This window comes from Neltuma alba, unplaced genomic scaffold (genome assembly GCF_004799145.2).
Source record: "Neltuma alba isolate B1F8T4 unplaced genomic scaffold, ASM479914v2 tig00012772_pilon, whole genome shotgun sequence".
In the NCBI taxonomy this organism is placed as follows: domain Eukaryota; kingdom Viridiplantae; phylum Streptophyta; class Magnoliopsida; order Fabales; family Fabaceae; genus Neltuma; species Neltuma alba.
In genome coordinates, this window is record NW_021637180.1 from 186,694 (window position 1) to 258,782 (window position 72,089).

Sequence of the window (72,089 nt, forward strand, 5' to 3'; positions counted from 1 at the left end):
AAATATTTTGAAGATTTTAGTTATATTACAAAATTTCAAACACTAAAAAATTATTTAAATTTTTTTTGTCTAAATATTAATAATAAGAGATGATGAACCACTTTAAAGGGATAAAATAATCAATTTTCATTTTTAACTAAAGAGGGGCATTATAGTTACTTAACAATATTCAGCAATTCCTAATTAGGTCTTATGTCCTAATTAAGAATTTGTTAAAAGTATAAGCCTCAATTTAATTTTAAATATTTCAGCAGGATTTAATTAGGATTTTTTTTTTCTATGTCCCAATTTCAAAGAACATTCGTCAGCTGATCAATAATAAAAAATTCTGGCAAAGTGGAAGACAGCCACGCGGTTTGAAAAGAACATTTGTAAAAGCTTGTTAAATTAAAGAGAAGACTTGAGCTGACTCCAAAAGCTTCATCCTCAAAAATGCAAATCTGTGCATAACTGGGTTTCATCTTCTTCCGATCAGGTCGCAGATCAAAGAAATCTTTCACTTATTTCATCCATCAGGTTCCTGTTTTCTTCCTTTCTAATTAAGTTATATATCTATTTTCTGTCATGGCTACCACTGTCAGTTTAAGATTAGTTTCTATTATTTTGGTTTTTTTTTTCCTTCTGTGAAATGGATTTAGCCTTCAAGCATTAATTTTGTGATTATGCTTTCTTTGAATACAAAACGTTTGCTTTGAACTATAAATAGACCATGAGCTGTGCGTCAGCTCTCCCGGCTACACTCCCAGCCACGCCTTAATTTTGGGGTCCTTTCTAAATGTTTCTTTTTAGTTTTTTTTTTTGTTATTAGATTTTGTATAAAATGAACGATATTTTGATATCTTACGGGCCAAAACTTATTCATTTTTCAATTTTATACGATTTTTGAAATACTGAAAGAAATTGGAAAGGGCACCCAAAATTAAGGGACAATGGGGGCACAGCTGAGCAGGTCAACCCCTAGCTCGTTAGTTATCAATTCAATTAACCTGGGATCTATTTTCTTCCTTGCCAATTCTTTTAGACTATCTTTGAAATTTTCATGAACTTTTGAATCTGCGAACTAGATTTATGTTCTGCCTCAAAGTTTTGCCAGATTCATAGCAGGCTGGATCAAATCACGCCTCTCATATATTTAGCCTGATCGAATCGTCAAAAATTGGTCCAATTTCTTCCGTCTTCAGTATCCCCCTTGCTGGTTGCTGCCCTGTTTCTTGAAGGTCCTATTATATATGCATTATTCTTTCTATTTTTATGTTTTTACTTTTGTACTTGGGTTCAGATTCCTAATCCTTGCGTTGCAATGGCGCGTGATGCTGATGGAGTTGGGTGCTCTTCAAGTTCTTCTGGTTCAACTAAGAGAAGGAAGTATCATGTGTTTTTGAGCTTTCGAGGGGAAGATACACGGAAAAATTTTTCTGATCATTTGTATGCCGCTTTAAAACGCAAAGGATTAAAAACTTTCAGGGATGAAGAAGAACTTGAAAGGGGAGAATCTATTAATCCAAGTTTAGTACAAGCAATTGAAGAGTCTCGTTCTGCAATTGTTGTGCTCTCCCCAAATTATGCTTCTTCAACTTGGTGTTTGGATGAGCTTCAAAAGATCCTGCAGTTAAAGGAAGAGACGAGTTTTCAAGTATTTCCGATATTTTACGGTGTAGATCCTTCTGATGTTAGGAAACAAAAGGGAAGTTTTGCAGAAGCATTCAGAAAGCATGAAGAAAGATTTACCGAAAACAAAAGAAAGGTACAAAAGTGGAGAGATGCTTTAGAAAAAGTTGCTACTTTATCTGGTTGGGACTCAAAAGATCGGTAATTTTCACTTTTCTCAATAATTATCATCTCTCTTTTTTGGTTGAGAAATAAGGGTGTAGATATTCAAATGTACTCTAAATTATATTTAAATAAGGGTGAGTGAGTAGGTCCCTTCCCTCCCTAAAATGGGTAAGGGTGGACTGCTTGAAGCTTTAACTAACAAGTATTATAAATGTTATTTACTTAAAACTAAAATACTTTAATCTATTTTACCTTTAATTACATTTTTCTTTTTATCTATTTTGAAAACATACACTTAAGTTTAAATGATTAATTTTGCTAAGAGTATTTTAAAAAGATATTTTTAATTAAAATTTGTACTAGAATAATATTTATTTACTAATTTATCCTTTATCATACTAAATTCCTAATTTTGGATAAAATTATTTTGAAGAATTTAAATGTTTTATTTTTCTTTCTCTTAATTATCTCTTGCAAATAAATATTTTTCTATGTTTTTATCATATTGGGATAAAAGCTTAAGTAATTTAATTATTATAGATATAAAAAGCTTTATTAAGGATTTCAGTAATTCCTTTAATAAATATACACTTCACTAAATGTTTTTATAATTTCACTCCAAAAAATATGTTTATAGATGTTTATTACAAAAATAGTTTGAAAATTTTAAATTACAAATTTAAGTTATTAATATAATCTCTTAAATTCAAATTATTTATTATATGTATTATGAATAAAATAAGCTTTTTAAATATGATCTTAGACATTTAAAAGAAATCTAAATAAATGTATATCAATACATGCAATGAAAAAAATAAAATTATACAATTTCATTATATAATCAAAATTAATAATTAATTAATCTGATAACATATTAGAATGTTTGAAAACATATGCAGTAGAATTATTTCCTATTATAAAAAATTATGTTTTTGACAAATATAAAAATTTAAATAATTTTTATGCTAAATAAAAGTATTTTGGTCAAAGCAAAGGCTTAAAAGTTAAATTTAGATAGATGAAAATAAAATCTCAAATATATAAGAGAGGGTTGTGTAAAATACATTGCAATTTGAAGCGAGGCTTAGGTATGTTTTTAAAAGATATGCAATATTTTTGTAATTGAGATAAAGGAGAAGGAATGATTAGTAATTAGGAAAATTAATGTGGTAGTTCTTAAAGTTTTGTCTGATTTTGAGTTAGGTTCCTCTAGTTTCTTTTTTCTTTTTATGAATTTTTTATAATTTGTTATATTAAATGAGCAACTCTTTCCGTAAAAAATACTCTCAACGCTATTAATGCTACGTGACATGGCATTAAAAAGGCTTGCTTTCTCTTTCTTTCCAAGGCCAATCATGAGCTTTTTCTTTCTCTTTCTTCCACGTGAAAGATCGGGGATCTCTTTCTCTCATTAATCAAGGGCCAACCACACCAGTCGATAAGGAGAAGAAAAGCTCCTCCTTAAACTATATTCACACATTTGAAGTCAGCTCATTTAAAAAGTTGAAAACATCTGCATATTTAATATATGAATTTGTTTACATATACTTCCTCTGTTTTTTTATTATAAGATTTAATTTTTTAAATGGATTTCTTTTTTTTTAATAAGATACTCTTTGAGTTTGTCTGAACATTTAATACAGCATTATCTATTTTATTCCTAATTTAGTGTATTTAAGACATTCTCTTTTTTTATTTATCTCATTATTATTCTTTCATATTTTTCTATTTATATATAGAGGTATATTTAGAAAAAAACTGCATTTGTTAAATATTAATTACTTTTAACTAATTTTAATTATTTTTTAAATTACGTAATTTAGTTAAAAATATTTTATAATAAAAGATGGAATAATATATCAAGATGGAATAGTATATCCCCAGCGGCCAGCGGCATATGGAAAGGTGAATACAATTTAAACCTTTTGGCATGAGACTGGCGTGGTTGGCTCTTAAGGGATGAGAGAGAGAGAGAGAGAGAGAGAGAGAGAGAGAGCCGCAGGCTTTTACTAGGAAGAAGAGAAAGCAAGTCCATGTAGCCTTTTTAATGCTATGTCACCACATCATTAACCGTGTTGGGGGTATTTTTAACAGAAGGAATTGTTCATTTAATGTAATAAATTATAAAAAATTCATAAAAAAAAGAAACCAAAAAATAAAAAGACTTGATTCAAAATCAAGTAAAACTACGAGGACTGCTAGATTATTTTTTTCCTTAATATTTCATCCATGTTATTTCATTATAGACTTGTACTTTTTGTTGTTGCTAAAATAGACTAGTAGCACTAGGTTGTAGATGATCTCTGTTTTCCAATTGAATTCAATTAATGATAGAATTCTGAAATGGTCATTTTTTTGAATATGTATTAGTAAAATTACATAATAATAATTATGTAATTCAACAATTAAAAAATTAATATTAATAATTTATAATGTGTTGATTAAGTGACTTCAATATCTAGGAGTTATAGTAAAGTGTGTGGACACACACACATAACCGTGTATGTCTGCAAATAATTATCTCCTGTCCCCATTAAGTTAAACTAACGTTCACGGAAAACTTAAGATTGCTACAATTGTGGTCATGTTTTCTTTACATCTCACATCAAGTGTCTTTTATTGTTTATGCAAAAACTTCAAAATTCAATTGACTTAAAACCGTCACGCTATTTTCATGTCCAAAAAAAATCATTTTACAATTTTATTTTCATATGCAGGTATGAAACAGAATTCATTGAAAGCATTGCTGAAGAAATGGGGTCAAAGTTACTTGATAAATCAGCATCTGGTCATGGCAAGTTAATTGGAATTGAACCAAAATTAGATGAATTGAAGTCAATTGTAGCAAGGGAATCAAAAGGAATTGGGTTTATAGGAATATGGGGCACAGGAGGCGTAGGCAAAACAACTCTTGCTAGAGCCTTTTATGAGCGGAAGCGAGAGCACAAAAACTTTGAGATTCACTGCTTCCTTGATAATATTAGAGAGGCATGGGAAAAAGAAGGTTTGATTTCATTGCCAAGAAAACTTCTTTCTTCTCTAGAAAAAAAGAGTATGGAAGTGGCTGATTTTTATGAAGGAATGGGGTTAATAAAGAGAAAGTTGACTGACAAAAAAATTCTACTTGTCCTTGATGATGTGAGTGATATTAGGCAACTTGAAAATTTGGCTCCAAAGCAAGGATGGTTCAGTGAAGGGAGCATAATAATAATAACAACTAGGGACAGGCATTTGTTATCATCACATGGTGTATCTGCTGTGTATGAATTCAAATTATTGAGTGATAACGAGTCCCTTGAACTTTTCCTTGAAAAAGCTTTTAAAGAAGAGCATCCTAATGAAGATTATTTGAAACTTGCTAGAACTGTCATTAAGTATGCTGGAGGCCTTCCTTTAGTGCTCACAGTGTTAGGTTCATCTCTTTGCAAAAGAACTATAGTGGAATGGAAAGATGAACTAGCTAAGTTCAAGAAAGTTCCTCCAAAGGACATTTTGAAGATACTTCAAGTGAGTTTTGATGGACTGGATGATCAGGAAAAAACCATATTCTTGGATATTGCTTGCTTTTTCAATGGGATGGACAAAGATCATGTCATACAAATTTTAGAAACTTTGGAGAAGGATCTTCACCCAGAAACTGGGATAAATGTTCTCATTAAGAGATCACTAATAACTAATTATGAAGGGCATTTGTGGGTGCATGAAATTCTCCAAGATATGGGAAAATATATTGTTTATCAAGAATCACCTTATGACGCCGGCAAGCGTTCAAGGATATTGTCTTTGGAGGATGCCAATCATGTACTAAAAAGAAATAAGGTGACATTATTCAACCGTTCTTTTGTTTATGTGCTTTTTTAATATTAATATATTCCACAACATTTACCTTGGCTTGTTGTTTTATAGGGGACAGAAGCAACTCGAGGAATGGCCCTAACATTGGAAAAGTCATGTGATGCATTTTGGGATCCTGAAGCCTTCTCAAAGATGAGTAATCTCAGGTTACTTATCATTTCAAGTCGCTCACATGTTTCACATTGCCAATTAAATCTTCCGCATGGGCTCAAGACCCTTTCCAGCGAGTTGAAAGTCATAGAATGGGTGGGGTATCCATTATTTTATTTGCCTAGTCAGCCTCAACTCCATGAACTTGTAGTACTAAAAATGCAACATAGCAAATTAAAAGAACTTTGGAGAGGAACACAGGTATTACGATCCTTTCATTTAAATTCTTTGTCCATAATTTAATAAATTATAATTATAATTAGTGTTTGGTTTTGAGGGCTTATTGTTTCCTATTTTTCTATTGTTAGCCTCTCCCAAGCCTAAAGTCTCTTGATCTATCTCATTCAAAATACCTCATCAAAACCCCAAATTTTGATGGAATTCCTCATCTTGAAAAGTTGATTCTTGAAGGGTGTTCTAACTTGGTTAAAATTCACCAGTCTCTTGGGCAACACAAGAAACTTGTCATTGTTGACTTGAAAGATTGCAAAGAAGTTAAAACCCTTCCAGAAAAATTTGAGATGAATAGTTTGGAGACTTTTATTCTATCGGGTTGTTCAAAAGTTAGAAAACTTCCTGAGTTTGGAAAAGATATGGCATGTCTATCGAAGCTTGATTTAGAGAAGACTGCTCTAGCCAAACTACCTCAATCGTTGGGTAATTTGATTGGTCTCGTTGAATTAAATTTGACAAACTGCAAAAAGCTGGTTTGTCTTCCATGTAGTGTTAGCAAGTTGAAAGCTCTGAAAGTTATCAAAATTTCTGAATGCTCAAAGCTTTCATGGCTGCCAGAGAGTTTGAATGAAAATGAAGCTTTGGAACAGCTTCATTTGAGTGGGATTGCTATACAAGGGTTATCATTTAGTGACTACAATAGCGAAACACAATCTTCATCATCATGGAGTTGCTTATCCCTTCTTCAAAGGCCTTCAAGCTCCAAAAAGTTTTTGTTGCCGCCGTCTTTGTCGTTCTTGAAAGGATTAAACTTAAGCTTTTGCAATCTCCAAGATGGATCACTTCCTGATGACATCAGCATGTTATCATCATTGGAAATTTTAGATCTAAGTGGAAACGATTTCATTGACTTACCATCTGGCCTCATTTCCAGTCTTTCGAAGCTTCAAGATATTTGTCTCTGGGGTTGCCCAAGGCTTCGGTCTTTGCCGCAACTTCCGTCAAATCTATTTGCTATATTGGCTGACGATTGTTCATCAATGGAACATTACGGATGTGCAGATCAATTATGGGATTTCATTGAATCATTTCAACCTCAGGTTTATTTTATTTGTCTTTAATTGTTCTTTCACCTCTATCATTTTACTTCTTTAACACGCAAAATTGTTTCTTATAGGTTCACAACCATTTCAATATGAAGTCAGCAATTATAAGAGGGGATTCAGAAATTGTGAGTTTTTAGAATCACCTGTTTTTTTCTTAATTTCTTTGACAATAAATATATAGTTTATTTTACTTGTACGTATATATTGCCATTTCTTACGTGTTAATCAACATACTTCTGATACAAACAATCTGTTTTTTTTTTTTTTTGCTTTTTTTTGCCCCAGTTTTTTTCCGTCCGTCTACGTTGGCACTCATTAACAATTCCAGGCAGCAGAGTACCATCATGGTTTTATAATCAAAACTACTTTTGCACGAAAGAATTCTGGACTTGTCCAAATAATGTGTCGTTCATAATAAATATATCCCCTGATTATTGTGGTTCACGTGAATGGTGGGGCATAGCCATATGCTTAGTCATAGAACAAGATCTCACATTTGGAGAGGGGTGGGATGGAATTTGTTGGAGTTGCAGATTTCCTGATGATGAATTTCCAAACTCGTGTTGTTGTCATAATCATTATGCACATCCGGCTGAGAGTCCTCTGCTTTATATAACATATATTCCTTATTCCTCTTTGGTTGTCAATGGACTTCAAATGGTATTTTTCTCTAAGAATGCAATGGAAAATAAGTCACCAAGGACGAAAATAAGCAAGTGTGGGTGGCGAGCGGTGTGTAAAGAAGATGTCGAAGCATGGCGAAGAACAGGGGACGAAGGTTGTAGTATCATCAATAACTACGTGAAGATTGATCCAGACATCAACAATGGAGGTTATAGTCCCCGACCGAGACCTGATGATGGTATTGTAGAAGTGGATGGCGCCTATTCTCATTCAGATGACAAAGCAGCTTGTGGAGGCGTTCTTAAAGATGGCACCAATTGTATGAAGGAGGCTTTTCTTCTGAAATTAAGCGGCGGAGATACCCTCACAGCCAAACTATGGGGTTGCTTGATGGGTCTCAAAAGTGCTTGGGACATTGGTATTAGAGGTGTTGTCTTGAGAAGCGACTCCGCTGAGGCTGTTAGATTGATCAAATTTGAAGTCCCTGAGACGCACAAGGATATTGCTCTCATCATGGAAATCAAAGGGATGTTAGAGTGGGATTGGTTTGTGGATGTCCAGGTCTTTCACAGAGACGGCAATGGCATTGCTGAATTACTTGCTAAAAGAGCACTTAATGGAGCAATGGGTCTGCAAATACTGGGCCCTGAGACAACGATGAAAATATTACAGGCCACTGATGTTATACAACCTGAAGTTGAGAAAGATGGGGGTTATACTCAATGCTCCAGACATCATGATCAGTTCGTTGTTGAAGATGAGTCTATACTTCCAAGGTACGTAGATCAACCCTTCTGGTTTTAGATCAAAATTTATATTTTATATTAATGCATGCTTGATGGATATTTAAATTTTTGGTTGATACATTAATTTAAAATAATCTTTCAATTCTTATAAATATTATATCCACTTGATTACTTCCTTTCCGTAGGGGCTGTTCGTTTTATATTATTGGCCGGGTTTGTCTTCATTTCTTGAAAAATTTTCTTATTTTTTGCATTTTACTTGTATGACACGTATATGGTTTCAACGTTCCATCAAAGGTCAAACTAGATTTTATGCGTTCCCTTAATTTTTCATTCTCATTTCATAAGTTGAAGAAGATTTTACGCAGTCATTTGTATGTGGTAAGGACCACAGAAAAGGGTTTAGGGGGAAATGGAAATAATATATATACGACCCAATCGCCATAGGTCAACTATATATTAGCAATGTTCACTGTTCTTGTTTTGATGTAACTGAACCAACTTGAAATATCATTTTACAATATATATATATATTATAATTCAGTACTGTTTAAAATAAGCAATTATGAGTGGCACGTTTTATGCAGATCAAAAGTTAAAAGATTGCAAAAATCAAAAGATAAATCTAATATTGATTTGGAAGGCTGTAGCGATTGGGAGTGGATGTAACTTTTGGCATTCTCATGGGCTTCTATTTCAGAATTGGTGTCAAGGTATGTTTTAGATATTTTTACATCAAGGTGCATGTATCCATCGATACTAGTTAAAAAATTGTCATAGAAAGCCCTTTTTTGGTGATTGTAAAACGTTTGTTTTTGCATCAGTATCATCAGCTCTAGGTACATATTTTCGAATCATTTTACAAAATTAAAGCAAGTAGATTTCCAAAACTCTTCCAAAATCTCTCCAGTTTCGATTAAATTTGTTACTATTAGGCTTATTGAAATATAAAATAACTTGGGATAGACAATATGTATGCTTCATGATTCTTACTTGGCTGAAAAATCGATCTTCCCTTGAGTTCATTTATAGGTTTTGTGTATACAAGTTGGCCAAATCTCATCTTAGAGGCATTCAAGAAGCAAGAGCTAGATACAAGGAGCAATTCTTCAAAAACCATCTCCTTGCTGAAGGACGGATGTAAAATCAATGAGGCCCATACAGATATAGCAAATAGGCATGTGGAAGTCTTGCATATTTCTACTTACACTTCATTAGTTTAGGCTTTTCACTTTTGTTATGTTCTTTTTATGCTGTTTTGTTTTCCTCATGCATCCAAAACGGGGGGGGGGGGGAACAACAAAATTGGTACATATATAAGCTTCTCATTATGGCTTAATATATCTATAAGATTAGTACAGTTTGTACAGGAATTTCTCCACAGTCCTACGCCCTCTTGCACCGTTCCCTCCCCTCTGAAAAACCCCAACCAAACAAAAGGTTACGAGAGGATGTATTTCAAACTCTTATCCGCAGAAATTGGACCAAAATCATTTAAGACGAATTGCCTGGGGGGATATCCTTGGGCTTTTTTTTTTTTTTTTCTGGGGACAATTATAGTGAGATTCTTTAAAAAAAAAATTTCAAAACGAGTCCCAAAAGTTATCATTTTCTACCATAGAACTTGTCATTACAGACTGTTTAGGTTGTTATTAGAACTTTTTGGTGATTATTTTCCTTTCCTAGGACCTTATTATAATTGTCCTTTTTTCCCCCTCACTGGCAACAGAAGGATCGAAGGTTGTCGTCGTTGATTCAATCACAAATAGAGGGTTTCCTTTATTTAGAGTATAATCTGTGAGTTTATGCTCCGGTCACTCAGTGATCATTTACTCTTTTAATAGTTGAGTAGGAGGTAATTATATTATGTTGTGTAAGGGGGAGTTTGCATTTAGGCAGAATAAATATCACTGATTCTACACGTTATGAAATATAAAAGATTTTGTTCCACGTCTCTTTAGGTATTTTCCCCACGGATTACACGTCAAAAAAAATTATCTTAGTTTTCTACAAATATCAAGTTAAGAAAAATATTGCTGGCCAGAAAAATATTAGTATCCAAGGTAATCATCATTTCTTTATTTCTCTTGAGATGGCTCTCATAGTCTGATTTGTTACAGTAAAAATGCCTGACAGATGGTAAGGCGTGTTTCGAGTCCTGGAACATTGTAGGAAACTTCCTTTAACTTGGTAAAAATAGTATAAAAAGTTGTGAATTAATTCCTTTTTGTAAATTATAAATTGTACTTTATGATTAAAATATAATTTTTACTCTTATAAAAATTTTCTTGGTTCATTATTATACTTAGCTAAAAATATTACAGTTTTTAAAGTTCCAATTTTAAAATAAATTTTTTATTCTTTGAGTCTTTTATTGTAACTTTCACCAAATTTTGATGTGTTGTAGGGGGGTTTCAAATAGTAATAATGATTGTGTTTATTTGTCTTCAAAACCACGGCTATATGAAGCTTCTATATATCCTCCATCTCATGACATATACATATATATATCTATAAAATGCTCTCATAAGTTTATGCATGTGTGTTTTTACTTCGTACTTTCAACTATTGGACAAAAATTCAGAATAATAAATAATAGATAATTCTATTTCTATCGTAATTTTTATTTTTTTTATTAATTGAACCCTTCAAAAGAGATAAAATTGGCAAATAAGAAACAAAATTCATTAAGAATCCATTTTTTTCTTCTTCTTCTTCTTTTGGTACGGAACATACACATCAATTTTCATGGATCATATATACTCTTCATTCCATTTCCAGTTCCTATGTTAATAGAAGTGTGACTTCTCTTTTGTCTCACAGTAACAAAAAAGAAATTCACGGTATGTAGGCTTTTCTTAGTGGTTTTTTTTTTCCCCCCCTCGTGAGCACCTTGGTATCCAGCCCGAACAGTCGACCCTCGCAAGCCATATAGGGGGCAACCCTCCCAAGCCAGCAGCTCCATTCACAACCCTCAATGTTGCTTAAGGGACTTAGAGGGTATTTGAACAAAAACAAAACCATGGTTTTAAAAATACTTTTACGGTATACGAAATAAATATGTGAGGAGTTTACCTTTATTTATGAAAAAGTGCTTTTGAAAAGTGTTTTTGGGGTTACCCCCTTAGTACCTCATCCGGCTAGACCAATTGGACATCGATTTTTCCTAGTATTTTATTATTAAGTATAATTATAATATTTTTCGGTGGACTTGCGTATTCATCAAATCAATAACAGTTTTAAAGGTCAAAGGATCAATTATACTTTAAACAACAAATACAGGGAGTTAGAAACAAAGATACAAGCATAAAAGACAATATTGCTTCATACATCAAGCCCAACACCACTGTAGAGAACAACCTGAACGACAAACACTCAATAAAGAACAGAGCGAAAAGAGTTTTTTTTTTTAAAAAAAAAACTTCAATCATTTAATCCGATAGGTTCCAAGCTAAATCAGGGTCTTACATACAAACCTGTTCCATATCCAAAACACAAAGAAAAACTAACTACTCCCCTGGCCCTTAATGTAAAACATAATTAGCTCATTTGAGTAGATTAAGGATGTTAGTTAAATTAGTTAATATGATATGTTTTTTTTAAACACTCTAATTATCTTCCTTAATTTCCTCCCTCCCTCTCCTACTTGAATATTGTTGAGAAAATATCAATAAGGTTAATTTGAAAAAAATTAATATACATGTGAAATAGGTCTTATATATAAACGAGAAGTACAATCATCCCAATAAAGTATTGAACTTTTTCTAATCCTAGTCACTATGTACACTGTTTAGTGTTTCTAAAGCCCTCAAACTGAGACTTCAAAATATATTTTTTAAGTCCCAAGTTAAAATTTCTAAAAGCGGATCATAAGTATCAACTTAACTCTGATATCATCCAATAAGCAATTTTTCCAAACAATATTTTCATAACTTCCTTGTTTGTATTGATTCATGTTTGAGACTTGAAAAGAATCTCCTTTATTGGTTTTCATAATTCCACCAAGATCATCTTTTATTTTGATGCCATTGGATGCTGGCCTCAATAAATTTTCTACATCCAATTAAAAAAAAAATCCACTATTAAAATGTGCTGGGATGTTGCCATTTAATTACATAGAGTTCATGTGAGGTGATACATTGGGATCGGAGTATACAAGAATTCCTCCTCAAGAATAAAAAAGGTCTTGCAAAGGAGCAGACAGCAACGCGGTTTATGAACACGTTAAGAATAGGCTTGAGCTGACTTCAAAAGCTTCATTGTCAAAACTATACAACTTTGTGCCTAACTCCGTCATGGCTGCCACCGTCTGTTCAAGTTTAGTTTAAATTCTATTATTCTGTTTCGTTTTTTGAAATGGATTTAGCTCTTCAAGCATTAAATTCTATTATTCTGTTTTGTTTTTTGAAATGGATTTAGCTCTTCAAGCATTAATTTTGTGATTATGCTTTCTTTGAATGCGAAACTTTCGCTTTGAACTATAAATAGACTGCGAGGAATAGAGACATGTAGTTATCAATTCATCAACCAACCTGGGATCTATTTTCTCTCTTACTATCTTTGAAATTATCTGGAACTTTATAATCTACGTACGAATGCGATTTTTGTTCTATCTAAAGGTTTTGGTTTCGTAAAGCAAACTGCTAATATCTCCGCGGACTAAGTCATCTGTGTAATATCCAAATTTTATGGATTCAAGTAAAGCATGATGAACGAGAAAATTCTTAGAGAAATTATTGAAATCAAGACCCCTAAAATATGGTCTAAATAATTATAAAGTTAATTTCGGGAATTTAGGACCTATTTTTTTTGGAAAATTCAAGGAAATGGATTTAGTTCTTCAAGCGTTAACTTTGTAATTATGGTTTGTTTGAGTACGAAACGTTTCCTTTGAACAATAATTAAATTTTTTTTGCCAAAAAGAGTCAATTTTATTATAAAAAAAACAAGAAGTACAAACACGAATAGCCAAGAAGGCCAACAAGACAAGAAAAGACTCAAACCTGAAATACAACCTAGGAAAAGCAGAAAAATACAAACACCAATTCAAAAGAAAAAACACAAGAAAAAAAACAGAACAACAAAACTATTAGCCAATTCCAGTTCTATCCCAAGAGAAACCACAAATCACCTCAAAAGTCATGCCTCAAAATTGAACACAGAGAGGGTGGTGGTTCAAAGAACCATCCTTCCGGTACCATTCCTCTCCTTACATCAGCTATAAGGCAATCCGCAGCTTTATTACCATCCCGAGCAACCTGAGAAATAGACCAATTCTGTTTAGACTTCAGCAAATCTAAACAAATCTGAAGAATATCCCTACTTCCCCATTCACAACCTTCCAAAACACCTTCATTCTGCAGAAAAGTTGTTGGCAATCTGTCTCCACCTCCACACACCTCCACTTTTCCAACTCTTTACACTCCAAAGCTACCAGTAGTGCCAAAGCTTCACTCATGAAAGCAGAACCAGCATCTACCTTCATCCCCATACCTCCAATAGACCCCCCATACTCATCTCTTCCCACCAAACCCACTGCTGCCGTTTTGCTTTTGCTACAAAAAGAACAATCAATATTGATCTTTATAGCACCAGCATTTAGACAAACCCGCTGTAAATTTCTTATATCAGAAGCAACATGACCAGCTCCCTTTTTCTTCTTTTCTAAGGAATCCCAGAAGTCCCTAACCATTCTCAAAGCAGTAGTCACACACTAAAAAGCATTAAGCTCTTTATGCTCAAAGATAAATTTACAGTGAGCTTTCCAAATTTTCCAACACAGATAGACAAATAAAGCCACTTCAATATCACTCGGACCCCCTACCTCTTTTCACCATTCTTCTAACCATTTGTCAAGTCTAAATACACCATTCCCCACAAACCTCATAGTGAGTGGACATCCGAACCAAACATGTGCAATCCAAGAACAGAAGAAAAGCATATGTTCAATGGTTTCCTCCTACATTCCACAGATACCACACACTGGAGAAGTTGGACATTTTCTTCTAAACAAAGCCTCCCTAGTAGCCAGAGCACCAGAAATTGCCCTCCACAGAAAATGATTGATCTTTGGAGGCATTTTAACATTCCAAATTCCTTCCCAAATTCGTTTAGGAGTTCTATAAGAGCTACTAGGATCCTTACATATAAGACCTACCTCTCTCTCCTTTATCGCCTTATAGCCTAGTTTCACTGCATAACAGCCATCTTTGCTTCACAACCACATCATCATATCTTCCAAATTAGACCTTGGAAGTTTGACTCTTTTAATTCTTCCAATATCTTCCTCATCCAAAATATTCCCATAATTCTCCAGTGTCCATCTACCATCTCTGATAAGATCACTAACCATTAAATTTTCATCTCATCAGTCAATACCCTTGGTTTTAAAGAGTATACAGGTCCATTTGTCAGCCAATCATCACTGAATACTCTCACTTTCCCACCATTGACTATTTTCCAACACAGATCTTCTTTTAACACTTCTCTTCCTTCTAAAATACTAGTCCAAGCCCATGATGCTTTACTTCCCTTCCTAGCCTTCAGAAAGTCAGACTTAGGGAAATAAACACCCTTCAAAATCCTACACCACAAATCATCAAGATTTTGAATCAGCCTCCAAGCTGTCTTAGCAAGCAGAGCTTTGTTGAAAACCTCTAGATCTCTGAAGCCCATACCCCCTGGCTTTTTGCCTTACTTAAAGCTTGCCAAGACTTCTAGTGTATTCTTCCCTCTTCTTTTTTTTGATGCCACCAGAAATTAGAGACCATGCTGTCTAAATCAGCACAAACTTTCCTTGGAAATTTGAAACAGGACATAGGAAGATAGGTATTGTGTTAGCCACTGCTTTAATCAACATTTCCCTTCTAGCAAAGGTCAAATTCCACCTCTGCAGTTTTAGATTCATCTTCCCTTTGACAAAGTTTAGTGCCTCAACCTTAAACTTTCCCCATAGTAAAGGTAAGCCTAAGTATTTTCCTAGGCTCTCATTAGCTTTAATTCCCATAATATCGTAAATCTCATTCTTCCGTACATCATTAGTATTTTTTAAGGAAAAAAAATACCGGACTTCTCATAATTCACAGCCTGACCTGAAGCCATACAATACACATCAACAATTCTCTTTAAGACATGATAATTAGTCTTATTTGCATTAATAAAGAATAATGCATCATCAGCAAAAAAACAATGAGAAAGGATAGGACATTTACTTGCTAGTTTGATCCCCTTCAGCTTCTTATTTGTCACATGCCACTGAATCATTAAGGAAAAGACATCCGCTGCTATGATAAAAAGATAAGGAGAAAGGGGATCTCCTTGTCTTATGCCTCTTTCCATCTTCAAACCAGCAATCTTCTTGCTGCCAACCATAAGACTCAAACTTGCTGAAGTTACACAATCCATTATCCAAGTAATCCATCTTTCACTAAATCCCACTCTTCTCATTACTTCTTCAGTAAAATTCCACTCTAGCCTATCATAGGCCTTATTCATGTTAATCTTCACTGCCATCTCAATCTTTCTACCCTTTTTCTTATTTTTTAAGTAATGAAAAGCCTCATGAGCTATGAGGATATTGTCTTGAATAAGCCTTTCTGCTACAAATGCACGTTGATTCTTAGTAATCACTCTTTTCAACAACATCTTCAACCTATTTGCCAAAATTTTTGAAATAATCTTGTAGGTGGAACTACATAGGCCTATTGGTCTGAATTGTCCCACCTTTTCAGCTTGCTCAACCTTGGGAATCAGAACTATATTTGTGCGATTCAAAGGTTTCAAATCAGCGTGGTTCTAAAAAAAAATCCATTACCATCTCCAAAACTTCCCCCCTTACCTCCCCCCAAGCTGCATGATAAAACATACCTGAATACCCATCAAGTCCAAGGGCTATAGCCCCATTCAATTCAAACACTGCTTGCTTCACTTCCTCCACGGTAATGGTTCTTACCAGCAACACATTATCATCCACTATGATAACCTTCTTAACAAAGCCAAGTGCCTCTGACATATCTCTATTCCCAACAGAAGCAAACAGTTCATTATAAAAATTGCAGAAAGCCTCATTAATTTCCACCTCCTTCTCTAACCAAATATCATTCACCCCTTTCAATCTCACCACCTTATTTCTAGCTCTTCTTTGAATGGTACTTGAGTGAAAAAAACTTCGTATTTCTATCCCCATACATAAGCCAATTCACCCTAGAGCGTTGCCACCAGTACTTCTCCTCCCTTTCCCAAGCTTCTTCAATTTCTTTCAAGAGTTTATCAGCTGCTACTCTTTTTTCAACTGTTGCAGGGCCTTCATTACACTTTTCTAATTGTGCAGTAAGCCTTTCAACTAATCTTCTTGCATTTGGAAAATTTTTCCTAGCCCAATCACTTCAGATTTTTCTGTAGTTTTTGAGCCTTGCTATCAATTCTTCAATTTTGGTGCCTTCCTCAAAATCATCCAAGTACCAACCTTTCTTTACCATTTGAAGAAATTCTTCATGCTCAATCCAAGTTGCTTCAAAATGAAAGTCCCTCACAGATTTCCCATATTTGAAGTCAAAATCAATCAGCACCAAGTGATGGTCAGATCCTGTAGGCATAATGTGACTTACTGGAACATTCTAAAAGCTGCCACGGAAATCAACATTAGATACTGCTCTATCTAACCTTTCTTTCACATTTTCTTCCCCCAATCTCCTATTGCTCCAAGTGAACTTTGGACCTTGAAAGCCAAGATCCATAAGATGACAGTCACTTAGAGCATTTTGGAAGTTAAGTACCCTTCTAATGTCAACAGGCAGCTTACCAATCTTCTCATCGCTGGCCAGAACATCATTGAAGTAACCACAACATAATCAAGCATAATTAGTCCCAGCTGCAATATGTCTAAGCTTGTTCCACACACTCTTTTTTTTTTCCTTCTGAAGGTGCCCCATAGATAAAAGTAACATATTTGGGCATCTTGTCACTAGCAGAAAATATAGTAGTATGGATTATATTCTCTGAATAAAACCAAATATTCACTGTCACCTCTTTGGTCCACCAGAGAGCTAAAACCCCACAGCTATTGTTAGGAGGAACATAGAATTCTTCTTCCATAACACATCCACTTCTCAACTTTTTCAATCTCCTATTATTGATTCTTGTTTCCATTAGGTAGATAATCAAGGGTTCGTTCTTGAAATATTCCTCCCTCAACTTTCTTACTATCAAGGCTCCACCTAAACCTTGACAGTTCCACAATAATAGCTTCATTGCTCCTTGGTGGCTGTTTGAGGCCAACCACCAAGACCTTCAGCATTATCAATAGCAGAACAAATCCTTTCTGCAACAAAGTTCAACAAATCACCTCCAAAATTCTTCTTACTACACTCCCCTTTCTCCTTTAACTCAACACACCTTCTACTTCCTCCCTTCCTCAGGTCCCTCGAAATACTACCAAAGGGTTTTCTTCCAGGTCGCTTTCTCACTACATTCTCTACAAGTACAGGTCCATTTTTAACCGGAGAATCATCAACAGACAGCTTCCTTCTTTTATCAATTCTCTCAGACTCCACTACCTCCAATCCTCTTTTCAAGCCAATGCTACTCAAATTTTTTGTAACTTCTTCAATTGGAGAAATATTTCCATAGACTACTAAAGCTCTCGACAAGTCCTCTTTAGCTTCAGTTATATTTTCCACTTTATTTGTGACGTCAGAAAGAATCACAGATTCATTAATCTCCTTCCCCTTTCTACTCCCCTTATTTCCTCCTGCTTCCTTATTATTTTCAATGCTATGTTAAGAAGAAACACACTTACTTCTATCTTTAATCACTATCTTCTTCTTCTCTGCATCTTCCTTTCTGTTGGTAATAGCTTGTGCATTCTTCTTGCTCTGCACTTTTATTTCTTCCTTCTTGCTTACCTCCTTATCCAGTATCTGATTCACTATACTTTTTTCCTTTTTTAACTTCCAATAATCCTCATCATATTCTTCCCAATCTTCACTACAGCAAACCACTTCATTTTTAATGAAACGAGCAGCCTGTACGCTTAGCCAACTCCCATATCCCACTTCCTCCTCTTCATTTTTGTTATTACGTTTCTCACAAATTCATTGGTCATGTCCCAATCTTCCATAGCAAAAGCAAAAGTTCTGTAGTCTTTCATATTTTGCCTTTATCCGGATCAGTTCTTTTCCATCAGGTCTAGGCATCCACATTCCTGTTATCAAAAGTCTCCTCAAATACACCAAAACTCTGACTCTCAAAAAGCTACGGGTCAAGAGTTAATCTCTTAGCCGATTCTCAACCATAACAACCTTTCCAATCATAGATCCAAGGGTGATCGCATTATCCAGATCCATAGCCTCCAAAGAAAGATCGTGAAACTGAATCCATAAAGGACAGACGCTAAAATCCACCTCTCTGTACACCATATACTCCTTCCATGATTGAATATTTAGCAATACACCTTGCATTGACCACGGTCTTCCCCTCAAAATTCTGCTATAATCCTCTTTTTTTCAAAATTCAAAAACAAAGATGTTTCGATCCACATCAATTATCTTCATATGCTCTGTCTTATCTAGATTCCATCCCTTACGAATCATCTGGATCAAGGTAATTTTATTCAAATTCTTCTCTGTCATCAAACGACCGATCAGAGCTCCTCTATGTTTCTTTCTCTGATCACTTTTCCTCCATACAAGATTAGCCTCTAATCGCTGATGGTTACTGCCTTTGCCTCCATTCTCTACACTCGTCATTTCCTTCGAATCGCCAAAATCCGCACGTACACTCTTTCAACCCTGCCACAGTAGGCGATGGAGCTCTTTCAGACTACCACTCCAAGTACCTCCAAACTTCTATCCTCACTATTCCTCTGTTACAATGAGTAACAAAGGAATCACTCTTTCTTCACTTCGTCGTAGTGGGCAACGAAGCTCTCTCAGATTACCTCTCTCACCATCACACCATACGACGGAAACAGGATTCACAGAAGAAATCGGTGATAACTGCCGTAACAAACTCTCACGTGGAGAGAGAAAAGCTCCCACTCAAGAGAGAGAAGTTCCCTGGTAGTCAAGGAAGATATGAACAATAATTAAATAGACCGTAAGGAATATAGACATAGATTTATCAATTCAATCTTCCTGTGATCGATTTTCTTCCTTGCCAATTCTTTTAGATCTCTATTTACTATCTCTGAAATTTTCAGGAACTTTTGAATCTGGGAATGACATTTCTGTTCTATCTAAAAGTTTTGGTTTGGTATAGCAACCTATTAACACCAGAGACTAATTACCCATGTGCTGTCATGTGCTGGATCAAATCATCATGCGCTTATCTCTCATCTTTTTGTTTATTTTTTTATTTTATTCATAAATAAAAATGATTATTTATGCATTATATTTGAGGATACTCGATCTGCGAGCATTTTGAGATTTTAAATTTTCGTCGTACTTTGTTTTTCCTTTTGAATATGCCCATTACCTATCTCAAGATTTAATTTGCTTTGAAACTCAAATAGACGGGAAAATACATCTTACAAATATTGGTTCACTTTCTTTCTGTTTTTGTACTTTTACTTTTGTGTTCAGATTCCAAATCCTTTGCAATGGAGCATGATGCTGATGGAGTTGGGGGCTCTTCAAGTTTTTCTGCTTCAACTAAGAGATGGAAGTATCATGTGTTCTTGAGCTTTCGAGGGGAAGATACTCGAATAAGTTTTATTGATCATTTGTATGCTGCTTTAAAACGCAAAAGGATTAAAAACTTTCAGGGATGAAGAAGAACTTGAAAGGGGAGAATCTATTAAACCAAGTTTAATACATATTTATTTACTAATTCATCCTTTGTCATAGTAAATCCTTGACTTTGGCTAAAATTATTTTGAACAATTAGTGTTTTCTTATGGTTTTCCTTAATTATTTTCCTTACAAATAATTATTTGTTTAATATGTTTATCATATCGGGATAAAATATCAAGTAATTTAATTGGCATGGATATAGAAAAATCAATTGAAATTTTGAGTAATTCTTAAAGGATTGTTATTATCAAAGATTCAAAAATAAATATCAATAATTCATAATTTCTAAATTTTAAAAAAAATCATTTTATTAATAATTAATTAATAGTAGTTTTTAACTTTTGATGGTTGAAAACGTTACCGTATAGCATTAGATTTGAAATGCTAATCCGACAATGTATTTTGTTAAAAATTGCTTGAATAAAATTAAGAAAAACTATTCAAATAAAAATTTAGAGTAAAATACTTTGACTATCCTCTTAGCTTGCATCAATTATATAGACCTCCTCTCTATTTAAAAATATACAGTTTATTATAATTAGTTGACACTTTTAGAAATATTCTAAAAAGATTTTAAAAGATACTACTCTGGTCCTAAATATAAAAATCATTTTGTAATATAAATTACACTACAAAATGGGTCTTATATTTATGATCGGAGGAGTGTTATTTTTAACTAAAATTTATATTAAAATAAATTTTATTTACTATTTTACTGCTCATTCTAATAAATTATTAAATTATATTTTTATAGTTACAAGAATTTTTAGTAAAATAGTAAATAAAATTTATTTTAATATAAATTTTAGTATTATATCTTGTGTGGATACCCTGCCCGCTGATGTTTCTATTATATCTTGTTTTCTTCTGTGAAATACTGAAATGTGTTATTTACTGATTTGTGACGTGGGACTGTGTGGGCATGGATATATTTGAATATGTCCCGTGCCTCTCTCAAGGTTTTGCTTTGAAACTCAAATAGAACGTAAGGGATATTTACAAAAGTTGATTTCACTTTCTTCCGTATTCAGTATCCCCTCATTGATTGCTGCACTGTTTGTAGAAGCTCAAAGAAATCCATCTATATATGTATTATTCTCTCGGTTTCCGCATTGGTCAGATTCCAAATCCTTCCAATGGCGCGTGATGCTGATGCTGTTAGGCATTCTTCAAGCTCTTCTGGTTCAACTAAGAGAAGAATGTATCATGTGTTTTTGAGCTTTCGAAGGGAAGACACTAGGACCAGTTTTACTGATCATTTGTATGCTGCTTTAAAACGCAAAGGATTAAAAGCTTTTAGGGATAAGGAAGAACTTGAAAGAGGAGAATCTATCAAACCAAGTTTACAACAAGCAATTGAGGAATCTCATTGTGCAATTGTTGTGCTTAGTCCAAGTTATGCTTCTTCAACTTGGTGTTTGGATGAGCTTCAAAAGATCCTTCAGTTAAGGGAAGAGTCCAGTCTTCAAGTATTTCCAATATTTTATGGTGTAGATCCGTCTGATGTTAGGAAACAAGAGGGGAGTTTTGCGGAAGCATTGAAGAAGCATGAAGAAAGATTTCTAAAAAACAAAATGAAGGTGCAAAAGTGGAGGGATGCTTTAGAAAAAGTTGCCACTATATCTTGTTGGGACTCAAAAAACTGATAACTTCCACTTCTCTTAGTAATAACCATCTCTGTTTTTTTTTTTTTTTAAATTTCGGTCAAAAAATAAGGGCAAGGATATTCAAAATAAACTCTGAATTACATCAAGGTTTTTTCTTAATTTTTTAAGGGTAAGGGAACTGCTTAAAACTTCCACTAAATAGCACTATAAACTTCATTTATTTAATTTTAGACTTGTAGTTCTATTTGTTGGTAATATAGAGCTGCAGTACTATAGTGTTGATTTTTTTTGGCCAACACTATAGTATTGATTGTTGATGAAGTAGGTTTCCCAATTGAATTCAAATCAATGATAGCATTTTGAATTGGTCATTTTCTTTAATATATCTAGCAGGTATGTCGAATTTTAATAAAATTACACAAATATTATGTAATTTAATCATTAAAAAAATTAATATTAATAATTTCTCTATATTTTGAAGTTTCATTTTTTATTAATTATTCATTAATAATAAATGTTAGTTTTTGATAGTTGGAAGGGTTACCATACAGCATTAGATTTGAACCTTTAATTTGACAATGTATATTGTGAAAAGTTTCCTGAATAACATGAAGAAAAACTACTCAAATTACTCTAAAAGGTCAAATATGAACCATATAACCAAAAAGGGGTTCTCAATAATGAATACTAGTAATGTGTTAATTAAATGACTTCAATATCTAGGGGTTGGCACAGTGTGTACGCGCGCACACAATGGTGATAACTATAGTTCATAATCTCATTAGAAAATTTAGGGATTTTGCTTCTTTGTATCAAAGACTAGACTGTATTATAGCTTCTCATTCTTCGTGATTGTCTATGATTACAAAAAAAAAACTATGTACAGCTCGTCTATAAATTAAATTATCCTCTACTCCTAAAAGTTAAATTAAATTTCACGGTGAATTTAAAATCGCTGCAGTTGTGGTCATGTTTTCTTTATATCTCATATTAACTATTTAGTGTTTATGCATACAATTTTAAAATTCAAATGACTCAAATGGTCATGATATTTTCATGTCCAGAAAAAAAAGCCATATTTTCGTATTATGCAGGCATGAAACAGAATTCATTGAAAGCATTGCTAAGGAAGTGATGTCAAAATTACTTGATGAATCACTATCTGACCTTGGTATGTTAATTGGAATTGAACCAAAATTAGATGAATTGGAGTCAATCGTAGGAAGGGAATCGGAAGGGGTTGGATTTATAGGAATATGGGGCACAGGAGGCTTAGGTAAAACAACTCTTGCTAGAGTATTTTATGAGCGGACGTGCAAAAACTTTGAGATTCACTGCTTGATACATAATATTAGGGAGGCATATGAAAAAGATGGTTTGATTTCGTTGCAAAGAAAACTTCTTTTTTCTCTAGATAAAGGATGTATGGAAGTGGGTGATTGTTATGAAGGAATGAAGTTGATAAAAAACATGTTGGGCGACAGAAAAATTCTACTTGTCCTTGATGATGTGAATGATTTAAGCCAACTTGAAAATTTGGCACCAAACCAAGGATGGTTTAGCAAAGGGAGCATAGTAATAATAACAAAAAGGGATAAGCATTTGCTATCATCACATGGAGTAACTGCTATGTATGATGTCAATTTCTTGAGTGATAATGAGTCCCTTGAACTTTTCTTTCAAAAAGCTTTTAAAGGAGAGCAACATAATGAAGATTATTTGAACCTTGCTAGAACAATTATAAATATGCCAAAGGCCTTCCTTTAGCCCTCAAAGTGTTAGGTTCATTTCTTTGCAAGAGAACTATGGGGGAATGGAAGGATGCACTAGCTAAGTTCAAGAAAATTCCTCTAAATGACATTTTGAAGATACTTAAAGTAAGTTTGGATGGATTAGACATTAATGAGAAGACTATATTTTTGGATATTGCTTGCTTTTTTAATGGGATGGTCAAAGATTGTGTCATACAGATTTTAAAAACTTTGGACAAGGATCTTCACCCAGAAATTGGAATAAATATTCTTATTGAGAAATCACTTATAATTAATCGTGAAGAGCATTTGTGGGTCCATGAAATTCTCCAAGATGTGGGTAAATATATTGTCTATCAAGAATCACATGATGATGCCGGCAAGCGTTCCAGGATATTGTCTTTGGAGGATGTCAATCATGTGCTAGAAAGAAATAAGGTGATATTCTTCCAAAGTTCTTGTACTTATGTGCTCTTTTAATATTGATATATTTCATAACTTTTTCTTACATTTTTACCTTGACTTGTTGTTTTATAGGGGACAAAAGCAATCCAGGAATAATTCTTACATTAGAAAAGTCATCTGACGTATTTTGGGATCCTGAAGCTTTCTCAAAGATGAGTAATCTCAAGTTACTTATCATTTCAAGTCGCTCACATGATTTAGATTTTCAATTGAATCTTTCTTATGGACTCAAATCCCTTTCCAATGGGCTAAAAGTCATAGAATGGGAGGGGTTTCCATTATTTTATTTGCCAAGTCAATCTCAACTCCATGAACTTGTTGAGCTAAAAATGCGACAAAGTAAGTTAAAAGAACTCTGGGGGGAAGACAGGTAATGACAACCCTTTTCATTTAAATTGTTTGTTCATAATTTAATACTATTTCCGGTTCTTAATATAAAAACTCATTGGAGATTCAAAATACTTAATGGTCTTATGCGAGTCTGATCCATCAAAATGAATCTCAAAATACTTCAAGTACCTCTCTGCCTTAAAAATCCAATCCAGTGCATCTGATCCATCAAAATGTTAAAAATCCACCTTAATGGTCTTATGCGAGTTCTGAATAAAGTTCACTAGTTCTACAATCGGTATTCTGGAGGTTGAATCCTTAGATCTTGAAGGTGATGATTCTGGTTGTCGCTTCAAGCTGTCTATCGACTACACTAGGGAATGTAACAAGATTCCATAGAATCGAATCGTCGATCAATCTGGTCAAAATGCCCCTTAGCTTCTTCTACAAACTCATTTGTCCTCTTTATATCAGCTTGTAGTTCCTTCAAGCGGTTGTTCTCTGCCTTGTTCCCTAAACCTCTCAATGAAAGCACCAAATGTCACGTTAGTGAGTGCGATAAAAATCTATGCGAGCAATTAACAGCTCTGAATGTATATATGTATGTCAATAAGGGTGCGATTACAGAGCTTATTCAACCTCATGAGTTGAGCCACATGATACAGAATAACAGAAAGAAGAGAATGATAGAAAAATGCAGGGAGAGAGAATTACAGAGAATCTGTCAGGACGGAAATAACCAATATCATTCACTCCCCTTCCCTCTAACCACCTGTCCTTATATAACCATTTCCGTGTTCTCTAGTTCTTGAAGCTTCCAAGGCTTCTTCCATGCTCGCTGGCTCCTTCGCAGTATGTTGGGCTGCTCCACAACTCTTGGATTATCCTTATCAAAGCCCTCATTTTCCGCATCTGTTACAACCGTCTTTGTCACTATTGAGCGAATTGCATTTAGATTTTTGCAAACTCCATGATGGATCACTTCCCGATGTCATGAATGAGTTATCATCATTGCAAGTTTTAAATCTAAGTGGAAACAATTTTATTGACGTACCATCTGGCCTTATTTTCAATCTTTCAAAGCTTAGGGCTATTGCCCTCGCTTATTGCCCAAGGCTTCAGTCTTGGCCACAATTTCCTTCAAATTTGTCATTTATAATTGCAAATGGTTGTTCATCAATGAAATATTGCAGAAGTTCACGGCATGATGGGATTTCATTGGATCATTTCAACCCCAGGTTTATTTTATTTGTCTTTATTTTCTTCTTACACCTTAGTCGTTTTACCTCTTTAACATGGAAAATTGTTTCTCACAGGTTCGCAACCATTTGAATATCAAGCCTGCAATTATACAATGGGACTCAAAAGTTGTAAGTTTTTAGAATCACTTGATTGTTTTTCCTTAAACTTGTACATACTACATACATATTACAATTTCTTACGTGTTAATTATCATACTTCTAACACAAACTATCTGTTTTTTTTTTTTTTTTGGGTCCCAGCGTGAGTTCTTCTTGGAACGTACTCGCGTATTGATGATTCATGGTACCGAAGTGCCATCATGGTTTTATAACCAAAACTACTTTTGTGAGAAAGAATTCAATCATCCAAATGTGTCATTTATAATAAGCTTGCCCACTGGTTACTGTGGTTCAAGTGAATGGCGGGGCATAGCCATATGCTTAATATTAGAACATAATTTTGCAACTGGAGCAGAGGTGGATGCAGTTTGGTGGACGTTAAGATTTCCTATTGATGAATTTCCGAAGACGTATTGTCGCACTAAGGTTTATATAGATTCGTATGGTGGTCCTCAACTTTGTATGATATATATTCGTTGTTCCTCTTTGGTTGTAAACGGACTTCAAATGGTATTCTTTGCTAAGAATGCAATTGAAAACAAGTCACCAATGTTTAGAATAAGGAAGTGTGGGTGGCGAGCAGTGTGTAAAGAAGATGTTGAAGCTTGACCAAGAGCCCGTGGGACGAAGGTTGTAGTAGCATCAATAATTACATCATCGGTGACGTTAAGAAAAATGGAGGTTATAATCACTCCCTGAGACATTATGATCGATTCATTGTTGAAGAAGACGAGTCAACTTCCAAGGTAAATAGATCAACCCTTGTTTTGGATTAAATTTTATATTTTATATTAATGCATGCTTGATGGGTGTTTGGATTTCTCTTTGATACATTGACTTAATATAATCTTTCAATTCATTAAATATTATATTTCCCTAATTATTTCATTTCCATAGGCATTGATCAATTCATAGTATTGGGTTTGCTTTCTTGGGATTCTTTTTTTTTTTTTTGACTTTTACTTGTATGACATAATTTAATTGCAACTGTCTGTCAAAGATCAAACTAGATCTTATGTATTCCCTTAATTTTTTTTTAATATTTCCATTGATTTGTGGCAGATAGTCATAAGTTGAAGGAGGTTTTACATCATTTTTATGTTTTAGCACATAATTATGCGTGATAGTTAGTTTTTTTTTACGCAATTATAAGAGAGAATTCCGATGTGAAGACATACATTATTACTTTTTTAGTATATACCCTTGTTCAAAAGAATGACTGGGCATAGCTGTGCTTAGTATTAGAAACTAATTTGGTATCACTTCGATGAAATTAATTTGCTGGACTAACATATCTCCTTAAGATGCATATTTTGTTGCATATTGTGACAATATGACTCTCTACGGTCTTTACTATAAAGACTTATGAACAATTTCATATAAATTTAAGAATTTAGTTAATATTAATTATTAATTTTTTAAAAAAATTTAAGATTATCCTCAATGACCAAGTTCATTATTGGAGGAGGTTGGTAGGTAAAGAAACATCAAGTTCATTAAGATAAGAAACTAACACTTAAAAGACAAGATTTTAAGATATAGATGATTTAATTGCCATCGGTATCCAAATATATATATATATTATGCATATTATATTCGTTGTTCTTATTTTGTTTCTAATCGAACCAACTTGAAATCTCATTTAACACTATGTATTAAGTCAGTACTGTTTAAGATAAGTGTGAGTGGTGCGTCTTGCGCAGAAATGTTGAAAGATGGCAAAAATCTAGAGATGAAGTTGATATTGATTCAACGTTCCCAGTGACATTGAGAATACAGAAGGCAGCTTTGGTCACCAAAAAAAAAAAAAAGCAGAATACAAAAGGCTGCAGCTGTTGGGAGTGGATGTCAAAACTCTTGGCATTCTCTTGAGCATCTATTTTAGATTTGGTACTAAAGTGCATTTCAAGTTTCTTGTTTTTTTTTTTTTATATCGAGCTGTATCTGTACTAGTTATAAAACTCTTATAGAAAACATTTTTTTCATCGCTGTAAGCAGTTTGTTTTTGCATTGTCGAGTCAGTTCTAGGTACATGCTTTGTTTCTTTTAGTCAGGATTTCTTGTCACTTAAACATGTGAATTACGAAAGGGGTGATTTGTCAATTTCTTTTGGGAAAACCCAATTTCCGGTCCTTAGAGTTGAGGTCAGCTTTGGTCAAGGTTCCTGGAGTTTGTTTTTAAAGGAATTGGTCCTTCAAATCTAAAACTGTTAAGCCGTTAGTCCTGCTTCTTGAGGGTGCTGATGTGCACTAACAGTGTTAATAGTGATCATGTGGCAAAAAATAATGAGTTGACAACTTGGCATTTTAATTTTAACTCAGACAACAATGTGATAAAGAAAAGAACGAAAGAAACGCAATCATGGAACGCAGAGTGGAGGAGGGCCTGCAAGCAGAGGGGGTGGCTGGCAAAGAGAGGGTACAGATCGCGAAGGGCTTGGGATCGACAAAGGAGGTCGCGAGAAGGGTATAGATCTTCAAAGGAAAAGAAGGGTTGGCGATGGTAAAGAGATCCAGTACTCTTAACCTTCACCTCCTCCTCATTCATTTGTTCTCTATTCTCTCTTTTTCCATGTCAATTTTTTTTTGTTATTTGTTTTTTCAGATTGTGTATTGCGTTTTTGTTCTCTCTCTCGTTGGGGAATTGGTTGTTGGGCATCATAGACTATGATTTTCTTGTTGATTTTAATTTCTGGGCATCATAGAGTACGATGTTGTTGGAATCAATTTTGCCTCTGGCTGTGAATAACTTTACCCATTCTGCTTATGGTTCTGCATACGACAGGAGGTCTTATTATCTGGCTTAAAAAATGGCTCGCTCACCCAGGTGTCAGGGATGAGTTGCAGGTCGATGCTTGTATATCATGTGGGAGAAGAGGAATAATGTTCTGTATGGTAAATGTCTATTAACTAATGAGGGCGTGTTGCATTGACGACTGAGACAGATGAATTGTTTGATTATATGGATTTTGATGGTAGAAGAATTAGGAACTATAAGAATGCAAGGTTGGTTCACAACAAGCAAGAATGGTTACGTCCAGTGAGGGAGGAAGACAATCTTTGCTTTCAAACCAGTTGGGTTATGAAGTAGCAGTGAAGATTTCACGTGACAAATGATCACGGGAGGATGATGCTTTGCATGAGAATATCAGGGAATTAATGACCATGTTAATTTTTTGATGCAGTTGGAGTTTTAATTTTTTTGATTGGTATGATATCCTTGTAATATAGGGGAGGGGCTAGTCTGAATTAGTGGGTTTTTTCAGTAGGCTATGATGTATGGCATTCGATATTAGCTTACCATTTGTTGTACTGCATTTGCCAATGCACCGATATTATTTTAATGGTAGAAATGCTATGATATGCCAGATCAGCATCAACTTTGATATATTGGTAAACATGGAGTTTTAATTTTCAATGCACTATCATCTAAGTCTGGATCATAATTTTTTTAAAAAAATAAAGGCAAAATAATATTAATGATAATAATAAGGTTCAAAGTACAATAATATAAGAACAAAAAAGCCGAATTATTAGGGCTAATAATAATATAGAGTTAAGCTATAAATTTGTTTAAAAAGTTTGCAATTTAAAGTGCTAAGTCTCTGGAAGTAGTTTTTGGTTTAATGTCATTCTAAAAGTTTTCAAATTGTAGTAATGTTATCCTGATCGTTATTTGGGTTAAGTTTGACCATTAGTTAACTAATTATATTGAGTTGGCATGTTCACGTGCTGTCCACATTATTTTTCTTTCTCGGTTAAGTGCAAATTTGCCCAGAAAGGTTTTACTTAGGAGCGCTTGGTATTCTAAAGTTTTCAAATTATAGTAATGTTACCTCGATTGTTATCCATGATAAATTTGATCATTAATTAATCAAATATGTTGAACTGGTAGATCCACGTGTGATCTATTTTATTTTTTCTTCAAGGTGAGGATTTAGCACTAACTTTGAAAAAATCAATGCTTCTGTGCTTTTTAAGCCTGTGGCTATTTTCGAAGTCGTCCTCATTATTTATATCTTTTAAAAATTCTTGTGAGCTTCTTCTTATATATGTTCTTGTAAAACGTATTAAACTAATAGCGAATGACAAAATAACAGATGTGGAAAGAGTTGTTTTTGTGTGGGAGAAATAGCATTAATGTATGATCTAGGAACGATGTGGATCACATGTAAACATACCAACTCAATATATTTGGTTAGTTAGTGATCAAATTTAACATTGATAACAGTTCGGACAATATTGCTACAATTTGAAATTTTAGAATACTCAGCGCTTATGAGTGAAAACTTTTGGGGTAAATTTGCACTTAACCTAAAAAAGAAAATGACATGGACAACACATCGATCTGCTAGGTCAGCATAGTTGGTCAATTAACGGTCAAACTTAACCCTCAAGAAGTAGAAGGACTAACGGCTTAACAGTTTTAAATTTGAGGGACCAATAGCTTAAAAAACAAACTTTAGGGACCTTGACCAAAGTTGACCCAAACTACAAGGACTAGAAACTGGGTTTGCCCTTTTCTTTTTGAATTTTCCCACCACTATAGAAATGATATTTTACGTTGGTTACATAGGACTTTTCATGTCGGCCAATGGAGGGACGAAAATGTGAACGATTTAGCTTGTGTTCAAAATTTGCATCGGTTAAACAATGTGAAATTTTTTTAAAAAATGTAAGTTAAAATATAACCAATGTGAATGCTGTTTTTCTAAAAAACAAATCACAACTATTCAGTCTCTTATCTTCCATTATTATAAACACACAAAAAAAAGAATAACTCAATCATTAGAATTACAGAAGCACTATATATTTCATACTCATCAAAAAAGAGACTATAATTCCAATAAATTATACTACATTTAATCCTTAATATAGAACTAGTCAACTAATTTGAGTAGATTGATGAAGTTTGTTAAATTAGTTAATTGTAATAAATATGTTATTTTTTCTAGAATACTCTTAATAATCATATGTATTAGCTAAAATTATCATTTGATAGAACTTTTAACATACGCAACTATAACAATGACTACTCTGAAAAAAATAGATAAATATGAAAAATAAAATTGATAAGAAATCTTATATTTAAGACGAAATTAAATGTCAAAATAGTTTTTATATTAAGAATCAGAGACAGTAGTACCTATTAGTTCTTTCTTAAAGTCGTAGGTGCCTAGACAATCTAAGATATGAATCTTCAAAAGCATTTTTGATGGAGAAGATGGAAAAGGTATAGGAGTGTCGAACCTTGGAGCGAACCAGATTTGATGAAGAAACTCGTGAGGCATGAATATTTTGGGTCACTTTGATTTTTGTTAAGATTTAGGAGTGTCGCACCTCAAATTTGAAGCAAGAGTCAAACTTTGGGAATCTTTAGCTTGACGACGGCAGTAACACTGGCGTAAGCTGAAAAGGATGATCTTGTATCCTAAGTGTGTGAGGCGGGACTGGTGATGCATGCAATGTTATTCTGGGTTGAGGGAACGAAGAAGAAAGGAAAGAAAATAGAATTGAGGCTGAGGTGGGAGAGTGAAGGGAGAAAATAAAACGTTAGATTAAAAATAACCAAGGATCGTGATAAAGGTCTGTACATATTAATAGTTTCATTTCTTTATTTTTTTTTAAAAAAATTCAAATAATTTTGTCCTCCTCTTCGTGTTCAGTTCCAATGGCTCCATTCTTCTTCATGGTCAATGTCACTGTACCATTATCCTGTTTTTGAATTAGCTAATCTTACATTCTTCAACTCTTAATATAAAACTTAATTAATTATTTTGAGTAAATTAAATATATTAGTTAAATTAGTTAATATGATATGTTTTTTCAAAATACCTTAATCATCTTCTTTAATTTATTTCCTCCCTCTCTCATTTAATTATTATTGAAGGAATATTATTATGGTTAATTTAAAAAGCATTGATAAATATGTGAATGGGTCTTACATATAGGACCAATATCAACTCTCAAATTATATTCTATATTAAGGACTGGAGGAATATTATATTATTTGCTACTACCTCTGATCCTTAATATAAGATTTTGTTTGACTTTTATTTGGTCCTAAATATAAAATCCCAATCTATTTTGTCTTTCATATTTACATAATTTTGTAAAGATAGTCTTCCTAATAATAGTAGTTCTAACCAATAAATTTGATTAGCAAATAGCAAAAATAATATCTATTTATTATAAATTACTAATTTTTTTTTTAATCTACTCAAATTCTTGTATATGTTTATGATCGGAGATGGTGTTTGTTAGTGTAGAGTTTAAAATGTGTGTTGGGAAGACTTGGCCAAGCAGAGAACCCCGCCGCGCAGTAGCAGCCACCTTTGTTTGTGGAGACTGTTCATCTTCACCACAAATCTCAGCATCCCTCCATTGATTCGACTGAAAAGGGTCGTCGCGTGAGAAGATTATCTTTCTTTCTGTTTTCATTTTTGATTCCCCGGTTTATTGTTTGTGGTTTTGTAATTCGGAGCAGGACCAAAACACTGTAATTTGTTTGTAATGTTCGACCTTCGAAGTTACAAAAGGAAAAGTGCAAACTCTTGTAATGCTGCAACTGCCATCAGGAAAAGAAAACTTCAAAGCACTAACCACGAAGTTAAAATCGTAAAATGGTGAAGGGAACCCAATAAGATATCAGGTTATTCTTCATGAAATTAATAGAGGTTACGCTTCTAAAATTTAATTTAACAGTTAAAAATTATTTTGAACAAGTTTTAATCATGTAAATCACATGTCTTGATATACATACAGAATTGAGGGAAAAGCGCTGCGCCAAAATGAGGCTTAATAGTAACAAATGAGCTTAAATTAGGGCTTTTCAATTTTGAGCATAATATATATTGCCAAGCCTATAAACTTTTTTTTTCCCTAGGAAAATTAAAATTTTATTCTTTATAATTTCATTCAATATATAATTAGGGCCGATACTCTTCAAGGCTTGACACTGATTTCTCCTGAGCTTAACTTTTCTTTTTTTCTTTTCAATATTTACAGAGGATTTAGCTTATGTCTGAACAATAAAATTTCGACAAGGTAATATTTGTACATGCACGATTGAAACAAGCAGAAGGCAAAGGATCCTCTGTTTACCTCTGTTTTCGGACCCCAAAAACAGAGGCAATGGAAACAATATGATAATAGCATGGGATGATATCCAAACACTCCTAAAACAGAGTCAATTTCGACTGTTGTTCTTCATACGGCGTATATTCTTTATCGATTCAAATCTCAACACTCCACTGACATGAAGATGATATCTATTGTTTGATCATTGTTTTTTTGTCTACTTATTCAACATTTGCATGCTTACAATTTACTTTCTGATCAAAATATTAAAATATGACAGCAAAAAAATTTATCGAAGGCCACCACAGTCAAATAATCTTTAACTCATTTACAGACATACAAGGAGTCTCGTTTTTCTTTTCTTTTCTTTGTTTTTTTAAATTTCGGGGGTTGAAAGTGAGATAATGAAATGGCTAAATCATAACAGCTACTTAATTAATGGTGAGAAGGAACGCCATTCGCGGTGCAAGGAGTTAATCAAAAGGATATAAACTACGGGACCTAATTATATATTCAATGAGATTATACAGATTAAAATTTTAATTTTCCATAATTTTTATTTTCTAAAATACATGGACTAATTTGTAAATGAATAAACTATAGGAATTGAGCTGCATCGAATTAAAATTTAGGAATTAAGTTACAATTAAGTTAAAATTATAGGATTGAATTGCACCGAGTTATAATCTAAGGTTGGGTTACCAATGAGTTAAAACCATGAGAATCAAAAGATTAATTTTCCCTATATATATAATTATTATGGTGGCCGTAAAAAAATTATTATTAAAAACAAAAAGCAGCTAAATTACTATTACCTCTAATATTTAATACATATATATATATATGATCTAGTTGATTAATTTGAAAAAGATTTACTAAATTGCTTAATTATAGCATATGAGTAGATCATTAGATCATGTATCAAGTTATAAATGAGACAAGTTAGTTTAAACCAAAAGATATCAAAAACAAGAACTTGAATATTACTAGGAAGTTGCACAGCACCTTCCAAAATCTTCCTGTGTTGCCTTTCTAACACAATGGGCAAAAGATGATAAACATCCTTTGCGGAGCGGAACTAAGAAAGATAGGGTTTTAATACTTTAGAATTGTTTCTCATTTTTTGGGAGAAGTCTGTGGAAATGGTAATACAGGAATTTGCTGTTTTCTTTCATTTCCCATATTGAAATACCTCAGGAAGTAGTATAGTTTATAACTTCAAGATAATCTCCTGTCTAAAACCTGTTCATAAGCACTTATAAACACTTTTTATATAAGTCACAATAAAACTTTTTTACATATTTACCTCATATTCCATAAAACTACTTATAAGCTGTTACTAATGAGCTAGTATTTTGAAATTAAGTTCTCTGAGAAATGCATCATCATGAATCTCCCACACCGGGGAGCTATTTCATCTAATGAATTAATTAGTCTTTTAAAATTAAACTCTTAATTTCCAATAATTACACTATTCAAATGTCTAAAAAGTGAAAAGGAAAACCCAATAATGGACTGACGTAGGGTCACATGGTTCTGTCCTTCAGCAAAATGGAACAGTGTCCCGTCCAGAACGCGGTTTGAAACGTCAGCGCCCGAAGACTGGAAGACCTGAGAGAAGACTTGCGGCTCACTCCGACCTTTTTCACTTCTCATTTTTTCTTCATTTTTCTTTCTTTAAAATCTGTACCAGGCTGCTGGACTTCATCTTATATCAGGGCGGTGGGAATCGAACAAATCTTTCGATATTATTTCATATTTCAGGTTTCTACTTTCTTCCTTTCTCCTTTCTACATTTTTTTATCACTGAAATGACTTGGTTAGATCTGTGAAATTTTGCTTTCAAACTTTGCATGAAGAGTGGAAATCTTGCGGTGAGAAGAACCTTGTCTGTTGGTGTTTCTATTATATCTTGTTTTCTTCAGTGAAATGGATTGTTTCTGTTATGGATCTTCGAGCATTTTGTGATTTTGAATTTTTACTTTATATGTTGTAATATGCCCAATGCCTCTCTCAAGGCTTCGCATTGGACTGATTGCTGCACTCTTTGTTGAAGCTCCTATTATATATGTATTCTTCTTTCTGTTTTTGTGTTTTTACTTTTGTTTGGATTCAGATTCCAGATCCTTGCGATGGCGCGTGATGTCGATGGAGTTGGGTGTTCTTCAAGCTCTTCTGCCTCAACTAAGAGATGGAAGTATGATGTGTTTTTGAGCTTTCGAGGGGAAGATACTCGGAAAAATTTTACTGATCATTTGTATGTTGCTTTAAAACGCAAAGGATTGAGAACTTTTCGGGATGAGGAAGAACTTGAAAGGGGAGAATATATTAATCCAGGTTTATTACAAGCAATTGATGAATCTCGTTCTGCAATTGTGGTGCTCTCCTCAAATTATGCTTCTTCAACTTGGTGTTTGGATGAGCTTCGAAAGATCCTGCAGTTAAAGGAAGAGTCGAGTCTTCAAGTATTTCCAATATTTTACCATGTAGATCCCTCCGATGTTAGGAAACAAAAGGGATGTTTTGCAGAGGCATTCATAAAGCATGAAGAAAGATTTGTACAAGACAAAATGAAAGTGCGAAAATGGAGGGATGCGTTAGAAAAAGTTGCTACTATATCTGGTTGGGACTCACAAAATTGGTAATTACTTTTCTCTCAATAACAATCTTTTATTTTTATTTTGTTGAAAATAAGGGTGTTGATATTCAACTAAACTTTAGAGTTCATTTATTTGCTAGCAAAATTAATAGACTTGTAGTGCTATTGTTTATATTTGTTGTTGACGAAATAGGTTTCTCAATTGAATTCAATCAATGATAGCATTTTGAAATGGTCATTTTTCTTTAGCGTATCAAGCAGGTCTGTTGACTTCTAGTAAAATTACATAATATAATTATTATGTAATTCAATAGTTAAAAAATTAATATTAATAATTTCTCTGTATTTTGAAGTTTCATTGTTTATTTTTGTCCAAAAGAAAACTTTCGTTGTTTATTTATTAATAATTAATAATATCTATTATTTTTTGATGGTTGGAAATGTTACCATACAGCGTTACATATTGAACTTTTAATCTGACGTTGTTCCTTAAATAAAACAAAGAAAAACTACTCAAGGGTCAACTATAAAACATGTTACCAAAAAAAGTGAACTCCAACAATCATATGTTTACGTTAATATAATTAAATGGCTTCAGTATTTAGGAGTTCGCAAAGTGTGTGTACACACACACAATGGTAGCAATCTTCTTTCTTAATCTCTTTTGCATCAAGACTAGACTATACCGTAGCTTCTCACCCTCTGTTTCTGTCTGTAAATACTAGAAGCTCTGCGCAACTCTTCAATAATGAAATTATTTTCATGTCGGTATAATTATATTTTCCTATGCAGGCATGAAACGGAATTCATTGAAAGCATTGCTGAAGAAATCATGTCAAAGTTACTTGATGATGAATTGCCATCTGACCTTGGTATGTTAATTGGAATTCAACCAAAATTAGATGAATTAGAGTCAATCGTCGCAAGGGAATTGGGAGGAGTTGGGTTTATAGGAATATGGGATACAGGAGGTATAGGCAAAACAACTCTTGCTAGAGCTTTTTATGAGCGAAAGCTCAAAAACTTTGAGATTCACTGCTTTCTTCATAATATTAGAGAGGCATATGAAAAAGAAGGTTTGATTTCATTGCAAAAAAGAATTCTTTTTTCTTTAGAGAAAAGAAGTATGGAAGTGTGTGATTGTTATGAAGGAAAGAAGTTGATAAAAAACATGTTGTGCAATAGAAAAGTTCTACTTGTCCTTGATGATGTGAGTGACATTAGCCAACTTGAAAATTTGGCTCCAAAGCAAGGATGGTTCAGCAAAGGGAGTATAATAATAATAACAACCAGGGACAAGCATTTGCTATCCTCGCATGGTGTATCTACTAAGTATGATGTGAAATTCTTGAGTGATAATGAGTCTCTTGAACTTTTCCTTCAAAAAGCCTTTAAAGGAGATAAACCTAATGAAGATTATTTGAACCTTGCTAGAACCGTCATTGAATATGCTAGAGGCCTTCCTTTAGCGCTCAAAGTGTTAGGTTCATTTCTTTGCAAAAGAACTATAGTGCAATGGAAGCATGCACTAGCTAAGTTCAAGAAAGTTCCTCCAAATGACATTTTAAAGATACTTCAAGTAAGTTTTGGTGGATTAGACATTACACAAAAGACTATATTCTTGGATATTGCTTGCTTTTTCAATGGAATGGTCCAAGATAATGTCATACAAATTTTAGAAATTTTGGACAATGATCTTCACCCAAAAATTGGAATAAATGTTCTTATTGAGCAATCCTTAGTAATTAATTATGAAGGGCATTTGTGGGTGCATGAAATTCTTCAAAATATGGGTAAATATATTGTCTACAAAAAATCACCTAATGATGCCGGCAAGCATTCTAGGTTATTGTCCTTGGAGGATGCCAATCATGTATTAGAAAACAATAAGGTGACATTCCAGAGTTCTTGTGTTTTTGCACTATTTTTATAACAATTTATTTCATGACTTTTATATATTTTTACCTGAACTTGTTTTGTAGGGGACAGATGCTATTCGGGGAATAATTCTCACATTAGAAAAGTCATGTGATGCATTTTGGGATCCTGAAGCCTTCTCAAAAATGAGTAATCTCAAGTTACTTATCATTTCAAATTGCTCACATGTTTTACGTTTTCAATTGAATCTTCCTTATGGACTCAAGGCCCTTTCCAAAGAGTTGAAAGTGATAATATGGGAGAGGTATCCATTATTTTACTTGCCAAGTCAGCCTCAACTCCATCAACTTGTTGGACTAATAATGCGCCATAGCAAGTTAAAAGAACTTTGGAGCGGAAGACCGGTAATTATAGCCCTTCCATTTAAATTATTTGTGCATAATTTAATAATTTATAATTATAATTAGTTTTTGGTTTTTGAGGCCTTAATGTTTCCCTTTTTGTTGTTGTTAGTCTCTCCAAAGCCTCAAGTCCATTGATCTTTCTTATTCAGAGTACCTCATCAAAACTCCAAATTTTGATGGAATTCCTCATCTTGAAAAATTGATTCTTGAAGGGTGTTCTAACTTGATTGAAATTCACCAATCCCTTGGACAACACAAGAAACTCGTCATTGTTAACTTGAAAGATTGCAGAGAAGTTAAAAACCTTCCAAGGAAATTTGAGATGAATTGCTTAGAGACTTTTGTTCTATCTGGTTGTTCAAGAGTTATAAAACTTCCTGAGTTTGAAAAAGATATGGAACGTCTGTCTAAACTTGATTTAGAGGGGACTGCTATAACAAAACTGTCTCAATCACTGGGCAATTTGATTGGTCTTGTGGAGTTAAATTTGAAGAATTGTAAAAAGCTGGTTTGTCTTCCATGTGATGTTTGTAAATTGAAATCTCTGAAAATGATCAAAATTGCTGGCTGCTCAAAGTTTTCAAGCCTACCAAAGAATTTGAACGAAAAAGAGGCTGTGGAAGTGCTTGATTTGAGAAAAATTGCTATAAAAAGGCTTTCACTTTGTGAATACAATGGTGAAGCACAATCTTCATCATCATGGAGTTGCTTCTCCCTTATTCAATGGCCTTTGAGCTCAACAAATTTTATGTTATCATATCGCTATCTTTGTCATACTTGAGCCAATTAGAATTAGGTTTTTGCAACCTCCACGATGGATCACTTCCTGATCACATCAATGGGTTATCATCGTTGGAATATTTAGATCTAAGTGGAAACAATTTCATTGACTTACCATCTTCCCTCATTTCCAATCTTTCCAAGCTTACTGTTCTTGGTCTCGGTTATTGCCCCTGGCTTCGGTCTTTGCCACAACTTCCGTCAAATCTATCAGCTATATTCGCAAACGGTTGCCCGTCAATGGAACATCACAGAAGTTCACAACAGTTATGGGATCTCATTGGATCATTTCAACCTCAGGTTTATTTTATTTGTCTTTGCTTGTTCTTTCATCTTGGTCATTTTACTTCTTTAACATGGAAAATTGTTTCTTATAAGTTCACAACTATTTAAATATCAAGTCTTCAATTATAAGAAGGGATTCAGAAATTGTGAGTTTTTAGAATTACTTGAATCTTTTCTTAAATTCTTTGATAATAAATATCTAGTTTATTTGACTTTTACATGTATATTAACATTTCTTCTGATTAATTATCATACTTACAACAAAAGAATTTTTTTTTTGTCCCAGCGTGATTTCTTCATGCAACCTACTCGCCTATTAATAATTCCGGGTAGCCAAGTGCCGTCATGGTTTTATAATCAGAACTACTTTTGTGAAAAAGAATTCAATCATCCAAATGTGTCATTCATAATAAGCATATCCCCTGATTATTGTGATTCACGTGAATGGTGGGGCATAGCCATATCTTTAATGATAGAAAATGATTTTGCATTTGGATCAGGGGTGGATGCAATTTGTTGGACTTACAGATTTCCTAATGATAAATTTCCAATTACATATCACAGCCATGATATTTATTTAGATTCAAGTTGTGGTCATCAACTTTGTATTATATATATTCGGTGTTCCTCTTTGATTGTGAACGGACTTCAAATGGTATTTTTGGCTAAGAATGCAATTGTAAAAAAGTCCCCAACATTTAAAATAAGAAAGTGTGGGTGGCGAGCGGTGTGTAAAGAGGATGTTGAAGCTTGGCAAAGAACGAGGAACGAAGATTGTAGTAGCATCAATAATTACAATATCAGTGAAGTTGAGAAAAATGGAAGTTATGGTCACTGCCCGAGACATCATGATCCATTCATCGTTGAAAAAGATGACTACATGCTCCCAAGGCACGTAGATCAACCCTTCTTGTTTTAGATTAAATATATGATGGCTATTTAAAATTTTCTTTGATGCACTAATGTAATATAATCTTTCAATTCATATAAGTATTATATTCCCTTAATTATCTCATTTTCATAGGCGCTGTTCGGTTAATGGTTTTGGCCGGATTTGTCTCCATATCTTGGATAATTTTTCTTATTTTTCACCTTTTAATTGTATGACATAATTTATTTTCAACAGTCCATCAAAGGTCAAACTAGATTTTATATATTCCCTTAATTTTTTTCCCATTGATTTGTGGCAGAAGTCATAAGTTGAATAAGATTTTACCTCATTTTTATGTTTTAACACATCATATAATTATGTCCTATAATAGTCTTTTTTGGCACAACTATAAAAGAGAATCCCAATGTAAGGATACACATGATTGTACTAAGGGCATACCCTTGCAAGTGAATGGTAGGGCATACCCTTGCATACCATGATGAGGTTAATTGTTGGACTGACTTCAACTTCAACATTAGCCACAATGACTAAGTTCATTATTACTGGAGGAGGTTGTTTGGTTAAGAAATATCAAAATAAAAGATAATTAAGATAAGAAACTAATGCTTTAGACAAAAGGCTTTATATTAAGGATCTTAGGAAACGGTTATATATGTAATAAGGACAGGAGAAAGTATTAATAGATATAAGATCCAATTGTTGTAGGTCATCAACTATATATCTTGCATAATCATTGGTCTTGTTTTGTTGTAATTGAACCAACTTGAAATATCATTTTACACCATATATTAAGTCAGTACCATTTAAAATAAGCTCGTGTGAGTGGTGTTTGTTGTGTAGAAATGTTGGAAGATGGCAAAAATCCAGAGATGAAGTTGATAGTGATTCACGTGGCTTCAGCAATCCTAATGAAGTTGACAATAAAGAAGGCTGTAACTGTTGGGAGTGGATGTCAAACTTTTGGCATTCCATTGAGCATATATTTCAAACTTGGTGTTAAGGTATATTTCAGACTTTCTAGTTCAACTATATCTACGCCAATCACAAAACCGGTCCAGAAAGCATTGTTTTTGTCCCCCTTTACTATCTAGTGTCAATTCTAGGTACGTATTTTGTTTCTTTCAGTAAGAATTTCTCGTTACTTAAAGTATGAATGAGACCCTCCCTAGAAATGGGGTGATTTGTCCTCCTCCTTTTTTATTCATTTTCCTTTTAACTTTGTAATTTTCTTTCAAATAAAAATACATCTACTCTGATGACATTTATGTCTTCTTGAGTCATAAGCTGAAGAGTGGTCCTGATCAGGGTTTCTTTTTTAATGGAAAAGGAATTTTATTACTCGAGATATTTACAATGGGAATACAGCAGCTAAAGAGGAAGAAAGAAAACAATCAGTAGCGCTAAGTTACATTCAGAAAGAAATCTTTAGCTTTAATAACATGGTTAGTCCAAGAAAGGGCTTCATTTATGAGCTTGTGCGCTTCTGTATTGTCTTGGCAGAAGAGGAACCTACTTCGGGCACTCCAGAGCTTCCAGCAGATGATACCAAACAAGATGCTCCAGTGGGCTCCTTCTCTCTTAGCGTTCAGGTGTTGCTTAAACCAAGCATTAAAAGGCTGGGCGAAGAAAGTGATGATCTGATCTGCCGGGAGAGCAAGATTCCAGCACGCAGGGGCAAGGTTGCATCTTCGAACTATATGGTTTAAGTCTTCTGGTCTTCTTCCACAGATTTCGCAGTCATCCATATGGGACATATGACAGCGTACTCTGTTTGTGAGAATGCGGTCATTTAAGGCTAGCCAAATGAACGTCCTAATTCTTTGTGGGCCATGCCATGTCCATGCAATCTCCCATTGGGTGTCGATTTCATACCATTTGTCCATCATTACGAGCTGATAAGCTGAGCTCACTGTGAAGCCTTTGTTTCCATTCAGATGCCAATGGCATGTATCGAATACAGCACCGTTAGTCCGGGCTTTATTCTGCTCAATCATTCCCAGAATTTCCATCGGCGACGGGTCCTTAAACTCATTCCACTTCCATTGACCGTCATCTGTTACGTAGTGTGATATTGACTTGTGTAGTTCAGCCTCTGCTATGGGGGCGAAAGCCAGGTTCCTTAAGGGGTCTAGGTCTCCAATCCAGTGGTCCGATCAGAACCGTACCCCTTTCCCATCACCGAGGTTCCATTTTACTCCCAAAATAATTTCTGCCCTGATGCTTACTAAGCTTTTCCAGAGGTGAGACGCATTGCGAGCTTTCTCTTGTTACCCAACCTTATCATCGCTGCCATATTTTGCCCTCAAGACTCTGACCCAAAGCTGGTCTGCTTCTGTTTGAGAAACTCGAGAAGATAGTACCAGATGATGAAGATTATCTTAAGGGAAAATTACGTGCAGGTCCCACAGAAGGCAATTCATTACTCTGAGGTCCCACGAAATGTTAAAATCATTGACAGGTCCCAAGGGACCTTAGAGTAATATTTTCGATTTGTAAAATGACATTACTGCCCCTCATATTCCATATTCACATTTGCTCTGTTATTACGATTTACAATCTCAGCAGCGACTATTAACAACCCAATGAGAGGGCGTTAACAACCCTAGCAGTATCTGTTAACAACTTACTTTATAGAATCATATAACCTCCATATAAGAGTAAATTATAATCAAATAATATAATACAACAACTTTAACACTAAAATGGGAAGCTTTTTGATATCATTAAGAATTTTAACTAAATCCAATAGGATTATAGTAATATTTTAATGCGAAGATCCATTTACAATCTCAACAGCGACTATTAACAACCGAATGAGAGGGCATTAACAACCTAAGCAGTATCCGTTAACAACTTACTTTATAGAATTATATAACCTCCGCATAAGATTAAATTATAACCAAATAGTATAATACAATAACTTTAACACTAAAATGGGAAGCTTTTTGATATCATTAAGAATTTTAACTAAATCTAATAGGATTATAGTAATATTTTAATGCGAAAATCAATTTACAACCTCAATAGCGACTATTAACAACCGAATGAGAGGGCATTAACAACCTAAGCAGTATTCGTTAATAACTTACTTTATAGAATTATATAACCTCCGCATAAGAGTAAATTATAACCAAATATTATAATACAACAACTTTAACACTAAAATGGGAAGCTTTTTGATATCATTAAGAATTTTAACTAAACCCAATAGGATTATAGCAACATTTTAATGTGAAAATCCATTTACAACCTCAACAGTAAGTATTAATAACCTAAGGAGAACTGTTAACAACCTTAGCAGTGTCTGTTAACAACTAACCTTATCGGATAATATAACTTCTAACTATAACTAACTAAATTATAACTAAATAGTCTTAAAGTTAATTTTATTAGTTGTTAGAGGTTATATTATCCTATAAAGTTAGTTGTTAACAGATACTGCCTAGATTGTCAACAGCTCTCTTTGGGTTATTAATACTTACCATTGAGGTTGTAAATGGATCTTCGCATTAAAATGTTGCTATAATCCTATTGGGTTTAGTTAAAATTCTTAATGATATCAAAAAGCTTCCCATTTTAGTGTTAAAGTTGTTGTATTATACTATTTGGTTATAATTTACGCTTATATGGAGGTTATATGATTCTATAAAGTAAGTTGTTAACAGATACTGCTTAGGTTGTTAATGCCCTCTAATTTGGTTGTTAATAGTCGCTGTTGAGGTTGTAAATGGATCTTCACATTAAAATATTACTATAATCCTATTGGATTTAGTTAAAATTCTTAATGATATCAAAAAGCTTCCCATTTTAGTGTTAAAGTTATTGTATTATACTATTTGGTTATAATTTACTCTTATGTGGAGGTTATATAATTTTATAAAGTAAGTTGTTAACGGATACTGCTTAGGTTGTTAATGCCCTCTAATTTGGTTGTTAATAGTCACTGTTGAGGTTGTAAATGAATCTTCACATTAAAATATTACTATAATCCTATTGGATTTAGTTAAAATTCTTAATGATATCAAAAAGCTTCCCATTTTAGTGTTAAAGTTGTTGTATTATACTATTTGGTTATAATTTACTCTTATGTGGAGGTTATATGATTCTATAAAGTAAGTTGTTAACGAATACTGCTAGGGTTGTTAGCGCCCTCTCATTGGGTTGTTAATAGTCGCTGCTAAGGTTGTAAATCGCAATAACAGAGCAAATGTGAATCTGGAATATGAGGGGCAGTAATGTCATTTTACAAATCGAAAATATTACTCTGAGGTCCCGTAGGACCTGTCAGTGATTTTGACATTTCGTGGGATCTCAGAGTAATAAATTGCCTTATATGGGACCTGTACGTAATTTTCCCTTATCTTAATGATACTTCCTGCTTCTTGTTACTATATTTTGCCCTGGCCCAATCATGAATCCATGATATGATTGCAAGGCAGTATCGTGCATCAAAGGAAATAATCCATCAACAAATCTTATGTTCCTTCAATATGGGTGCTTAAATCTCTCAAGTTTACTAATTATTTTACAAAACCAAAGCAAAAGCAGGCATCCAAAACTCATTATTTTGCACGTTTCTATTAGGTTTGTGATTATTATTAGGCTTATTTTTAAGTATAAAACAACTTACGGTAGAAAATATATTAGACTTATTTTGTACTTTAATATGAAGCATCAATAAGTTTCATTGGGAAAACTAATCCAACAATACTTGTAGTTTTAATATGATTTTGAATTCCTTCAGTGAGCAGTTTAGCAACACACTCTTCAATTCCCCAACCTCTCTCCCTCCACCAGTCCTTTAGAATTCAGCAGAGTTGGGCGACACCATGTTGGAGGAGATTTTTGGGCTGAATAATGGCTTTGTATAATGGAAACAAGCAAACGTACGTAGATGGTTACTTTCATTGCCTCTGTTCTCCCCCCCCCCCTGGGGGGCCAAAAAAAAACAAAAAAAAGAGGTGAAGAATAATATGGCAGCAGCAAATAATTTCTTATTTGGCATATTCTTTATCGAGTTGATTATTAACTCTTCAGTAAGCTGCGGGAGGTTGACTGTAAGAACTAACGATGCAAAGGGTGATATATAAGCCTTTAAAGTGTAAGGACCGCACTAAAAAAATAGATAAATTATAAGCACTTTTAAATTAATTTTTTTCTAAAAAGTACTCTATCCATAATTTATTATAAGGTTCAAGCAATCGAATTGCATGACTTAATAAAACTATTAAAATTAGTCAAAAGTAGGAAATATAATTTTTATTTCAAATATATCCTTGCGTAAAAGTGGCTAGGTGAGAGTTAGAGAGAGAGAGAATGTTTTGGGGAAAAAATAATGAGAGAATATATTAATGAAGGGAAAAATGATAAAAATGTATTTAATATTTAAAAGGTTATTTTGTAACAAGAAATGAATTAATGCAAAAATTTGAATCTTATAATAAGAGGTGGATGTAGTATAATCCACTCGCACGTTCTAAATATTTCAAATTACTCCAAAGCCCAAATAGGATGTTTGTTGGCCATTTTCTCATCCTTTGTATTAGTCTCCAAATGGCTTTTCTGATCCATATGGTTATTGGGCCTTTTTCGTGATAGTAAACCACAATGAGCTTTAAGATCCAGTACAACTCTGTTAAAGAGTACTACTTTGCTTTCACTTTTTAGAGATGGCAAACAGTCTTTTGTAAAATATTTGAGAGTTTTGTAATACTTTAAAGTTTCTTCGCATTCTCAAAGGCAAAAACCACCTACATCTTCCAAAGCATCCCTCCATCTTTGCAAATCTTTCTTCATGCTTCATGAATGCTTCTGCAAAACTTCCCTTTGTTTCCTGAGACGCACAGGGATATTGCTGTGATCATGGAAATCAAAGGGATGTTAGAGTGGGATTGGTCAGTGGATATGCAGGTCTTTCACAGAGACGGCAATGGCATTGCTGATTTACTAGCTAAAAGAGCACTTAATGGAGCAATGGGTCTGGAAATACTGGGCCCTGAGACAATGATGGAAATATTGCAGGCCACTGATGTTACACTCACTGAAGACGGGAAAGATGGAGGTTATATTCAATGCTCGAGATCTCATGACCAGTTCGTTGCTGAAGAAGATGAGTCTATACTTCCAAGGTACGTGGACCAACCCTTCTGGTTTTAGATTAAACTTTATATTTTATATTAATGCATGCTTGATGGATATTTGAATTTTTCATTGATATGTTAATTCAATATAGTCTTTCAATTCATCTTTTTATTTTTTTTGAGCTGAAGTCTTTCAATTCATCTAAATATTATATTTCGTTAATTATTTCATTTCCATAGCAGTTGCTCAATTCAGAGTATTGGCTGGGTTTGTTTTCATATCTTGGAAATTTGTTTTTATTTTGTTGCCTTTTACTTGTAGGACATAATTTAGTTTCAACAGTCTATCAAAGGTCAAACCATATCTTATGTATTCCCTTAATTTTTTATTCCCTTTGATTTGTGGCACAAGTCATAAGCTGAAGAAAATTTTACCTAGTCATTTGTACGTGTTAAGGACCATACATAGGAAAGGGTCTAGGAGGAAATAATAATAATAATAATAATATATATATATATAGGATCCAATTGCCATAGGCCAACTATATATTATACATATTCAATGTTCTTGTTTTGATGTGAGTGAACCAACTTGAAATATCATTTTACACTATATATTATAATTCAGTACTGTTTAAAATAAGCAAGTATGTGGCACGTTTTGTGCAGAAAAGTTGAAAGACGGCAAAAATCAAGAGATGAATCTAATATTGATTTAGGAGGCTGTAGCTATTGGTAGTGGGTGTAACTTCTGGCATCCCCTTGATCGTCTATTTCAGAATTGGGGCCAAGGTATGTTTTAGATTTTTTAAATCGAGGTGTATCTATACTAGCAATAAAATCGTTATAGAAAGCCGTTTTTTTTTCATCATTGTAAAAAGTTTGTTTTTGCTGTCAGCTCTAGGTAAAAATTTTCGATCCTTAACGAAATCATTTTACAAAATCAAAGCAAGCAGACTTCCAAAACCCTTCCAAAATCTCTCCCGTTTCGATTAGATTTGTCCTTACTAGACTTATTGAAATATAAAGGAACTTAGGATAGACGATATATACATGCTTAACTGCATGATATTTACCTGGCCGAAAAATTGATCTTTCTTTGACTTCATTATAGGTTTTGTGTATACAAGTTGGGTAAATCTCACCTTAGAGGAATTCAAGAAGAAAGAGCTAGATACAAAAGCAATTCTTCAAAAACCATCTCCTTACTGAAGGACGGATGTAATTTCAATGAGGCCCATGCAGATATAGCTAATTAGTAGAAGGAGGTCTTGCATGTTTCTCTATGAACGCTTCAGTTAGTTTAGGCTTTTTGCTTTTGGGAGAATTTCATTTATGTCAAACTTTTGGCATTGCCTCAGGCATCTATTTCAAACTTGATGCTAAGGCGTATTTCTGATTGTTTACATTGTGCTATATGATGAAGATAATCTAGATGATACTGCTGCTCCTTGATACTATTTTTTGCCTTGGTCAGTCATTTTATGTTCCTTCAATGCTTAAATCTCTCAAGTGTACGCGAAATCATTTTACAAAATCAAATCAAGAAGCAGACTTCCAAAACTCTTATTATTTTGCACATGTTTATAATAAATTTCTAATTATTAAGCTTATTTAAGTGTAAAATAATTTAGGATACAAAATATGTATGCATAACTGCTATACATAACTCTATAGACAAGTTGATACTATATAGATGACTAATTTCTGCATAATATTTACCCGGCTAAAAGGTTGATCTTTCTTTGACTTCATTTATAGGTTGTGTACACAAGTTAGGTGAAATCTCGTCTTAGAAGCATTCAAGAAGCAAGAGTTAGATACAAGAGCAATCTTCAAAAAACATCTCCTTGCAGGATGGAAGTAGTATCAATGAGAACGAGGGAGATATAGCCAATTAGTATGTAAAAATCTTGCGTATTTCTATGAAATCATAGTTTAGGCTTTTCACTTTTGTTCTGTTTTTAATGTTGTTTTGTTTTCCTCGTGTATCCAAAAATGGGGGGGGGGGGGAGAACAAAACAAAAGTGGTGCTTAAAAGCTTCTCATTATGGCTTAATATATCTAAAATCATTGTGAAAAGAATTCTTTACTCTAAAAAACCCCAACCAAACAAAGGGTTACGAGAGGATGTATTTCAATCTCTTTTCTGTAGAAATTGGGCCGAAATCATTTTTGCGTACACGAGCAAAACAAAACAACAGAAAAAACAGAACAAAAGTTTGGAACTGCCCTTCAACTTTTTTGAGGAAAAGTACTGAGGTCAAGTTAGGAATACCTGCGTACGTGTGTCCCCAGTAAGCTCCTTCAAAAGTCCCTGACTTGGATCCTACTTTTCACAAGTCTCCATGAACCAAGCCCATAAAAGGACATGTCTCAAATGTAATGTGAACTCTCAGTCTAAGTCATTGTTAGTGTGCAGGATAACATAGTAAACATAAAAATAAAATTCACCTCCTAGGGTTTAGTATCAATAAAATCCTGTTTTAAATTCTGGAAAATAGCTTTTATGAGCTCCAGTATGACTTATCCAATTCTTCTAAAGCTTTGATGAGAACACGAAATTCGTAGCAGGACCAACACAGTTGGGAAAATTATCAGTCTAAACTCATATTTAAGAAATGCAAAATCTACAATGGAGTTTCTAAGCTCAATTAATATGTCCTTGGGGACCATTATATCCTCATATATCATTCTTTCTTTCTGCTTAGGCTTTCAGTTTATTAACAATTTGTTGACAATATTAACACTTAGAGAATGCATCACTTAAATGCTGAAAACTAATTTACAAATATCAAGAAAATGAGTTTAGTTAATTATTTGTGGTAAATAGGTGTTTTTTTTAAATATCTTTAATAGGGGCAAAATAGATAAATATAGGAGAAAAAGTATATTAAAATCTTATATTTAGAATCAAATTGAATCCCCAACTAACTTTTATATTAAAAACAGTTTATAAGTTTAATAGGTTTTCCTATCTAGTAAAACTAGTAATTAGAAATTAGACGCTTGAAGAGGGTGCATTGTTACGAGTCTGGTATAGGTTAGTTCTCCCGCCTCACTAGCTAATTTGCTGGGATTGAATTTTTTTTTTTTTTTTAAGCTTGCACTTTGTTGCTCTTTCTTTAAATGTGAATCCGAGGAATAAATTGGAAATTAAGAGAGGAATGCTCTGGTCTTCGCCTTCTTCCCTTGGATTCCAAAACGAAGCAACATATAGTAGGGGGCTCGTCAGTCGTGCAGCCTAGAACACGATAATAAAATAAAAGCAAGTCTTTGCAAAGTCTTTTTGGTCGTTTTCTCACATATACGTACCTACAAAAGGTAAAATCGAATCTAACAAAGCACTGAGGTAGGGTCACATGGTTCTGTCCTTCAGCAAATTAAAATGGAAAACAGTAGTTCCGTCCGTCACACGGTTTGAAATTTGAACGCGCAAAGACTGAAGAAAAGAGAAGACTTGAGCTCACACCCACCATTTTTACTTCTCATTGTTTCTCCATTTTTCTTTCTATAAAATTTGTAACAGGCTGAAGATCAGAGGTGTTTGGTTTAGCTTTTCAAAAATAATTTTATAATATTTAAGATAAATATGTGAGAAAAATTTTGACTTATGTAAAAGCACTTTTTTAAAGTGCTTCTACAATATTCCGGATGCCGGGTATAGCCACGCGCTTAATCAGAGAAAATGATTTCGCATGTTAGGACGCAATTTGATGGATTTCATAATGAAAATTCTCTTGTATAGGATTAGTGAAAGTACCCTTTAATACTTTGCCCAAATTAGGCATTGATCTTCTCATACTTCAGAGAACTAGCTGAACAAATAAATCTGATTTAAATGGGCAAAGTATCACGAATTAGTCTTCATATTCATATAAACAGTTATCCTCCCTCATTTGTAAACATTTTTATGCTTGACATTCCTCGCCATTATTTTGCATATGTTTGATAATATTAAGTGGCATGAGCGGCAAGCTAGAGATATATATGATTTACCAATATAAATAAGTAAACAAATAAATAAAGACATTAATTAATTAGTGATAAAATATACATTTGATTCTTTAACTTTATATAAAGTTTTAGTTTGGTCTTTTAATTTTAAAAGGTATATTTTTATTTCTATAATCATATAATCATTAATCATAAATGATGATTTTTTACAATAATCATGTTTGTGTTGAAAATTATACTAGTCTTTTTACAATAATCATGTTTGTGTTGAAAATTAAAAGAGGAATGCTCTGGTTTTCTCTTGCTCCTATTAAGTCTTGTGACAAAAAAGTAAAAAGGAAAACCTAATAAAGCACTGACATAGGGACCCATGGTTCTGTCCTTCAGCAAAATGGAACACTGTATTTTCGTACGTAACACGCTTTCAAATTTGAGCTCCCAAAGACTGAAGAGAGGACAAAGATATGAGCTCATTACCATCACTTTCCTTCTCACTGTTTCTCCATTTTTCATTCTATAAAATTATACCAGGCTGCTGGGCCTCATCTTATATCAGGCCGGTGGGAGTCGAACAAATCTTTTGATATTATTTCCTCTTTCAGGTTTCTACTTTCTCCCCTTCTCCTTTCTTCAATTATGATCACCGAAATGATTTGTTTAGATCTGTGAAATGTTGCTTTCAAATTATTCGTGAAGAGTAGATGACTCTTGCGGTGAGAAGAACCTTGTCTGTTGATGTTTCTATTATATCTTGTTTTAATATGCCCAATGCCTATCCCAAGGCTTCGCATTGGACTGATTGCTGCACTCTTTGTTGAAGCTCCTATTATATATGTATTATTCTTTCTTTCTTTCTTTCTTTCTTTCTTTCTTTCTTTCTTTTTGCCTTTATATATGTATTATTCTTTCAGTTTCTTGTGTTTTTACTTTTATACTTGGGTTCAGATTCCAAATCCTTGTGATGGCGCCTGATGCTGATGGAGTTGGCTGTTCTTCAAGATCTTCTGGTTCAACTAAGAGATGGAAGTATGATGTGTTTTTGAGCTTTCGAGGGGAAGATACCCGGAAAAATTTTACTGATCATTTGTATGCTGCTTTAAAAAACGAAGGATTAAGAACTTTTCGAGATGAGGAAGGACTTGAAAGGGGAGAATCTATTAATCCAAGTTTAGTAGAAGCAATTGAAGAATCTCGTTCTGCAATTATTGTGCTCTCTCCAAATTATGCTTCTTCAACTTGGTGTTTGGATGAGCTTCAAAAGATCCTACAGTTAAAGGAAGAGACAAGTCTTCAAGTATTTCCGATATTTTACGGTGTAGATCCTTCTGATGTTAGGAAACAAAACGGAAGTTTTGCAGAAGCCTTCATAAGGCATGAAGAAAGATTTGTCAAAGACAAAACGCAGGAATGGAGGGATGCTTTACAAGAAGTTGCTACTTTATCTGGTTGGGACTCAAAAAACCGGTAACTTCCATTTCTCTCATTAATTATCTTTTTTTTTTCTTTTTTTTTCCATGGCAACGCACATCCCCTCTTATTGAGGGGATTGTGGGATCTATTCCGCTAAAGAAGATAAGGTCTGTCTTATGTGGGGCGCCTGAGTCCCTAAAATAGGTAGGGGTGCCTGCATGAAGATTTGACTGAAAAATATTAGGGAAAACCATATTGAAGGTACCTATACTTTCTCTTAATTTTTAATTTGGTACCTATATGTTTTTTCTCTTTAATTAAATATTTAATTTTATCTTTTTAGCAACATTAGCTCTTATAACTTTGTTCTATTAATATTTTTAGTCTCTACATAAGGATTAATGATGTTAATAGAAGAAAAATAAAGATTTAGTTAAAAACAAAAAACACATAGGTACCAAATTGAAAATTGAAAAAAGTATAGGTACCTCCAATATGGTTTCCCCAAAATATTATAAATATCATTTGCTTAAAAATAAAATATTTTAATTTATTTTATCTTAATTATATGGACTTTTTATCAGTTTATCTATTTTGAAAACATATATTTAAGTTTAAATTCTTAATTTTATTAAAAATATTTTTAAAAGATATTTTTAATTAAAATTTGTACTTAGATAATATTTATTTTCCAATTTAACTTTTATAATGAATTTCTAGTTTTGATTAAAATTATTTTGAAAAATTTAAGTGTTTTCTTTTTTTCCCATTAATTTTTTCTTACAAATAATTATTTTTTTAATGTTTTTATCATAATGGGATAAAAGCTGAAGTAATTTAATTAACATATATATACAAAAATTATGAATTAGAGTAATTTTTTTAATAAATATATATTTGACTAAATGCGTTTATAAATTCAGCCCAACAAATATATTTTTAAATTTATAAATGTTTATTACAAAAATATGTTTAAAAATTTTAAATTACAAATTTATTTTATTTATATAATCTCTTAAAACGTAAATAAGTATATTTCAATACATGTAATGAAAAAGATAAAATTATACAATTTCGTTAAATAATCAAAATTAATAATTAATAAATTTTATAACAATTTAGAAAGTTTGAAAATATAAGTGGTAGGGAAAACCATTTTTTCTGGTCACCTTTTGCTAAACTAATGTTAAAATATAACCTGTTGAAGCTCAGACAATTCTCCACTCACTAACCTAACGCTCACAAGAAACGAATCAAACCTGAAACTTAAACGCTTCCCATGAAACTTCCGTAATTGGATTAAAATCTACATAAATACCAAGATTTAGTGATAAAAATAATATTTAAATAAAAGATGTAATGTGTTTCCAATTGAACTCTATCTAAAAAATAAAAAACAATTAATATTAGCAGTAAAATATACATTAACAATTAAAAGAATAAATAAACAATTATATAGTTGGGAAAATAACAAAAACAGAAATTAGAAATTGTAGTATTTCAATTTAGGCATCTAAAAGTTTAAAATCTCAAGGGAAAAAAAATGATGCATGATCTGATATTTTATAAATATAGTAACTGATTAAAATGTTGTTATATCAGATTTTTTACAAAAAAAATTAAATTTGTCATTATCAGTATATTTTTTGTTATTGGTTATTCAATATTTATTATTATTAATTTACAACTTATTAATAAATAACTTGTTATTATCAGTATATCTTTTCTTATTTGTTATCTAATACTTGTTATTACTAATTCATAATTTGTTAATAACGTTTCGATATAAGGACATTTTGTCATTTAACTATATCTATGCTATCAAATCAAGTATCACTTTTTTGTTTTTGAAATTTTAATCTCCTAAGTACTTGAATCGAAATGTAATAATTTTTTACTTCTTTTTTTGTTGTCTTTTTCTCTCAAAAAAAAAACCTTTCCCCTGCTTCTCCACTGGGCGCCAACAGAGTATATTACATAATAATAATATGAGTTTTTAATTTCCAAATGACTTGGGACCTTGAAAGCAAAAATGAGTTTATATAGAAAAGCGTGAGAGAAGGATGTGACATATCACTGTTGAATCGACTTCTTTCAATAAAAAGGCAATAAATTGTGACCATCCGTTTGAAATGAAGGGCGGCGATACAAACACTCCTCTTCCTTAGCACAGCCCTTTCAGTTCCAAATTCCAAGTTCCAGCGAAAAGGTGTTTTTGAAAAAACTACTATTTTTTAAGTAAAACGAAATAAATTTTTTTTATATATTTTTATTTTATACATTATAAAAATATTTTTACCCCTAAATCGAAAACCTCGTGCTCTTGCAACCTGGCTTTACGTTTTAGAAAGTCGAAGAAATGTGCGAGGGACTCGGCGTTTACCCAGAAAGAAGAACGGCTCAATAAGATGACGAGGCCAAGGGTCTGAATGGTTTTTTCTCTTTGTTTTTTTTTTCTTCTCAATTCTTCATCTTTTTTATCTTCATCTTTCTTTCATTTCTCCGGTTGTGTTCTTTTTTCCGTCGACATTTGGGACTAAAACAGAAGGGTGATTAACGTTTTTATCTTTTTATTTAAATCCAAAATATAAATAAGTATCCTTAATTTTTATTGTTTGATATTTAACCCCTAAAAATATTTAGTAGATGACATGCAATTTTTACTAATTTATTTAAATTTAAAACTCATAATTACATCAAGAAATATTATGGAATTCTGCCAAAAATAACTCTAGTCCCAATCTCACCCAATCGTGTGGTTCTTTTAGCCTACCCTAGCTAGCAAGTCCTCTCATTTTGCAACGTCTTTATTCATCTTTTTGTCATTTTGTATATATATAAAAAAATCCATCATTCAAGCTTGCTTGTTTAGAGTCTGTTAATATCAATCTAGATTCTTTAATTTTACATGAGAAATGCATCACCTAGTGTCATTGGCTTCCCAGAATGCAAATACTCCATATCCCAGAAGCTGCATTTTGGCACTTGAGATTAATTTTTAATTAGTGTGTGTTTGATACGAGGGATTTGGGAGAAAAGGAAGGGAAGGAGAAGGATTTTAATCATTTTTCTTTATTCATCAATACACAAATTTTAGGAGGGGAGGCAAAATTTTTAAAAAAATTTTCTCCTCTCCCCTTTTCAACCTCTCCTCCAAAATTGGGAGGATTTGGAGGAAAAAGGTAATATTTTATCATGTTGTGACTATTATATCCATATTTTGTCATGTTGTAACTATTATGCCCATATCTTAAATGAAATAAGGTCAAAATTGTCCATGTTAAAATATTTTTCCCTCCCCTCCCATCATAAACCAAACAAGGTGATATTAAAACTCTTCCCCTCCCCTCTTTTTTTTATAAATCCAAACAAGCTCATATTAAAATCCTTCCACTTTCCTTCCCTCCTCTTCATTCCATTAAAATCCCTCCCTTATCTTCTTTTTATTGAGCCAAACAGACCTTTAGAGTCTTCAAAATCAGTTTGCTCGCTTAAGGCCTATTTGGTTTGAGGGGATGGTGGGATAGGGAAAGAGAGGGGAGGTTTTATCCTCACCTTGTTTGATTTGATTAAAAAAGAAGAGAGGAAAGGATATTTAATTAATCCCTTGTTTGGTTCAAAGAGGAGAGGAGATAGGAGGGATAGTAATAATCAATTTACCATTTTACCCTTACATATTAGTTTATATTTTTTATTGATATATTAATATTATACAAATTAATTTACATTTTACTTTAAATTATATAATTTAATGAAAACTCAGTCTTATCATGTTAATATATGCATTAAAAATTGGTACAGTAATTTTTTATTCTAATTAATATAATAATATATTTGAAATAATCAAATTAACAAATTTTATATGCTCTAAGAAAAATGAAATTTTATTCTCTTTAGGCTATCCTTTTTTCAGTTTTAAAATATATTTAATAAATAATATATTTATAAAAAAATTAATTTTATAATTTTATAATTTCTTATTTAAATAATTTTTTATTTTTAATTAATTTTTGTAATAATATATTTTTATTTATAATAATTTATATTTTTTATTTTTTACTTAGGATAATATATTTTTTATTTGAAATAAATATTATACAAATATATTTTATGAGTAGTAGTAGAATATTAAAAAAACTATAACGATATAATAATCCAAAAATTTAACTCCTCTAAAAACCCCCAATTTGAAAGGGAGCTAAAATGGAAGGGGAGAGGAGGGGGACGGGACATTTTGGCTTCCCTCCCCTCCCTTCCAACCAAACAAACCCGCGAAGGAGAGCGAATAAGGCAATGTGTAGGATTAATCAATTCTCAATTGAGTTTTCTTTCATGTCCTAGAATTTCAGAACCTTGTTAGCCAGCTAAACCAAGACAAGGTGGGAATGCCCGAAAGAGCAAAATGATTAGGCAAGAGTAGAATTAGGAATAATTATTAGTAGAACTACAAAAATGCTCTTTAGTGTAATTATGAGTTTAAAATTAGGACAAATTAGTAAAATAATAAAATTATATGCACATCTATTCTATGAGATTTAACCGTCTTTTTAATGGTAAAGGGTTAAATGTCAGACAATGAAAGTTGAGGGCGTGATTTTTAAACTTGCAAAGGTAAGACATGTTGTATGTAAGAGAATTAAAATTAGGAGGAGTTATTTATATTTCGGCCTTTATTTAATTGTAGACCTGTGTTTATACTTCTTGGTGAAATAGATTTCTAGTACAACTGTAGTACTTTATTGGTTGTAAATGATTTAGGTTTTGCAATTAAACTCAATTAATGATGGAATTCTGAAATGGTCATTTTCTTGAATATATATATATATATATAAACACATACATACAATATATAGTAAAATTACAACACAATAATTATTATGTTTTTGACTGTCGAAAACGTTATTGGCGTTAAATTTGAACTTTTAATCTGACAATTGTTCTGTGAAAAGTTGCTTAATAAAATTAAGGAAAAAAATACTCAAATATAAATAAAACGGGTTACCAGAAAAGAGGAACTCAAACTATGATGTGTTAATTAAATGATTTGAATACCTAGGAGTTATTAATGTGTGGACAAATAAACATAATCGTCTGTGTCTGTAAATACTAGAGGCAATGTACAACTCTTCTATAAATGAAATTATCGCCTGTTCCTAACTAATTTAAACTAAGTTTCATGGTAAACTTAAAACTGCTAAATTTGTGGTCATGTTTTCTTCACATCTTACATTACCTAGTTTTTTTTTGGGATTGTTTGTGCAAAAAAATTTACACTTTATAATTTTATTTTCATATGCAGGTATGAAACAGAATTCATTGAAAGCATTGCTGATGAAATCGGGTCAAAGTTACTTGATAAATCAGCATCTGATCTTGGCAAGTTAATTGGAATTGAACCAAAATTAGATGAACTGAATTCAATCATAGCAAGGGAATCAGAAGAAGTTGGATTTATAGGAATATGGGGTGCAGGAGGCGTAGGCAAAACAACTCTTGCTAGAGCCTTTTATGAGCGAGAGCGAAAGCGAAAGAGCAAAAACTTTCACTGCTTCCTTGATAATATTAGAGAGGCATGTGAAAAAGATGGTTTGATTTCGTTGCAAAGAAAACTTCTTTTATCTTTGTACAAAAGGAGTATAGAAGTGGCTGATTTTTATGAAGCAATGGAGTTAATAAAAAGGAAGTTAACCGACAGAGAAATTCTACTTGTCCTTGATGATGTGAGTCATGTTAGCCAACTTGAGAAGTTGGCTCCAAGGCAAGGATGGTTCAGCAAAGGGAGCATAATAGTGATAACAACAAGGGATAAGCATTTGCTATCATCATATGGTGTATCTGATAGTGCCATATATCACATTGAATTCTTGAGTGATAGCAAGTCCCTTAAACTTTTCATTCAAAATGCTTTTAAAGAAGGGCAACCTAATGAAGATTATTTGAACCTTGCTAGAACCGTCATTGAATATACTGGAGGCCTTCCTTTAGCACTCGAAGTGTTAGGTTCATTTCTTTGCAAAAGAACGATAGAGGAATGGGAAGATGCACTAGCTAAGTTCGAGAAATGTCTTCCAGAGGACATTTGCAAGATACTTGAAGTGAGTCTTCACGGATTAGAGCTTAATGAGAAGACTATATTCTTAGATATTGCTTGTTTTTTCAATGGGATGGACGAAGATCATATCATACAAATTTTAGAAACATTGGATAAGGATCTTCACCCAAAAATTGGAATAAGGGTTCTTATTGACAAATCACTAGTAATTAATTATGAAGGGCATTTGCAGGTGCATGAAATTCTGCAAAATATGGCTAAACATGTTGTCTATCAAGAATCATTTGGTGATGCCTGCAAGCTTTCTAGGATATTGTCCTTGGATGATGCCAATCATGTATTAGGAGGAACTAAGGTGACGTTCCAAAGTTCTTGTGTTTGTGCACTCTTATAATAATTTATTGCATGGCTTTTATACATTTTTACCTTGACTTGTTGTTTTATAGGGAACAGAAGCAACCCGGGGAATAATGCTAACATTAGAAAAGTCATGTGATGCATTTTGGGATCCTGAAGCCTTCTCAAAACTGATTAATCTCAAGTTACTTATCATTTCAAGTCCCTCATGTGTTTCACATTGCCAACTGAATCTTCCGCTTGGACTCAAGTCTCTTTCCAAAGAGTTGAAAATCATAGAATGGGAGGGGTATCCATTATTTTATTTGCCAAGTCAACCTCAACTCAATCAACTTGTGGTGCTAAAAATGCGACATAGCAAGTTAAAAGAACTATGGAGAGGAAAACAGGTAACTAAAGTCCTTTTATTTAAATTGTTTATCCACAATTTAGTAAATTATAATTATAATTATAATCAGTATTTGGTTTTTGATCTGTTGTCTTTTTCTTTTTTCCCCTGTTGTTAGTCTCTTCGAAGATTGAAGTCCATTGATCTATCTCATTCAGAATACCTCATCAAAACCCCAAATTTTGATGGAATTCCTCATCTTGAAAAGTTGATTCTTCAAGGGTGTTCTAACTTGGTTGAAATCCACCAGTCTCTTGGGCAACACAAGAAACTTGTCACTGTTGACTTGAAAGATTGCAAAGAAGTTAAAAAGCTTCCAGAAAAATTTGAGATGAATAGCTTGGAGACTTTTATTCTATCGGGTTGTTCAAAAGTTAGAAAACTTCCTGAGTTTGGAAAAGATATGACATGTCTATCTAAGCTTGATTTAGAGAAGACTGCTATAGCCAAACTACCTCAATCACTGGGCAATTTGATTGGTCTCGTTGAATTAAATTTGACAACTGCAAAAAGCTGGTCTGTCTTCCATGTAGTGTTAGTAAGTTGAAAGCTCTGAAAGTTATCAAAATTTCTCAATGCTCAAAGTTTTCAAGGCTGCCAGAGAATTTGAATGAAAATGAAGCTTTGGAAGAGCTGGATTTGAGTGGGATTGCTATACAAGGGTTATCATTTAATGACTACAATGGTGAAGCACAATCTTCATCATCATGGAGTTGCTTATCCCTTCTTCAAAGGCCTTCAAGCTCAAAAATTTTATGCTGTTGCCGTCTTTGTCATCATTGAACATTTACGTTTAAAAAATTGCAATCTCCATGATGCATCACTTCCTGATGATGTCAGCATGTTATCATCATTGGAAATTTTAAATCTAAGTGGAAACAATTTCATTGACTTACCATCTGGCCTCATTTCCAATCTTCGAAGCTTAAAGGTATTGGTCTCTGGAGGTGCCCAAGGCTTCGGTCTTTGCCGCAACTTCCGTCAAATCTATTTGCTATATGGCTGACGATTGTTCATCAATGGAACATTACGGATGTGCAGATCAATTATGGGATTTCATTGAATCATTTCAACCTCAGGTTTATTTTATTTGTCTTTAATTGTTCTTTCACCTCTATCGTTTTACTTCTTTAACACGCAAAATTGTTTCTTATAGGTTCACAACCATTTAAATATGAAGTCAGCAATTATAAGAGGGGATTCAGAAATTGTGAGTTTTTAGAATCACCTGTTTTTTTCTTAATTTCTTTGACAATAAATATATAGTTTATTTTACTTGTACGTATATATTGCCATTTCTTACGTGTTAATCAACATACTTCTGATACAAACAATCTGTTTTTTTTTTGTCCCAGTTTCTTTCCCTCCGTCTACGTTGTCGCTCATTAAAAATTCCAGGCAGCAGAGTACCATCATGGTTTTATAATCAAAACTACTTTTGCGAGAAAGAATTCTGGTGCTGTCCTAATGTGTCGTTCATAATAAATATATCCCCTGATTATTGTGGTTCACGTGAATGGTGGGGCATAGCCATATGCTTAGTCATAGAATACGATCTCACATTTGGAGAGGGGTGGGATGGAATTGTTTGGAGTTGCAGATTTCCTAATGATGAATTTCCAAACTGGTGTTGGGGGTATCATCTTTATGTACATCCGGCTAAGAGTCCTCTGCTTTATATAAAATATATTCCTTATTCCTCTTTGGTTGTCAATGGACTTCAAATGGTATTTTTCTCTAACAATGCAATGGAAAATAAGTCACCAAGGATGAAAATAAGCAAGTGTGGGTGGCGAGCGGTGTGTAAAGAAGATGTTGAAGCATGGCGAAGAACAAGGGATGAAGGTTGTAGTATCATCAATAACTACGTGAAGTTTAATCCAGACATCAACAATAGAGGTTATAGGCCCTGGCGGAGACGTTATCATATTATTGTAGAAGTGGATGGCACCTATTCTCATTTAGATGACAAAGCAGCTTGTGGAGGCGTTCTAAAAGATGTCAACAATTGTATGAGGGAGGCTTTTCTTCTGAAATTAAGTGGCGGAGACATCCTCACAGCAAAACTATGGGGTTGCTTGATGGGTCTCAAAAGAGCTTGGGACACTGGTATTAGAGTTGTTGTCTTGAGAAGCGACTCCGCTGAAGCTGTTCGATTGATCAAATTTGAAGTCCCTAACGCACAAGGATATTGGTCTGATCATGGAAATCAAAGGGATGTAGAGCGGAAATGGTTTGTGGATATCCGGGTCTTTCACGGAGACGGCAATGGCATCGCTGATTTACTTGCCAAGAGAGCACTTAATGGAGCAATGGGTCTGCAAATACTGGGCCCTGAGACAATGATGAAAATATTGCAGGCCACTGATGTTACACGAACTGAAGTTGAGAAACATGGATGTTATACTCAATGCTCCAGACATCATGATCAGTTCATTGCTGAAGAAGATAAGTCTATACTTCCAGGGTACGTAGATCAGCCCTTCTGGTTTTAGATTAAAATTTATATTTTATATTAATGCATGATTGATGGATATCTAAATTTTTGGTTGATACATTCTCATAAATATTATATCCACTTAATTACTTCCTTTTCATAGGGGCTGTTCGTTTTATATTATTGGCTGGGCTTCTTTTCATCTTTTGAAAAATTGTTCTTATTTTTTGTATTTTAATTGTACGACACGTATATAGTTTCAAGGGTCTACCAAAGGTCAAACTAGATCTTATGCATTCCCTTAATTTTTCATTCTCATTTCATAAGTTGAAGAAGACTTTACGTAGTCATTTGTATGTGGTAAGGACCACGGAAAAGGGTTTAGGAGGAAATATTAATAATAGATGTACGACCCAATAGCCATAGGTCAACTATATATTAGGCATGTTCAATGTTCTTGTTTTGATGTAACTGAACCAACTTGAAATATCATTTTACAATATATATATATTATAATTCAGTACTGTTTAAATTAAGCAATTATGAGTGGCACGTTTTCTGCAGATCAAAAGTTAAAAGATGGCAAAAATCAAAAGATAAATCTATATTGATTTAGAAGGCTGTAGCCATTGGGAGTGGATGTAACTTTTGGCATTCCCCTGAGCGTCTATTTCAGAATTGGTGCTAAGGTATGTTTTAGATTTTTTTTTACATCAAGGTGCATGTATCCATCGATACTAGTTATAAAATTGTCATAGAAAGCCCTTTTTTGGTCATTGTAAAAAGTTTGTTTTTGCATCAGTATCATCAGCTCTAGGTACATATTTTCGAATCATTTTACAAAATTAAAGCAAGTAGATTTCCAAAACTCTTCCAAAATCTCTCCAGTTTCGATTAAATTTGTTACTATTAGGCTTATTGAAATATAAAATAACTTGGGATAGACAATGTGTATGCTTCATGATTCTTACTTGGCTGAAAAATCGATCTTCCCTTGAGTTCATTTATAGGTTTTGTGTATACAAGTTGGCGAAATCTCATCTTAGAGGCATTCAAGAAGCAAGAGCTAGATACAAGGAGCAATTCTTCAAAAACCATCTCCTTGCTGAAGGACGGATGTAAAATCAATGAGGCCCATACAGATATAGCAAATAGGCATGTGGAAGTCTTGCATATTTCTACTTACACTTCATTAGTTTAGGCTTTTCACTTTTGTTATGTTCTTTTTATGCTGTTTTGTTTTCCTCATGCATCCAAAACGGGGGGGAAAAAACAACAAAATTGGTACATATATAAGCTTCTCATTATGGCTTAATATATCTATAAGATTAGTACAGTTTGTACAAGAATTTCTCCACAGCCCTACGCCGTCTTGCACCGTTCCCTCCCCTCTGAAAAACCCCAACCAAACAAAAGGTTACGAGAGGATGTATTTCAAACTCTTATCTGCAGAAATTGGACCAAAATCATTTAAGACGAATTGCCTGGGGGGATATCCTTGGGCTTTTTTTCTCTTGGGACAATTATAGTGAGATTCTTTAAAAAAAAAATTACAAAAAAAGTCCCAGAAGTTGTCATTTTCTATCCTAGAACTTGTCATTACAGACTGTTTAAGTTGTTATTAGAACTTTTTAGTAATTATTTTTCTTTCCTAGGACCTCATTATAATTGTCCTTTTTTCCCCCTCACTGGCAACAGAAGGATCGAAGGTTGTCGTCGTTGATTCAATCACAAATAGAGGGTTTCCTTTATTTAGAGTATAATCTGTGAGTTTATGCTCCGGTCACTCAGTGATCATTTACTCTTTTAATAGTTGAGTAGGAGGTAATTATATTATGTTGTGTAAGGGGGAGTTTGCATTTAGGCAGAATAAATATCACTGATTCTACACGTTATGAAATATAAAAGATTTTGTTCCACGTCTCTTTTGGTATTTTCCCCACGGATTACACGTCAAAAAAAATTATCTTAGTTTTCTACAAATATCAAGTTAAGAAAAATATTGCTGGCCAGAAAAATATTAGTATCCAAGGTAATCATCATTTCTTTTTTCTCTTGAGATGGCTCTCATAGTCTGATTTGTTACAGTAAAAATGCCTGACAGATGGTAAGGCGTGTTTCGAGTCCTGGAACATTGTAGGAAACTTCCTTTAACTTGGTAAAAATAGTATAAAAAGTTGTGAATTAATTGCTTTTTGTAAATTATAAATTGTACTTTATGATTAAAATATAATTTTTACTCTTATAAAAATTTTCTTGGTTCATTATTATACTTAGCTAAAAATATTACAGTTTTTAAAGTTCCAATTTTAAAATAAATTTTTTATTCTTTGAGTCTTTTATTGTAACTTTCACCAAATTTTGATGTGTTGTAGGGGGGTTTCAAATAGTAATAATGATTGTGTTCATTTGTCTTCAAAACCACGGCTATATGAAGCTTCCATATATCCCCCATCTCATGACATATACATATATATATATATCTATAAAATGCTCTCATAAGTTTATGCATGTGTGTTTTTACTTCGTACTTTCAACTATTGGACAAAAATTCAGAATAATAACTAATAGATAATTCTATTTCTATCGTAATTTTTATTTTTTTTTATTAATTGAACCCTTCAAAAGAGATAAAATTGGCAAATAAGAAACAAAATTCATTAAGAATCCATTTTTTTCTTCTTCTTCTTTTGGTACGGAATATACACATCAATTTTCATGGATCATATATACTCTTCATTCCATTTCAAGTTCCTATGTTAATAGAAGTGTGACTTCTCTTTTGTCTCACAGTAACAAAAAAGAAATTCACGGTATGTAGGCTTTTCTTAGTGGTTTTTTTTTTCCCCTCGTGAGCACCTTGGTATCCAGCCCGAACAGTCGACCCTCGCAAGCCATATAGGGGGCAACCCTCCCAAGCCTGCAGCTCCATTCACAACCCTCAATGTTGCTTAAGGGACTTAGAGGGTATTTGGACAAAAACAAAACCATGGTTTTAAAAATACTTTTACGGTATACGAAATAAATATGTGGAGAGTTTACCTCTATTTATGAAAAAGTGCTTTTGAAAAGTGTTTTTGGGGTTACCCCCTTAGTACCTCATCTGGCTAGACCAATTGGACATCGATTTTTCCTAGTATTTTATTATTAAGTATAATTATAATATTTTTCGGTGGACTTGCGTATTCATCAAATCAATAACAGTTTTAAAGGTCAAAGGATCAATTATACTTTAAACAACAAATACAGGGAGTTAGAAACAAAGATACAAGCATAAAAGACAATATTGCTTCATACATCAAGCCCAACACCACTGTAGAGAACAACCTGAACGACAAACACTCAATAAAGAACAGAGCGAAAAGAGTTTTTTTTTTTAAAAAAAAACTTCAATCATTTAATCCGATAGGTTCCAAGCTAAATCAGGGTCTTACATACAAACCTGTTCCATATCCAAAACACAAAGAAAAACTAACTACTCCCCTGGCCCTTAATGTAAAACATAATTAGCTCATTTGAGTAGATTAAGGATGTTAGTTAAATTAGTTAATATGATATGTTTTTTTTAAACACTCTAATTATCTTCCTTAATTTCCTCCCTCCCTCTCCTACTTGAATATTGTTGAGAAAATATCAATAAGGTTAATTTGAAAAAAATTAATATACATGTGAAATAGGTCTTATATATAAACGAGAAGTACAATCATCCCAATAAAGTATTGAACTTTTTTCTAATCCTAGTCACTATGTACACTGTTTAGTGTTTCTAAAGCCCTCAAACTGAGACTTCAAAATATATTTTTTAAGTCCCAAGTTAAAATTTCTAAAAGCGGATCATAAGTATCAACTTAACTCTGATATCATCCAATAAGCAATTTTTCCAAACAATATTTTCATAACTTCCTTGTTTGTATTGATTCATGTTTGAGACTTGAAAAGAATCTCCTTTATTGGTTTTCATAATTCCACCAAGATCATCTTTTATTTTGATGCCATTGGATGCTGGCCTCAATAAATTTTCTACATCCAATTAAAAAAAAAATCCACTATTAAAATGTGCTGGGATGTTGCCATTTAATTACATAGAGTTCATGTGAGGTGATACATTGGGATCGGAGTATACAAGAATTCCTCCTCAAGAATAAAAAAGGTCTTGCAAAGGAGCAGACAGCAACGCGGTTTATGAACACGTTAAGAATAGGCTTGAGCTGACTTCAAAAGCTTCATTGTCAAAACTATACAACTTTGTGCCTAACTCCGTCATGGCTGCCACCGTCTGTTCAAGTTTAGTTTAAATTCTATTATTCTGTTTCGTTTTTTGAAATGGATTTAGCTCTTCAAGCATTAAATTCTATTATTCTGTTTTGTTTTTTGAAATGGATTTAGCTCTTCAAGCATTAATTTTGTGATTATGCTTTCTTTGAATGCGAAACTTTCGCTTTGAACTATAAATAGACTGCGAGGAATAGAGACATGTAGTTATCAATTCATCAACCAACCTGGGATCTATTTTCTTCCTTGCCAATTCTGTTAGATCTCTCTTTACTATGAAATTATCTGGAACTTTATAATCTACGTACGAATGCGATTTTTGTTCTGTCTAAAGGTTTGGTTTCGTAAAGCAAACTGCTAATATCTCCGCGGACTAAGTCATCTGTGTAATATCCAAATTTTATGGATTCAAGTAAAGCATGATGAACGAGAAAATTCTTAGAGAAATTATTGAAATCAAGACCCCTAAAATATGGTCTAAATAATTATAAAGTTAATTTCGGGAATTTAGGACCTATTTTTTTTGGAAAATTCAAGGAAATGGATTTAGTTCTTCAAGCGTTAACTTTGTAATTATGGTTTGTTTGAGTACGAAACGTTTCCTTTGAACAATAATTAAATTTTTTTTGCCAAAAAGAGTCAATTTTATTAATAAAAAAAACAAGAAGTACAAACACGAATAGCCAAGAAGGCCAACAAGACAAGAAAAGACTCAAACATGAAATACAACCTAGGAAAAGCAGAAAAATACAAACACCAATTCAAAAGAAAAAACACAAGAAAAAAAACAGAACAACAAAACTATTAGCCAAATTCCAGTTCTATCCCAAGAGAAACCACAAATCACCTCAAAAGTCATGCCTCAAAATTGAACACAGAGAGGGTGGTGGTTCAAAGAACCATCCTTCCGGTACCATTCCTCTCCTTACATCAGCTATAAGGCAATCCGCAGCTTTATTACCATCCCGAGCAACCTGAGAGATAGACCAATTCTGTTTAGACTTCAGCAAATCTAAACAAATCTGAAGAATATCCCTGCTTCCCCATTCACAACCTTCCAAAACACCTTTCTTTATTCTGCAGAAAAGTTGTTGGCAATCTGTCTCCACCTCCACACACCTCCACTTTTCCAACTCTTTACACTCCAAAGCTACCAGTAGTGCCAAAGCTTCACTCATGAAAGCAGAACCAGCATCTACCTTCATCCCCATACCTCCAACAGACCCCCCATACTCATCTCTTCCCACCAAACCCACTGCTGCCGTTTTGCTTTTGCTACAAAAAGAACAATCAATATTGATCTTTATAGCACCAGCATTTAGACAAACCCGCTGTAAATTTCTTATATCAGAAGCAACATGACCAGCTCCCTTTTTCTTCTTTTCTAAGGAATCCCAGAAGTCCCTAACCATTCTCAAAGCAGTAGTCACACACTAAAAAGCATTAAGCTCTTTATGCTCAAAGATAAATTTACAGTGAGCTTTCCAAATTTTCCAACACAGATAGACAAATAAAGCCACTTCAATATCACTCGGACCCCCTACCTCTTTTCACCATTCTTCTAACCATTTGTCAAGTCTAAATACACCATTCCCCACAAACCTCATAGTGAGTGGACATCCGAACCAAACATGTGCAATCCAAGAACAGAAGAAAAGCATATGTTCAATGGTTTCCTCCTACATTCCACAGATACCACACACTGGAGAAGTTGGACATTTTCTTCTAAACAAAGCCTCCCTAGTAGCCAGAGCACCAGAAATTGCCCTCCACAGAAAATGATTGATCTTTGGAGGCATTTTAACATTCCAAATTCCTTCCCAAATTCGTTTAGGAGTTCTATAAGAGCTACTAGGATCCTTACATATAAGACCTACCTCTCTCTCCTTTATCGCCTTATAGCCTAGTTTCACTGCATAACAGCCATCTTTGCTTCACAACCACATCATCATATCTTCCAAATTAGACCTTGGAAGTTTGACTCTTTTAATTCTTCCAATATCTTCCTCATCCAAAATATTCCCATAATTCTCCAGTGTCCATCTACCATCTCTGATAAGATCACTAACCATTAAATTGTCAATACCCTTGGTTTTAAAGAGTATACAGGTCCATTTGTCAGCCAATCATCACTGAATACTCTCACTTTCCCACCATTGACTATTTTCCAACACAGATCTTCTTTTAACACTTCTCTTCCTTCTAAAATACTAGTCCAAGCCCATGATGCTTTACTTCCCTTCCTAGCCTTCAAAAGTCAGACTTAGGGAAATAAACACCCTTCAAAATCCTACACCACAAATCATCAAGATTTTGAATCAGCCTCCAAGCTGTCTTAGCAAGCAGAGCTTTGTTGAAAACCTCTAGATCTCTGAAGCCCATACCCCCTGGCTTTTTGCCTTACTTAAAGCTTGCCAAGACTTCTAGTGTATTCTTCCCTCTTCTTTTTTATGATGCCACTAGAAATTAGAGACCATGCTGTCTAAATCAGCACAAACTTTCCTTGGAAATTTGAAACAGGACATAGGATGATAGGTATTGTGTTAGCCACTGCTTTAATCAACATTTCCCTTCTAGCAAAGGTCAAATTCCACCTCTGCAGTTTTAGATTCATCTTCCCTTTGACAAAGTTTAGTGCCTCAACCTTAAACTTTCCCCATAGTAAAGGTAAGCCTAAGTATTTTCCTAGGCTCTCATTAGCTTTAATTCCCATAATATCGTAAATCTCATTCTTCCGTACATCATTAGTATTTTTTAAGGAAAAAAAATACCGGACTTCTCATAATTCACAGCCTGACCTGAAGCCATACAATACACATCAACAATTCTCTTTAAGACATGATAATTAGTCTTATTTGCATTAATAAAGAATAATGCATCATCAGCAAAAAAACAATGAGAAAGGATAGGACATTTACTTGCTAGTTTGATCCCCTTCAGCTTCTTATTTGTCACATGCCACTGAATCATTAAGGAAAAGACATCCGCTGCTATGATAAAAAGATAAGGAGAAAGGGAATCTCCTTGTCTTATGCCTCTTTCCATCTTCAAACCAGCAATCTTCTTGCTGCCAACCATAAGACTCAAACTTGCTGAAGTTACACAATCCATTATCCAAGTAATCCATCTTTCACTAAATCCCACTCTTCTCATTACTTCTTCAGTAAAATTCCACTCTAGCCTATCATAGGCCTTATTCATGTTAATCTTCACTGCCATCTCAATCTTTCTACCCTTTTTCTTATTTTTTAAGTAATGAAAAGCCTCATGAGCTATGAGGATATTGTCTTGAATAAGCCTTTCTGCTACAAATGCACGTTGATTCTTAGTAATCACTCTTTTCAACAACATCTTCAACCTATTTGCCAAAATTTTTGAAATAATCTTGTAGGTGGAACTACATAGGCCTATTGGTCTGAATTGTCCCACCTTTTCAGCTTGCTCAACCTTGGGAATCAGAACTATATTTGTGCGATTCAAAGGTTTCAAATCAGCGTGGTTCTAAAAAAAAATCCATTACCATCTCCAAAACTTCCCCCCTTACCTCCCCCAAGCTGCATGATAAAACATACCTGAATACCCATCAAGTCCAAGGGCTATAGCCCCATTCAATTCAAACACTGCTTGCTTCACTTCCTCCACGGTAATGGTTCTTACCAGCAACACATTATCATCCACTATGATAACCTTCTTAACAAAGCCAAGTGCCTCTGACATATCTCTATTCCCAACAGAAGCAAACAGTTCATTATAAAAATTGCAGAAAGCCTCATTAATTTCCACCTCCTTCTCTAACCAAATATCATTCACCCCTTTCAATCTCACCACCTTATTTCTAGCTCTTCTTTGAATGGTACTTGAGTGAAAAAAACTTCGTATTTCTATCCCCATACATAAGCCAATTCACCCTAGAGCGTTGCCACCAGTACTTCTCCTCCCTTTCCCAAGCTTCTTCAATTTCTTTCAAGATTTTATCAGCTGCTACTCTTTTTTCAACTGTTGCAGGGCCTTCATTACACTTTTCTAATTGTGCAGTAAGCCTTTCAACTAATCTTCTTGCATTTGGAAAATTTTTCCTAGCCCAATCACTTCAGATTTTTCTGTAGTTTTTGAGCCTTGCTATCAATTCTTCAATTTTGGTGCCTTCCTCAAAATCATCCAAGTACCAACCTTTCTTTACCATTTGAAGAAATTCTTCATGCTCAATCCAAGTTGCTTCAAAATGAAAGTCCCTCACAGATTTCCCATATTTGAAGTCAAAATCAATCAGCACCAAGTGATGGTCAGATCCTGTAGGCATAATGTGACTTACTGGAACATTCTAAAAGCTGCCACGGAAATCAACATTAGATACTGCTCTATCTAACCTGTCTTTCACATTTTCTTCCCCCAATCTCCTATTGCTCCAAGTGAACTTTGGACCTTGAAAGCCAAGATCCATAAGATGACAGTCACTTAGAGCATTTTGGAAGTTAAGTACCCTTCTAATGTCAACAGGCAGCTTACCAATCTTCTCATCGCTGGCCAGAACATCATTGAAGTAACCACAACATAATCAAGCATAATTAGTCCCAGCTGCAATATGTCTAAGCTTGTTCCACACACTCATTTTTTTTTCTTCTGAAGGTGCCCCATAGATAAAAGTAACATATTTGGGCATCTTGTCACTAGCAGAAAATATAGTAGTATGGATTATATTCTCTGAATAAAACCAAATATTCACTGTCACCTCTTTGGTCCACCAGAGAGCTAAAACCCCACAGCTATTGTTAGGAGGAACATAGAATTCTTCTTCCATAACACATCCACTTCTCAACTTTTTCAATCTCCTATTATTGATTCTTGTTTCCATTAGGTAGATAATCAAGGGTTCGTTCTTGAAATATTCCTCCCTCAACTTTCTTACTATCAAGGCTCCACCTAAACCTTGACAGTTCCACAATAATAGCTTCATTGCTCCTTGGTGGCTGTTTGAGGCCAACCACCAAGACCTTCAGCATTATCAATAGCAGAACAAATCCTTTCTGCAACAAAGTTCAACAAATCACCTCCAAAATTCTTCTTACTACACTCCCCTTTCTCCTTTAACTCAACACACCTTCTACTTCCTCCCTTCCTCAGGTCCCTCGAAATACTACCAAAGGGTTTTCTTCCAGGTCGCTTTCTCACTACATTCTCTACAAGTACAGGTCCATTTTAACCGGAGAATCATCAACAGACAGCTTCCTTCTTTTATCAATTCTCTCAGACTCCACTACCTCCAATCCTCTTTTCAAGCCAATGCTACTCAAATTTTTTGTAACTTCTTCAATTGGAGAAATATTTCCATAGACTACTAAAGCTCTCGACAAGTCCTCTTTAGCTTCAGTTATATTTTCCACTTTATTTGTGACATCAGAAAGAATCACAGATTCATTAATCTCCTTCCCCTTTCTACTCCCCTTATTTCCTCCTGCTTCCTTATTATTTTCAATGCTATGTTCAGAAGAAACACACTTACTTCTATCTTTAATCACTATCTTCTTCTTCTCTGCATCTTCCTTTCTGTTGGTAATAGCAAGAACTTGTGCATTCTTCTTGCTCTGCACTTTTATTTCTTCCTTCTTGCTTACCTCCTTATCCAGTATCTGATTCACTATACTTTTTTCCTTTTTTAACTTCCAATAATCCTCATCATATTCTTCCCAATCTTCACTACAGCAAACCACTTCATTTTTAATGAAACGAGCAGCCTGTACGCTTAGCCAACTCCCATATCCCACTTCCTCCTCTTCATTTTTGTTATTACGTTTCTCACAAATTCATTGGTCATGTCCCAATCTTCCACAGCAAAAGCAAAAGTTCTGTAGTCTTTCATATTTTGCCTTTATCCAGATCAGTTCTTTTCCATCAGGTCTAGGCATCCACATTCCTGTTATCAAAAGTCTCCTCAAATACACCAAAACTCTGACTCTCAAAAAGCTACGGGTCAAGAGTTCATCTCTTAGCCGATTCTCAACCATAACAACCTTTCCAATCATAGATCCAAGGGTGATCGCATTATCCAGATCCATAGCCTCCAAAGAAAGATCGTGAAACTGAATCCAGAAAGGACAGACGCTAAAATCCACCTCTCTGTACACCATATACTCCTTCCATGATTGAATATTTAGCAATACACCTTGCATTGACCACGGTCTTCCCCTCAAAATTCTGCTATAATCCTCTTTTTTTCAAAATTCAAAAACAAAGATGTTTCGATCCACATCAATTATCTTCATATGCTCTGTCTTATCTAGATTCCATCCCTTACGAATCATCTGGATCAAGGTAATTTTATTCAAATTCTTCTCTGTCATCAAACGACCGATCAGAGCTCCTCTATGTTTCTTTCTCTGATCACTTTTCCTCCATACAAGATTAGCCTCTAATCGCTGATGGTTACTGCCTTTGCCTCCATTCTCTACACTCGTCATTTCCTTCGAATCGCCAAAATCCGCACGTACACTCTTTCAACCCTGCCACAGTAGGCGATGGAGCTCTTTCAACTACCACTCCAAGTACCTCCAAGTACCTCCAAACTTCTATCCTCACTATTCCTCTGTTACAATGAGTAACAAAGGAATCACTCTTTCTTCCCTTCGTCGTAGTGGGCAACGAAGCTCTCTCAGATTACCTCTCTCACCATCACACCATACGACGGAAACAGGATTCACAGAAGAAATCGGTGATAACTGCCGTAACAAACTCTCACGTGGAGAGAGAAAAGCTCCCACTCAAGAGAGAGAAGTTCCCTGGTAGTCAAGGAAGATATGAACAATAATTAAATAGACCGTAAGGAATATAGACATAGATTTATCAATTCAATCTTCCTGTGATCGATTTTCTTCCTTGCCAATTCTTTTAGATCTCTATTTACTATCTCTGAAATTTTCAGGAACTTTTGAATCTGGGAATGACATTTCTGTTCTATCTAAAAGTTTTGGTTTGGTATAGCAACCTATTAACACCAGAGACTAATTACCCATGTGCTGTCATGTGCTAGATCAAATCATCATGCGCTTATCTCTCATCTTTTTGTTTATTTTTTTTTATTTTATTCATAAATAAAAATGATTATTTATGCATTATATTTGAGGATACTCGATCTGCGAGCATTTTGAGATTTTAAATTTTCGTCGTACTTTTTTTTCTTTTGAATATGCCCATTACCTATCTCAAGATTTAATTTGCTTTGAAACTCAAATAGACGGGAAAATACATCTTACAAATATTGGTTCACTTTCTTTCTGTTTTTGTACTTTTACTTTTGTGTTCAGATTCCAAATCCTTTGCAATGGAGCATGATGCTGATGGAGTTGGGGGCTCTTCAAGTTTTTCTGCTTCAACTAAGAGATGGAAGTATCATGTGTTCTTGAGCTTTCGAGGGGAAGATACTCGAATAAGTTTTATTGATCATTTGTATGCTGCTTTAAAACGCAAAAGGATTAAAAACTTTCAGGGATGAAG

General features: G+C 33.6%; 4 protein-coding genes across 4 annotated transcripts; all 4 read left to right on the plus strand.

Moving 5' to 3' along the window:
* Nucleotides 1–1,300: 1,300 nt before the first annotated feature.
* On the plus strand, nucleotides 1,301–28,593 carry LOC114730872 (TMV resistance protein N-like). Its single transcript, XM_028917975.1, has 9 exons — nucleotides 1,301–1,809; nucleotides 4,491–5,592; nucleotides 5,680–5,979; nucleotides 6,087–6,733; nucleotides 25,291–25,608; nucleotides 25,687–25,740; nucleotides 25,873–26,477; nucleotides 28,053–28,233; nucleotides 28,516–28,593. The coding sequence occupies exons 1-6, from the start codon at nucleotides 1,301–1,303 to the stop codon at nucleotides 25,700–25,702; spliced, it is 2,892 nt and encodes a 963-aa protein (XP_028773808.1). The 3' UTR covers nucleotides 25,703–25,740; nucleotides 25,873–26,477; nucleotides 28,053–28,233; nucleotides 28,516–28,593.
* Nucleotides 23,558–24,460, plus strand: LOC114730886 (TMV resistance protein N-like). The gene is made up of 2 exons (XM_028917996.1): nucleotides 23,558–24,013; nucleotides 24,113–24,460. Exons 1-2 carry the CDS (start codon nucleotides 23,630–23,632, stop codon nucleotides 24,134–24,136), a joined length of 408 nt encoding a protein of 135 aa, XP_028773829.1. The 5' UTR covers nucleotides 23,558–23,629; the 3' UTR covers nucleotides 24,137–24,460.
* A 7,773-nt stretch (nucleotides 28,594–36,366) lies between the features above and the next one.
* LOC114730873 (disease resistance-like protein DSC1) lies at nucleotides 36,367–38,472 on the plus strand. The gene is made up of 4 exons (XM_028917976.1): nucleotides 36,367–36,380; nucleotides 36,406–36,988; nucleotides 37,392–37,691; nucleotides 37,801–38,472. The coding sequence occupies exons 1-4, from the start codon at nucleotides 36,367–36,369 to the stop codon at nucleotides 38,470–38,472; spliced, it is 1,569 nt and encodes a 522-aa protein (XP_028773809.1).
* A 6,981-nt stretch (nucleotides 38,473–45,453) lies between these two features.
* On the plus strand, nucleotides 45,454–57,541 carry LOC114730874 (TMV resistance protein N-like). The gene is made up of 3 exons (XM_028917977.1): nucleotides 45,454–45,776; nucleotides 50,631–51,149; nucleotides 56,395–57,541. Exons 1-3 carry the CDS (start codon nucleotides 45,454–45,456, stop codon nucleotides 57,539–57,541), a joined length of 1,989 nt encoding a protein of 662 aa, XP_028773810.1.
* The last annotated feature ends 14,548 nt before the right edge of the window (nucleotides 57,542–72,089 follow it).

Bases quoted from the DNA above. Each gene is read 5' to 3' on its own strand.
- LOC114730873 (XM_028917976.1), top strand. The intron at 36,989-37,391 runs GTAAGTTTTGGT...CTTGTTTTGTAG, and splicing joins ACATTTTAAAGATACTTCAA to GGGACAGATGCTATTCGGGG. The intron at 37,692-37,800 runs GTAATTATAGCC...TGTTGTTGTTAG, and splicing joins AACTTTGGAGCGGAAGACCG to TCTCTCCAAAGCCTCAAGTC.
- LOC114730886 (XM_028917996.1), top strand. From the start codon at position 23,630: ATGGGGGAATGGAAGGATGCACTAGCTAAGTTCAAGAAAATTCCTCTA. The intron at 24,014-24,112 runs GTGATATTCTTC...GTTGTTTTATAG, and splicing joins ATGTGCTAGAAAGAAATAAG to GGGACAAAAGCAATCCAGGA.
- LOC114730872 (XM_028917975.1), top strand. From the start codon at position 1,301: ATGGCGCGTGATGCTGATGGAGTTGGGTGCTCTTCAAGTTCTTCTGGT. The intron at 1,810-4,490 runs GTAATTTTCACT...TTTCATATGCAG, and splicing joins GGTTGGGACTCAAAAGATCG to GTATGAAACAGAATTCATTG. The intron at 5,980-6,086 runs GTATTACGATCC...TTCTATTGTTAG, and splicing joins AACTTTGGAGAGGAACACAG to CCTCTCCCAAGCCTAAAGTC.
- LOC114730874 (XM_028917977.1), top strand. From the start codon at position 45,454: ATGCTTCTGCAAAACTTCCCTTTGTTTCCTGAGACGCACAGGGATATT. The intron at 45,777-50,630 runs GTACGTGGACCA...ACTTGGGTTCAG, and splicing joins GATGAGTCTATACTTCCAAG to ATTCCAAATCCTTGTGATGG. The intron at 51,150-56,394 runs GTAACTTCCATT...TTTCATATGCAG, and splicing joins GGTTGGGACTCAAAAAACCG to GTATGAAACAGAATTCATTG.